Here is a 57396-nt window from a genome sequence, read left to right as displayed (position 1 = left end):
TCTTTAAATGCCTCGCAAAGCCTACAGAATCTTTTCTTGCCCTTTACACAGCCTAAAAGATCTTGAAACGGCCTTCAAAGGTCTTCCTGAAGCCTCAGGTATTTTCACTGATTTTAGCAATGTGCTTAGATAGATTTTTCCCTTTCCAGCAAAATTAACCAGCCATGCATGTACAGAAAATCCTTCTGTAGCTGCACACTTCACAAGCTTACCGAAATAATCCACTGCACATGCTCAATCACAGTTTTCAAAGGTCTATAACTCAGCCAAATCAAAACTAATTTCCTCTTGAACAAGCAAAGGCACATCTACTTTAAAGGAAGGCTACTTCCGTGTCAGAGTTCACTTGTCAGCCGTCTGCTGATAAAGTTGCAGAAATGCTCAAGAAAGGCCGTAAGGATCTATTTAGCTGAAAGAACACTTTTTAATTGTTGTTGTCTTTGACTCTTCTGATATTCTGAACTGGCTGAACCAGTTTCGTTCAGATCCTTCCAAAATATTCACATTTGGACAAAGTCCAAAGCCAGAAGATTTCATCCTGAAGTATTTTTATTTCAGAGACCACAGGAAGCACAGAAGTTTAGAATGGAAAATGTTATATAGCTTTAACTCTAGGAAAAGCTGCCTGTTCTGTTACGCCACATTCGCATGCACATACTTCTTTGCCTCAAAAGTCTTAACATGTTTAGTCAGCAAAGCAAAACTGAAAAAAAAAAAAATCAACCCAACCATTTCAATTAAAGCAAGGAAGTCAAGAAAAAAAAAAGACATTTTTTTAAAATGTTTTTTTTTCCAGTGCATTTCAGAAGAAAATATTAGCATATTTTAAGAGCAGCATTGCTAGAATGAATCACAGATTATAAATGTTTCTGTATCAACCACAGCACTTTAAACAAAAGAGAGATCAATCATGTGAGAGTGCAAATAGGGGTGACATTTGCAGAAGGAATCATCAAAACTTTTCCTTTGATCTGTAATGCGGACACCTAGATTCAATAGGCTAAATTCTGATCCAGTTGGCTAGGCTGCAAACCAGAGGTTAGCTCGCTGTATTCGTTTGAGAGCAGGCATAAAAACAGGTACAGCCCAGATCAGAGTCTAGTTCAGGGTGTCAGTGTTCATTTTCTTGTAAGTAAAGAGCACAAAAATTGCTCATCCTTTTCTGGAATTAAAGGACCTACTCAGAGGTAAATGAATCCTCCAGCAGTGGGAACGGAAAGTAGTCCTCACCTTTAGGAATAAGTGAGTCAGTTCCTTACTCATGCAAGCAATCTTGCACTTGGAAAGACAGGAATGAGGATTTTCAGATCAGGACTAAAACTCAGAAAATAGGTTTGAAAGACTTTAAAAGGCCCCAATTCCAATCATGCTGTCTGGAACCTCTTTGATATACAGAAGCTGATGTGTTACTGATCCATTGCAGATTATAGTTTTTCAAAACCATGCGGTTATGTCAGAAAGTATATCACTCCTCTCTCAAGAAACTCATTAGCAAGATGTGTTATGACACAGGAACCACACATTAGCATGAAATTTAAAATACATCTGCAGGGATATAGGTTTATTAGTACATTGAGAGCTTGGGCTGAATACCCAGCCTGAGCTGCGCTTGTGTTTGTATTGAAAGAATTGCGTTTGTAGCAAAAGATCCTGATCCTGCAAACATTTATGCAAATGTTTAACTTCATTCAGTGCATATTCCCATCGGAGTCAGTCGGACTACTCAGATGTTTAAAATTATATGCTCATGGCTGAGTACTTGCAGGATTAAAGGTTAAGTGCAGCTAGCAGGTCTGAAAATCTATGTGGGTGTTTTGCAATTCCTCACTGCACAGTGGTAACAATGAGAAACAGCCTACCTCCTCAGCTAAAGACTTGGGAGTCAACATGTCCTTTCCCATCTGTTTAGATGCCAAGAACTATGTTTGTTTAATTTTTCAGCACAGTTTCTGATGCTACCCAGAGTAGGCAGACGTGCTGGCAATAGCATTCTAGAGTGGCTCACTTCCAGAAAATCTTTCAACCCTCCAAGAGTGTTATTTGAGCTGTTAAAACCCCAAGTAGCAAATACTGTATCATGCGCATTTTACCTTGAAAAGTGTGTGTCATCCTGCCTGACCACGGAGCGTGCCGTGCAAGGTCTGAATGCGTTCGGGCCTGTTAGAGCTAAAGTTACCTCATCCCAGACTTCGATATTGATAAGGCAGCATCTTTGGTTTTAAAGCACGAAGCAAGGACTCTTTCCCCTGGTAGCAGGGTTTTTTTTTTTATGCTGTTTCCCCACCAGAGATCAATCGACGCATTATGTCACGCAATGCAGATACAGCAAATGCCGTATTTTCTTTCACAGGCTTCCAGGATCAGCTTAAGCCCATGTGCTCCCAAGGCAAACGATCCAAATCTGGAAGTCCTTCCTCCCTATTAAAGTTGAAGGTTCAACATTCCTTGCAGTTTTTTGGTTTTATGAACAGAGGAAACGGATCCTTTTCCTAGGGTGGTGAAGACAAAGAAAGAACAACTCAGCCTTTGGTCGGCCTCCTGCTAAAGATGGCAGCAGCCAGCACAAACTACTGTCCCACTGCCAGCGATTCTTCCTGAGCTGAGTCACTTAGCGGGTTGCACTGAACTTCAGCAGCACAAAACAAACCTCTTGTGGCATTCTGGAGGCTGATGATCAGATTTCAAAATGTGATATGGCTCAGAAGCATCTCTCACAGGGGGGTGATGATAGATGGAAGAGAGAATCAGCTGTGGAGAGAGCCTTGCTGAAACAATGACCTCACCTTTGATTGAGGTAATTTGATCCCTGTTCGCTGCATTTATCTGAATTCTTAAGGTCATGCCGGATTCCTCACTGCTGCCAGGAGTGGTAAAGACTGATGATCTATGGTCTGAGACAGGGCAGGAAATTCCATCCTCTCCTCTCCAGCACGACTGCATCGTGGTGGTGTGCAGCCATAGCAATGTAAGGCATTTGAGTCTAGGGGTAAATACTGAGTGCTAATGCATAGTACAGCAGCCTATTTTTGAGCGACAAAGATGAATATGAACACATCACACAATGGCTCTGTAATCTCAGTTGGTGCTTTATCTGTTCAAACTCATAATCCAGATCAGTAAGGCTACAGTCAAGTAATGTGAGGCTATCTATCTGTGATACAACAAAGCACAGAAACTGATGCTAAATTAGCCTACAGTAAGATTCCTGGAGACGAAGAATGAGATTTCCCCCAGTCAAAGTGTTCTGCCAGAAGCGGTTTTTGCTTATCTCTCTAAATAAAGTCTTTCCTAGCTATTGGAACCATCATCAGCTAAGCACAGGAAATGTGAGGGAATGAGGGGAAAAAAGAAAGATAAAATGGAAAGAGGAATGATAGAATTGTGTTAGGAAGGGAGCTGAGTGTACAAGGAAGCCATATAGAGCTTTTTCTTCCAAAGTCACCGGGCCATATTCAGACTATCTGTGTGCAGCACCTGAAGTGAGAAGAACGGTAAGTGATTCAGATGGCCAGGTCCCCAGGATGTCAGACCCTGGCTTCTTGTACAGACGGCTGGGAGAAAGTGATGCTTAACAAGTACTTAACCTAGGTATTGTAAATGCTTCTCTTCTGTGACTGTACGTGATCCAGCAGGGCAGCCAGAGAAGACCTTTCCTTGCTATACAATACTTCAGTTTCAGCTGGAAAGTGGAAAACATCTCCTTACTTCTTCCCCACTTCCCTTGCAGTAGGTGTTAAAGAAAGTGCTTTCAGCCTAAGCCACTGAAAGCAGGTCTCCCATTTCCCGGAGAAGCATCCTAAATCACTGACAGTGAGTTACTTCCAGAGGTGCCGTAGCAGACAAGCTGAATACAGCTCAGATGGTTTTGATTCACTTTATATATATATATATATATATATATATATATATTCTTCACATTCTTCTGTGTTCACAGTGCTGGCTCCCACTCAGATGCACACAGTGCAGCCCATGCCTCAAAACCAGCGTGCTGCCTGTAGCAAGCTACCCCTGCTACCCATCCTGGTGCACAGTCCAGCCTGATGTCAGCAGTGGTGCTTACCTCCAGAGTCTCCTCCAAGCCTGGTGAAGGACTCCACTGCACACACTCCTGCCCTACCACCATGCCTGCTTTTTGCATTACAACCATGGCTAAACAAAGAACCCCCAGTGATGCATTTTTATCAACACTATAGGTTGTACTCCCAGATATTGCTCAAGAATATTTTACATTGTGGAATTAAAAGTAGTATTTTCACACAGCACACATTATCACTAAACAGATTACTTTATCATGTTCTTTTGCAAATTTGCCAATTTGTAAACTGTTGTTTGGATCCCACAGTCATTATAACAAATTACACAGGTCTTCTGTATCACACTCATGAGCATATTTCATGTAAGGAAGAAAAGAGATGCTCACAGCTATTTCGGTTCACATACCCTCTAGAAGTTGTATATTGATTTCTCCCAAATATAATTTTTCAGTACGTTGGAACAGACAGTAAATAGGCTCACTCACCACAGGGGAAGGAAATTGACCCCCTTGTAGCCTTTATGACCCTTTTGGCTTCAAACCTTTATCATCATCTGTTGAAATCACGAAATACATTGTTTCTGAAAAGAGGGCCAAAACCAACAAATCAGGAGAAATTACTTTTACAGCATTCCACTTCCAGCAGAGGTAGCCAGATCCACCCTCTGTGTAACACTCCTGAACCATAATGAACTTGGCCCCAGTGCCTATCACACGAAATAATTTAAAAGAGAAACTGCGATCGCACCAGAGAGACCATGTATTTTCCATGCCCTTTGTTCTTTCAAGAGTTTCAGGTAGAGTAGCAAGTGTTTTCCTCCAAGAAGGCAAACAGCAAACAGAAGACCTTTCTGTCATGTTTCTGTAAGCTGAAGGCGTGCAGGTTTGTGAACTGAGGTGAAGATCTTTTTTCCTTTCTCATTCTACTGCAGTATCCTCCACTGATGTCTCAGGCTTTCCGAACTATTGCTGAGCTGAGAGACACATGCACCACATGGAGAGGTGGCCATATAATGATTTTAGTTTCACTTGCAAACTTCCAGTGCATGCAGGTGTAAATGAGGCCTTCACTACCAAAATAATATTTTTGGCATCAGAAAATCCCCAGCAAGGTCATTCCTTCTTCAAGTCTGAGAGAAAGAGACTTTGATTGCCATCTCACGTGCACTGGTGTAAACTGGGAGTAACTCTGCAGAAGGCCACGTCTCTGCGACAGGGAGAAACTGGTGGAAGTGGAAAAACAGAACCAGCTTTCCCGGGGAGAGGGAGAAGAGGAGGGGAGAATGAGAAGAGAGGGCATGCCTTCTGCTTGGGTACACACAGGCATATCCTGATTGTGGTGGGACAGCCCAGCACAAGGGACGCGTCTTCCCACTGCACCAACAGAAGCACTACTTCTAACCAGCAGAGCCTCTGCCAAGCCCGGCATTTCCGCACCTAAAGCCTGATTTCTCTGAGTCATCTGCCCTTTCGGGCTCACGCCTGCTCCATGCCCTGGAGCAGTTCAGACCCAGAGCTCCTGCTGACGAGAGGACAGAGCGGTGCGAAGCTGCGCACGCCGCACCTGAAGGCAAGGATCCCGTCAGGAAGGGGCTCATGTCACAGCACGCTAGCCAGGCACACACCTACACACCGCGGGGAAACCCTGAACTCAAGAAATAACTCCCTTGGCTCCTGCCCTTCCCCAGGGCTCTGTGAAGCCACTGTTAGAGGATCTCAGCCAGCACAAAAGCAGCATCCTCCGTGCTTGGGTGTCATGGTTTTCCTGCTCTCCGATGAGATCTTGGCAGGGGCTGGATGCAATGGGAAGCCTCACCTGCTGCAGAACCACTGTCAGCTTTATCTCCCGCTTCCTTGTTTCTATTTCAGCTTATTAACTTCGCAAATTTCATCTTTCTTCCTGGCAAGCAGAGTCCTTTTTAAAGTCAACGAAGGGCAGTGCGTTTTCTTGCTGCAATTAATCACATGCTTTCTGGCATGTGACTAAATAACAATAATTAACCCAGCAGCTGGAGTTTTCCTGGGCTGGATCATGATGCTCTGTGCTGGCTCTCCATAGTGTTTGCTTGCTCTTAGTTTGTCTACACTCCTTTCTTGGCCAGCCTACCTTCAGGCATACCATGTGCTTGAGTAACAATAATAAACAGGAAAAAATGAGGCAGTTCTTACAATTATTATTTTAGTTAGATTTTCTGCTCCAAAAGCCAAGAAAACATCAGCAGGCCCAATACACCCATGAGAGCTGGTTTTTAACGATACTCACTAAAACATTGAGTTGTTGTATAGCTGTATCAAAGAATTTGATGGGACACCAAATACATTCAGGATCCCACTGGTACTTCAGCTGCTGGATTTGATCAGCCACAAGCTCGTATCATTGCTCATGAAGGGAGAGAGAGGAAAGATGGGGAGTTTCCATCTGAAAGACACGAACAGATTCAGATCTCACATACTTAGCAGGGTCAGTCAGTCTTTCAGTTCTTAAAAATTGCACAGCTCTGCTGCACAGAAAAAATAAAAAGCTCAAAATGGAGTGCCAGGAGAAGTCCTGATAGGGCTCTGTACTGTGTTGGTGACAGAGCCCTGGCACAGGCTGCCCAGAGAGGCTGTGGGGTCTCCTCCTTTGAGATCTTCAGGAGCTGCCTGGACATGGCCCTGGGCAGCCTGCCCTGGGTGCCCCTGCTGGAGCAGGGGTTGGACCAGGCGAGCTCCAGAGGTCCCTGCCAGCCTCAACTCTTCTGAGATCCTGTGATTTTGTGACTCCTGCAGCCCACTGCCATGGCCTAGGAAACAGGGTCCTGGTGGGAACTTGAGGTAATAGCTGATACACATCTGAGAGGAGTCGGTGTGCTTCTGACAGCCAAAGAAATGAAAAACCAAAGGGCTCACATCTACACACACACTAAATTCACCAAAACCAACCAAGCAACCAACCAATAACCACCCCCTCCCCCCCCCCCAAAAAAAAAAACAACCAAAACAAAAACAGATGCAATTGAAATTTACTGTGTTTTCACCTCATCATTCCCTTTGGCTCTCCAGGCATGAAAACAACCCCACATAGGAAAAACAGCATCAGGTAAAGGCAGGATGAGCACCTTCTGGAAGCAAAAAGATTTGTTTTGTCAACTGATTACACAGATGGGAATATCATCTGAGCAGTGGCAAAGTTGACGACGGTTTGGGCAACATCCCAAAGGCTAGTGAAAGTATTCTCTTCATTCAGTGCTTCTTGACATTTCCCCAGAGAGCAAGTTCACAAACTGTGCATTTTTGAGTTCAGACAACATCTCCTAGACTTGTCAAAAGTACAGATGCCACGATTGCCAACCCAGGGCTGTAAGACTTACAGAAGTATTGCTTTTTTGTTGCCTTTTTTTTTTTTTTTTTTTTTTTTTTTTAAGAGATGGCTCTTGTAACATCTTGACTTCTGAGCGAGATGAATTCTGTCACTGTGCCAATTCTTTGCACTAGGCAATGGAGGGCAAAGATAAGGTTTCAGATGTGTCCCACTTATACGTCAAAATACTGCAACACTGACAAGTATTTTAGTGCTGTATATTCCCTGAATACTAAACTTCTCTCTAGTACTATCTTGTGCTGTACAATATGGCTCCTTTCATACTTCAGTTTACCAGCATCCATTTGCATTTGCAGTTAGGCTGGTAGGGGAAGAAAGCCCCTCACAAAAATTATGATTACGTTTTTCCAATCTTTACTCCTCTATGTAGCACGTGTGAACTATCCACGCAAGTAGGGATTAGAAGTCATAGAGCTAAGATATACTTACACCTTTTTCACCCCAAAGTGTTCTTTATCAAAGCTTAACTCACTATTTATCTTTGCAGGGTTTAAAAACGAATGTTTTATTACCTGGTTTGGTACCTTCTTGCCATCCTCAGAGATGATGGAGTGGAGAGTGCACTTATAAAATTTGCGGATGACACCAAGGTGGGAGTGGATGTAAGTACCTCTGAAGATGGGATCAGAATTCAAAATGATCTCAAGACATTAGAGAAATATTCCCAAACTAGCAAGACAGAATTTAGTAACAACGTGTACAAAGCACTCCATGAAAAAAAAAAAAAAGATGAAAGATCAAACGTACAAATATAAAATGCAGAATCACAGACAAGGTGGAAGGACTGCAAAAAAAAAATGTGAGAGCTACAGCAGGACTCAAAGCAAATACAAGCAAAGCAGGTAAATCTCCTGAAAGGCAAATATCATATGGAGATGTATTATTACATGAGTACCATATGCAACAGGGATTTATTCGGCTCTGCAAGGCACCGGTCTTCACCCAGCTGGAGAACTGGATCTAGTTCTGGGTGACTTTAAAAAGGAGCAACAAGAATATAAGAGATTTAGGGAACGTAACCTATCAGAAACAGCTCGGGTTGGTCCCTCTAGAAGCTCCGAAGGGAGATTTGATAATAGTTCACCAGCAGGTGAAAGATTGTCCAAGAAAGGACAAGGACCAGTTATTCCCTTTGAACACTTCTCAAGAAAGAATTAACTAGACCCTGCATAATGGCAGATTTAAGTTAGATATTGGCCAAAAATCCAAGGCTGGCTTCTAATCCTTAGGGGGACTGGGAGCTCTCTGCTACTGGAGGATTTTAGGAGGAGATCTGGCAGTGCTACAGGTATATTTGATCCCACTTGGAGCAGGGACATAGGCTCAGTGGTTTCATCCAGCGTCTCAACTTTCTTAATCTTATCTTATCCATCCAACTCCTTTTTATTTTCAGCTGCACACAACTGAAGCTTAGCTGCAGGTGCTTTTCTGTCTCTTCAACACTTCGGCAGTTATGAATTCAGGATCACGCTCTTGTGGACAAGATGGGAGCGCTCTCATCATCTAACTCTGCTCCCTGTTTTCATACGTAGGTGAGTGTTGTGAGGGGGTTGCTTTTCCCCTTCTTTCCCCAGCACGCTGCACATACTCACAGCTATGTGGCATGGGTACAGCTGAGTGCCCATGAAGACCCTCTGGCTCCAATCCCTACCTGCTGAAGACAGAGCCCGAGCAGCTGGGATGCTGCAGCCCCCAGCCTGGCCCATGGGCTGCTGTGCAGGTACTGTGTGAGCCCTCAGCTGCTGTGAGACCTGAAACCCTGCCTGCCAGACCCAAGAAGTGAGGATTTCACAGGATTATTCTACTTCATCCCCTGTAAGCTGCTGGGCAAGGAGTTTTGTAAAACAGATATCTCTGCCAGAGCCTGAAAACCCAGCACCCCCTCAAACAAATTCTCCCTCTCCCACTGTACTACAGATCTGTAACAGATTACAGTTACCTGGAGGAAAGGACCAGGCTTGTTCCTCCCTGCAGCACAAGAACATGGGAGAGCCTGTGCAGCGAGGAAATGAAGATGCCACCATCCCCTCACCTGCTCCCTGTCTTAGTGGCAGGGAGTAGCTTGAGCGATGGTTTTCTGGGTCTCTGCTGTGTGCCGCAGACTGTGGTGCAGTATCACCGCGTGCGAGATAACTTTAAATTATGAGAAACAGTTTAGCTGCAGGAGGAAGGAGCACCATGCAGGCTGATTTGCCCTGTTTCACAGTGGCTCTTACAAATGATTTTGTTCGCGGCCCCCAGAACCCCAGCAATGCAATTAGCACAGAGCATAAAACTGGATGGCAACCTCAGGAGTGCGAGCGGTGCGAGTAAAGAGACTGAAGATCTTCCTTGCATCTCCTGCAGTGCGTTTGTTATGGTTGGAGAATATCCTCCCCAGGCCATGACAGACAGCCAAACCTGTGTGAAGAGGTAGTAAAGAGAAATGTAGAAGTTTTCCCACAGTAATTCTTTTTCCTGGGCAAATAAATAAAAAAATGCAATTGTCTGCATTTTCAGAAAGCTTTTTTAGTTCAAAAAAAGGCTTTAAGTCAGAAAAACAGAAGGAGACTGGTGGAACTCTAACTTGCTCATTACAAGCTGTTGGGCTTCAGAAACATCAGAGAGCAGTAGCAGGAGAAGTCACTGCACAGTACACACAGGCGAGCCTTAAGCCACCAGGGAAAAGCACAAGAAAACCTCTGGAGAGGGAGATTCACACCTGCACTCCTGTGCAGACCATTCAGCCACCCCCAGACCTGCCCAGTCTCCGGCCTCTCAGCACGCTGCAGAGAGCAAAAAATCAAAATTTCTTTCCACAGCATCTTGGCATCAGCCTCCCTACGGGAACATGAATTTGTCTCTTCTGTTGCACTTTCTCAGCCATCCAATCCTCCACCTGCCCCACCTTCTTGCTCCCTCCTCTCAAGCAGCCCGTTGCTCTGCAGAGCACCCCCCTGGGTTCATTGGCTTACCCAGACAGCAAGGTGTTGTGGATAACAACAACAAAGTCTGGCTCTCCATGCTTTTTACTTCCATTCACAGTTGATTTTTCCCATCCTATAAATTCAACATGCCGTTATTAACATTTTTAACCTCCTTTAATATCTTCCTTTTTATCCTTCTTTTCACAGCTCATCATTTTTCTAGTTTCTTTCTTCCCATTCCCCAAATTCCCTCCCAGCTTCCCCTAAGAAAAATGAACTCTCAGTAAAATCCTTTTTTTTTTTTTTTTAAACCAGTCTCTTCCCCATTCCTTCTCTTCCAGCTCCATTCTCTAATTCTATCCTTTCTTCTGCTTTTCTTACTGCACCCGGGGATGCGTTTCCTCAGCTCTTTGCTGATCTATTTGCTTATACATTAACTGCTTTTGGCTGACGTTCTCACAGAAGCCGTCACGTTTCCTATCGGTTCCCAGATTTGACTCATGCCCCTGGAGCTGGGACGAGTCCAGCTGCAGCTGATGTGCCACCTAGGCTTAAGCCAGCTCAGTTTGAACAGCAGCAGGACTACAGCCATGCAGGGTGTAATACGGACTGCGAGGGCTGCTCAATACCCTGCAGAGCCCACGTAGAAATAATCTTCCCCCAGGAAGACTGGGACCCTTCACAGCCCCTTGGTGAGCAATGTTTAGGGGTGTGAGAAGGAAGAGGGTAATGAAGGGTAACTTGTTTTGGCGCACAGCTCTCATTACCAAAAGCCCTGATCATGTGCTATTCATGTCCATGAGAAGTTTGTTTTTGTGTTCAAAGGAATAAGAGAAGCCTTGTGGCGTTGGCTTCTGATAAGATACAGCACGCAAGAAGGGGGATGAAAAATGAGAGAAAATAAAAGGGAAAGCAGGTCGGTGTGGTTTAGGAATGAGGTTCTGGAGTTCCCACTGGTGCTGATTTAAGTCCCAGTTTCTCAGCAAGGCCAGATCCCCTAAGGTGCTTGAATGTAGAGCTAGCAAATGAAACAAAGAAGAGGTTGGTACTTAATACACCCGTGTGAAACCCTTTGATGGTAAGCCCTGAAGATAAGGGAGGGAAACTCAGACTCACCAGAGCACAACACGCCAGTTTAACTTGGCTGAGAGTCAGGCACTGTATGCTTTTCCTTCGCAGTGTAAAAAACTGAGTGCATTGGCAATGCTCAATAAATAAATAACGATAACAAAATTTGAAGCATAACCAAAAAGATACAAGGAAATGACTTGCGTATGGGATTCCCATAGATACAGGTCATTGCCTTCAGTACAGCGAAATACACTGCCCTCGTAAGCTTATAGCAAGGCAACTATCACTTTTAACCAAATATTCCAGAGCAATAAAAACAACAACCTGTGACCGTGATAGGTCAAATAGCGTATAAGTTATCAGGCAGATTATAGTGCAGGTCCATGAAGCAAACTGGTGGTGTTCTGGGGATAATGAGCGAAGCATTAAAGATATCTGAATTCTTCCCTTAACATACAGTCCAACCTTTGCATCATGATGACCTGGCAGACTTGCCTACAGTGTACCACTTGTTATTTGTGAGAGAGGACTGGGGGAAAATAAAGAGGCTGGATGAGTGCAAAAGGCACAAAAGCCTTGATGGAACAACATCAGTCTCAGAAATTGTCCTTTCTTCTCCTGCTGTTCAGAAATGCTGCAGTGAAGCAAGGGATTTCTAGTCACAGGGTACTGACAAGGGAGGTTTTTCTGTGGATTGGTACTTTTCTTTTGAACATGAGCGTAAGGCACAAAAGAAAAAGCTGCAGTAATAAAGCGCTGTTCAATGGGTGATAGATAAATGACTCGGGGCTATGGATGAGCAGGTGAACGCCAGCTGTTTCACTCTGGTATTAAGTGCATCTCACATCGCAAATCAGTACCTTGGACTGGGAGCTACTCGCCGTCGATACACATCTCGGCTGTTTGAACTCAGACACTGCAGGCAGGCGCTCAGGGCCACTGCACTCTCTGATGCCAGCAGAAGCATTGCTGTGTTGGAGCAAGCACCTGGCCATCCCCATGGCTTGGCCTCTGACCTCCAGCTGTGACCGGGGTGGCACAAAGCACAAAACATCCCTGTGGACTCAGCCAGGCACCCGAGCCCCTCAACACACGCTTCAAAGGGCGATCCCAATGACTTGCAATTGTCATGGACTCATGCTTACTCCTACCAGAGATAAGGGAGATTTCCCACAGAATTCATCTGGGAGTAGGATAAAACCACAAGATCATATCATCCCTGCTGCTGTGATAATGAAATATTGTGTAGCTGTTATTAATACTGCATCCAGACGGGAATCACATGGGCAAACGTCTCTGAATCAAATACATTTAAATCAGGTTTAAGGCATATCATCAAGTGCCAGAAGAAAACCTGTAATGAAGGAATAGAGAAATGAAGAGGATTAGAAATGATAAGACACTTGTGCATAGGCCAGGTCTGTGCACGAGGAGCACAGTTTTAGTCTTCGGAAAATACACTTAGGAAATACCGAGCCGTGTATTAGTGTCTAATAAATATTTACTCAGAACAGTTGACTGCACTTCACAAACAAAGTGAGATTTTCATGAATGAGTTAGAGAAATTTATTCTGTATGTAACAGAGCAAAAAGTACAAAAGCCATCTGCTGGAAAAGCACTTGTTAGTGGGTCTTGTCTTCCATCTCTCCACAGAGAGGAATGTTTACCCCCCACTGCTTATAGTGCAGGTTTCCTTTAGATGTTTCCTGACATGCCCACCCTGCTCATGTAAAAGCCACCACCTGGATAACCAGAAGACATGGATTCTCAGAAAGAGAGTTTCCACCAGGTGACAATAGCTTCTGGACAAGGGACATAACCAGGTATCTTCTAGATGAAGACCACTAGCTCTTTCCAAAAAGCCTGTGCACCAGCAGAGAGGCTGTCTGACAGCACCCGCCCATCAGAGGTGAGTCCCACCTGTGCCAGGACATTATGGAGGGCTGGGATGGGAAACACGGAGCTGGAAGAAAGTTGGGTCTGGGGCTTGCAGCATGCGGCTTTTCAGCATGGTTTGCAATGTGGGGTCAGACCAAAGTGAACCAGAATGAATTAGAGGTTTTGTGAAACAAGTATCAGCCCCTGTAATGCATTTTCCTGAAATATTTTGTTTGACTTGAAATAAAGTAACTTGTTTCCATCTCAAATTATGCCATCCTTTAATAGGAATAATAATAAAGGAGATTTCCACAGGCTTCCCCAAGCAAAACATTCAACTTTAAAACCACAAACACAAGGTGTTTTGAAATCTTTGATTTGAAAATTTGACTGAAATTCAGGAATAGCTTGGCTCTCTTCCACAGGTTCCATGATGTTCCGAGCAAAAAATTTACTACTTCTGGAAGAACTGCACCTCACTGTATCTGCACCCACTCTTCCCCTCCACGCATCAGAGGCTCGTAGCACACACTGCTGGGGGCCATGACGATGGGTGCCAAAAACTTCCCCATTCTGGTTGTGATGAGCAGCTAGTGGTTTGGGGGACAGTATTCAAATGGACCTCTCAAACAAACATTTGATTTAAACGTACTTAAAAAATATGAGACCAGTCCCCTGCTGCGATGTTCTGAACATGCAGTTTCCAACAGCAAAACTAGCATTTTTGTACCACCACCCCCCAACGCTCCACAGTGCTTTCTTCTGTCTGAACTGGCTGACTTTGACCCATATAAATAGCAGTGCAGCAGTAACAAATGCTGTGTTATCACTGTCATTCTATCTCAAAACACAAACACAAGATTGTCAGTTTTACTTCACTATCAGTATACCTCTATATTTTAGTCAAATCTGCACAGTTCTTTCAGAAGTGATTTTGAGGCCTTTTTATGTTATGCATGCATGGGGATTCATCAAAGTGCTCTTTACTGAGCTGAGGGTCTGCCACCCAGGTATAAAAGTAGATCTAAAAGATTCAAATGGGAAGGTTTAAGTACTGTTTACAACCTGAAACCTTCAAGAAGCAGGGAAAAAAAGAAAAAAACAGTAAAATTTGCTTGTTAAACAATATCTGACTCCGCTTAAAATTCACCGCAGCTGTCAAGTTTGTGGGCAGAAGAGTGTGTGGTCAGGTAGGGTGCTGCTGGCAGCTGAATGCTCTGCTCAGCTGAGGAGGGGGCTCTGGCTCCTGCTCCTCTGCTCACACTGGCAGCTCGAGAGTGGAGCCCCCCGCCGATGCGTTGCACCATGTAACGGCAGCTTCAGAAAATGGGAATCCTGACTGACCCTAAATATACGTTCTGTTTGAAAAATCTCTTCCTCAGCAAAACTGGACGTCTCGGAGGACAGGTAATGGAATCACCATCCTCGGCAATTACCAAAAATTGGTGCTGTTTGACAGCAACCTTTTTGTGATCGCACACCCCGAGGAACAGCAGCGGCGAGCCCATTCCATGCCTTCTGCCAACGTGGAATCACTTCGCTGGTGTCGCTCCAGACTCCTTCACGTCTGCTCGCCCAAGCAAAACAGCAGTGAGTTCAGATTCAATTATAGGTATTTTATAGTCTGGGAACTCGCAGGTTATTAGCAGGCAAGTTTTTATTTGTACAGATCCCAGCTACAGTCATACATGGAAATTCCACCCGTAAGCACTCTCAGATCATTCCTCTAACATGAATTTTTGAGCTTGCTAACAGTAAAATTACTCACAGAAAGAGGTCAAACGTACAGGTGACTGTGTCCCTTAGCATGTGGGTGCTCAGATTGTGGTAATCACTGTGGCCATAGGTCCTTAGCCAGGATGGTTTTACTGCTTTTGCATTAAATATCTGTCTCTTGCCTGAATGTGTACAACCTTTGTATGACTGCAAATCACTGATTACATGCATGCAATAATATGCACGCCCTCCTCTTTCCAGTGGTTGAATTTAAGAGTCTTAATATGCAGTCTACTTGTTTGATTTGGTAAATTAGAGAAGAACAAGACTGTGTCTGAAGTGCAATAGGACAAGTAATCACATCCCAGCCTATTCTAACAATGCTGTGCAGTGCCTAAATATATATGGAGTGCTTTGACAGAATAACGCACGCGTATACACACACATGCACAGAGACAGACAGGACGATATGTCATTTATATGTATGTGTACATACCCATATGTACATATAGAGAGAATATTTCAAAACTGAAAAGGAGATTTAGTCACACAGCTTCCCGATGCTAACTGATACTGTATATCTGCATACACTGCTGGTACTGCAAAAAAAGCCATCTGCACTTGCACTGTATAGCAATTTTTAGTCACATTTCCCATGGAAATAATGATTTATGAAATCATCTCTTTCTGCATGCTTGCTCTCCTTGTAATCCCAAACCTTTTTAGCAGCTTCAGCTACACCTGGAGCTAACTTATTTCTTACAGAATCCATGAAAATAGGCATCCAGACAGAGGAGAAAGCCGCTATCTGTATCATGCTGACGTAAAGGATGTAATATGAACTTATCCTCATCTTAACCCACAGAATCTGCAAGAGACAGCAAATTTAAAAGTCTAGCAATCCTAGGAAAGTTTAAATGGGAACTTTCATTCAGCCACCAGACCCAAGCGGATGGGACTGGCTGTCTTCATCAGTTCCAGTGCTCATGGCACTACTTTGTTTCTGTTGATCTGAAGGAGGTTGTTTCTCCATCCATTTCTGGCTTGGACCTTCAGCAAATTCATTTATCCTGTACAACCATGCTTCTACCCAACATTTTTTCTGTTTGTGAGGAGCTGAATGACTCACTTCCAGATTGTGGGTGAGTGACATATATATTTATGTCAGAAGGAATTAGACCAGTGCTTAACTGATGGAGGAAAAATTGGTCCGAGTATATGGATGACTTCTGGATTTGGCAGCTGGAGAGGAATTAAGCAATACAAGAAATTTCAAGTTTGATTTTCTTGTTCCACATCCTGAACCTTATTTAGTCCCTTCCCAAAGGCACAGAGGTTAATAAAAATGATACACACCTTAGCAAAGCTTGTCCGCCAAGAAGGGACAGGTAGGTTTAGAGTCCCCACGAAACAGTCGAGAATCTCAGCTGAACTGGAGACTTACAAATCCTGGAGTCTGTCCCAGATGATGATGGGAGGAAGATGGTTTCTTATTTCCAGCTCTTCTGGGGCTCCTGACCAAAACCCACACCAGACCAGAACAGTACCGTATGAATTGGCTCCTGCACGGCAATTTCCATGCCCTGTCCTCCTGGAGAGGCAGAGGCAGGAGCTATCTGGGCATGGGTGCTCATGAGCAGGTCATGGTACCAAAGAGCTGCCCAGGAATTTATACAGCAAGTGGCTTTAATGGTGGATCTCTAAACTTGCTGAGGGTTAGGCACCTGTGCCTCTGAAGAGCCCTCCCAGTGGAGCAAATCGTGCACTTCCACACTGCATAAACATTACCATATTGTGGACTGTGCATGCAATGGTAGGATAGAGCTCATTGGGATTCAAGTCACCTCATTCCCATTAATCATGTTAATAATTGAAAACATATGTTCAGCTTGAAAGCACAGCAAGAGAGTTAGGCAACCCTACACGGAAGCACATCGTTACCTAATTCAGATGATACTCGTTAGCGTACCCTTGCCAACCTCAGATAGAAAATCCTCCCACCCTCATCAGCTGCAGTGTCTGCTGTTAACTTCTAATCCAGCCTGACAAAATCCTTCCCTGGGTGCTCATTTCACCTCAGGAACTCCTCTTCAGTTGGGTCTGAACCTTCTCCCACTGCAGGGATGTGTCTGCAGAATCATGCCTCTGGTCGTGGTTGGCAGGAGCCAACACCAGTCCTCCTCACCTGCTGGTGAAGCCCTGTCTGGCTTAGACCAAAAGGTGAAATGAGATATAGAAAGGCTGGTTAAAGAGTGAGCTTCAGCTTTAGGAATGTGCTACTCTTGACTTGAGTGCCTGGTTCAGGCCTGGGTCCCCTCGGCTGCTGCCTCTCCCAAGGAAGACTTTCAGATTTCCCAAGACAAAACAGCCCAAGCAAGATTAAATCATCACAGCCAGCAATATTGCCCTCTCATCGCTCTAGCTAAAGTGAAGTCAATGTTTCTGTTATCAACTCCTTTTCGCCAGAGCTTGCATGATGTAATCATTAAAATGAATTCCAGGTGAAAGCCTACAAAACAAATCCATAACAGAGCAGCAAAGCTCCATTCAAACCTCACTGCGTGTAGGCATGTTGTGTTCCTAACTCAGCACCTCAGCTTTTCCCAGCTATTGAAGCAAAAAGGGGGGCATTTTGCCTCGAATAAGGCAAAGCTGGGCTCTTTGTGAACCCAGACGTGCTATCGAGTTGCTGTGGCACCTGCAGAAGCCACAACAGCCCCTCATGTGCCTGAGCCCCAGCAGGAGAACACAGAGGAGGGAGGAAGTTCAGCTGCAGGTGGAGGAGAGGACGGCTGGTTTTTCTCTTCAGGTGCCCCCCTCTTCCCCAGCGTGCTTATAAATCACTGCTGCTACTTTTAGTAACAGGAAATAAATAAGTCTGTTTGGAAGAGTTTTGCAATCCCATAACGGAAAGACAGGAAAAAAGAAAGTAAGCAAGCCTTGTCAAGGTATTAATAATATGGTTTAGAGAGACTTCAAAATCCTGGCAAACAATCTAGTTTAGATTGTATGCTGTCCTTTCCTCAGCCCTCCTCTCCTCCTGCACCCTTTCTCCATTGTTCCATAGGCACAGAGGGACTAAATTTCTCCCCGCTGGATAGCAAACCTCGGTTGCTGCCTATCCTTGTGCTGGCACACCTCAAAGGGGCACAGTGTCCCGTGGGGAAGCTCTGGATGAGGAGCTGGAGGGTGGTGAGGGGGGTACGCATGATGGCCACAGCAGGAAGCAGGAGCCTGGGGGAGATGGAGCTTGCAGGGGCTGCTCACAAGCAGAGATGGGCTCAGCAGCACAGAGGGCATCTCCTTCCCTCTCCAGTCATGCCTCTTCTCCTTCTTCCCACCTCCTGCCAAATGGTTCCCCCTGGCAGGCACCAGCAAAGACAGTTCCCTGCTTCTGAGCTGCACAGCAACAGGAATGTGCAGAATAAGTCAAGGCCCAAGTGCTATTTCATCTTCCTTCAGGGAGTAGGATCTTGCAGGCTCTAATGCACTGTTGGTCCATTTCTGCCTCATTTAGGCAGAAGGAGGGGGCTGCCTCTGGGGTGCAGTTTGGAACTGGAGGAGATAATCAACATCAAAACGTCTAAATCCAGGGCCCACTGCGGGGTGCACCACAGCTTTTGAAAGCTGGAGTACCACAGGTAGGGGTGAGACCCAGCAGATAAGGTCCTGGCACCCTGGTGCCTCCAGGCCTCATCCTGCACCCCTACGAAATTGGTTTGTGCCTGGGGCTTCCCCAGGGGAGGCTGGGGGGAGAAGAGCTCTGCACATCCAAGCCCGCAGACCACGGTAACCCAGCCCTCTGCTGATTAGACCACTCTGGTATTTTTCATCAGGAAATGTTGGAGGATCCTTTGGAAAATATAGGCCAAGGCCTCAAGCAGTGTAAATCAGCGTAACTCCCCTGAAATGAATCACCAGGGATCTGTCACGTGAAGTGCTCGGGATTACTATTGTATAAACAAACTGCAGAGGCTTGGGCAAGGCCCAAGGAGACGGGATTGCAGACAGCCCCAGCACCCTCCATCCCCAGCGTCCCTGCCTCCTCCCACAGCTAGCAGGTATTTCCCTGCATGGTTTGCTCAAAGTGCCCGCGCTGCTCAGCTCCCACCAAGGGCTTTGCTCCATTGCCCTGTGCCAAGACTTGCTTTTGCTTGGGAAGTAGAGCTCGTTTCATGCATTAGCAGCAAGTCAGAAGATATTTCAGTTGTCAACACGAATCAACAGACCACGTGCTCTGTACCCACCTCACCCTCTTCCTGTGATAATATTCACCCACAAACACCCCAGCTGCTACTCCCTGTAGCAGGCCTTTCTCCCCACCACTAAGATCTAGGGCCAAACATGAGGTGTTACGGGACCATCTTGGGGCTGCTCCCACCAAAGGCCCCTGGCAGACGGCTGGCAGAGGATCTGCACGCTGGGGGAGCAGATCAGGCTTCACCCCGCAGAGAAGGGGGAAACTGAACCAGCCCCTCTGACCTGAGGGGAAAATCCCTCCTAGCCCCAAATCTGGCTGAGGGTTTAGCTGAGCATGTGAGCAAGGCATATGAGGCAGGCACTTCTGTTATCAGCTTGGAGGAAAGCCACACTAGTGATCTCATGCAGGGGGAGGCTATTTTGCCAGAAGGAACAGAATTAGACCCGGATTGTTGTTTCCTCTCTGCTTCCCAAAACCCCTCTCCCTGATTAAAAACACGTTTGTAGTATCTTTTCCTTTAAGACTCTAAACTTTTTGGCTACATCTTCTCTTTTCCATGTCTGGTGAAGGCCAGAGCTACGAGTGCCAAAATGTTGAATGAAAGTTGTTGGGTTTTTTTGTTTTGTTTTGTTTTGTTTTCTGAGGAACTCTCTTGCTGTTATGGCTTATCCCAAAGCTACAAATAGTTGAACAGAGTTAAAGAGCTGGGAGAGAGGTGGTGACCGAGCCAGAGACACAGACCTGGGAAATTTTTTTGTTCCAGACCTGGCCCTGCTGCAGCGCCATCCGCCTCCTGGAGAATCCCCCTTCGGCCCTGGCCCCGCCAAGCACATGAGCTTCCTTAGGAAAGTCACAGGACTACGCCAGCGGAAAGCCAAGCACGTGCATCGCTGCACTGCCCAGCCGGGGGCCCAGGAGTCTTAAGTATAAATCAATGGGCCCACTCACGTGCTTAAAATAGGGGCATATGTTTAAACACCTTGTTGGATCAAGGACTTAACCCCTCTTTCTCACAGCTGAGCAAGCTTCTAAAAGGCTTCCAGCGTGCTTACCATTTTGTTTTATTATTTTATTTTTTTGCTGGCAGTATTTGAAGCATCAAGACTAACTTAAACCAGTGTATATAAAGCACAACACTAATCCAAATGCCACACGCCTAAGGGGATAAGTGGGATGAATGGATAATAACTGCATTTACTAACTCCATGGCTTTCTCCATTTTATTTCTTTTGTCAGGGGGACCTTAAAATCTTTTCTTTTAATCTAATCTCTTGGACATCCTTGCATGGGAACATCAGGAAAAAAACAAGATTCAAGTCCCAGTGCAATCATGTGTCCAAGCATTTTGTACCAGGTTTTGATCTGCTCATCCCAAAAATGAGCCTGATCCTATTTTCCCTGAAGGTCACAGTAAAATTCCTTACTGACATCAATGGGAGCGGGAACAGGCAGTCAGACTTGTAGTTAATAATGCAATTATTCCAACTCTCAGGATCCTTTCTTGCCTGAATGGCTTTCATACCTACCTGTCTTCTCTAATGACTCTGCCAAACCCCTGCTCCTGATGCTGGAGCTGGTGGCACTTCGCAGAGTATGGAAAGGAGCTGATGCCGGATCACAGCTTCCAGAGGTTGATGTGCCTAAAGTTAAAGATAGATTAGAGGTTGCAATCCATAAAACTCCCTCTCTATTGTCTTTCTCAGTCTTGTCCCCATGTGTTTCCACCCATCAAGTCATGGCTTAAAGCGTTACAAAGGACTTCTGCCACAGTAGACACCTGGAGCTGAAATGAGGAGATTAATTCTGTGCTTGTTCATTACCTGGAAACGTAAACGGCAACACCGGGATGTAAAACAGGCAAGTGAACACCTCCATTGGAGCTGCGGAGCCTTTTGGATGAAATTATTTCTCTTTGCAGATACCCTTGTGGCTTGCCGCTATTCCTTTTGTCCCTTTTCCATTTGCTTGATTTCTTCTCTTTATGCTGCATCTGTAACATTTTGTTCAGGGTTGCTGCGAGTGAACAACAATTTAGGATGATGAATTATGGATTGAAAGAGCAGGCTGGGCTATTCTGGAAATAGTGCTCAGTGCCTTCTGAAGGGACAAAGGAATTCCAAAATGACAGATTTTCAATTATTTGTATTGAAGAAGAGAGGGAAAGAAGGGAAGGGAAGTAAAAGAGGATTGGGAAGGCAGGCAGGAAGAAAGTGAATGAATGAACAAAAGAAAGATAATTTCTTCTGTTCACGGCACTGAGAAAGCTCTCCATTCTCTAAATAATTTTCCCTAGAAGACTTTCCAGGGAAAACATTGAAACCCATGTGAATTTTTAGTGGTGCTTACAAACGCAGTCCCCTGAACCTAATGGGAGTGACTCACGGGATCGAAAGCCGCCCGGTGCTTGTGGGGGTTGCAGATGGTTGTCCTCCTCCTCCTCCTCCGCCGCTGAAATCCCGATGCATAGGACTGTGAAATAACCCAGGAGGGCTCTGCTGGAAATTTGCAGTCCTGTGTTAAAAACCACAAACAAACATTTTCTCAAGTACTGCAAGCAATATCTGCATAAATACTCCCTCCCTTGGCTGGCAGATTATGGGGAAAACAATTGCAATTTTGTTGACTTAACTTCAGCATTTGAAAACTATTAATAATGAGGCATGGGGGAGGCTTCTGTTGGGGAACAGAAACTGCCATCTAATTCAACTGCAATTTAGTGAGCTATAGGCATTTTTGAGGGCTGCTGTGCAGAAATGTTAATCCTTGTCTGAAATGAAAGGACATCATCGGATAGGGGGGTGTTTTTTAAGTAGGTAATTTGTTGCTCATTTTAGCAAGCGCAGCAGTGTGGCTGATGAGGTACAGCACACAACCAGCACGCAAAAACCCTGCCCAAAGCCCGGTATTGCTCTCAGACTGTGGACAGGCAGTGGACAAGTGAATTTTGCCATCCTGATCCCCATCTGCAACTGATAGCTGCAGTGTTCAGACCAAGGTGTGCTTTGGGAGCCTGGGGCAAAAAACTGCTGTCTATGTACATGAGGGTGGTGCTGCAACAGCTGGCTTTTGGAGACGTGTCCACTTTCTTTTAGACTGCTTAATATCAATTTGTTTTGTTTAATAAATTAACAGTAATGTAGTCATTTCATGCTCCACTCTGCCTGTTTCTGTGACCCTGGTAATATAAGTGTCAGGAAGACACAGCCATGCATCTAACCAATTCCCCACTGTCTGCTCCTCCAGCTTTCCTCTAATCTCGGCTGAATAGTTTCATTACATGACATGTTAACGCACCAGCAGAGCTGGAAAGGCTGAGTGCTCCGCTAGGTGTACACAATGTAAAATCATTAGGGTTGCTTAAGAAGCTTCCCAAATGCTTTCTGTCAGCAGTGAGATCGCAGTTACAGAATTAACTGGAACAGACCACATCTCCCCCTCGCCGACCCACAGCTTGCCAATGAGGGGATACCGTTTCAGTGGAAAAAAGGTATCACCTGTCAGAAGAACAATAAGAACATGAATAGCATATGGAAACCATTTACTGGCTACCACAGTATGCTCTCAACGAGCACTCTGAAAATTCGAGTACTGCTCGGACCAAGCTGGGGTCAAGCAACCCGGTGCTGATGCTTGTGTCGCCCTTCCCCTGGAGACCCATGTGGATGAATAAATCTGTGAGGGGAGCAAGACTTTGAGACACTTGTGCTGGTGGGGCAAAGGCATCAGCCTCTGATGATGGACACATGGGATGGGGTAGGATGGTGTGGGGCACGCCGCCCCCCTGCCCTCCCCTCTGCCTGGGTATCATGGGTCTGTGTTGCTGGTGGATGCTACGATGCTGTAGGCAAGAGGAGAGCTCCCTTGGCCTGCCACTGTGGTCCATGCAGAGCAGGGAGGTCCTACAGAGTGCTTCATGGAGGTCCTGAGGGAGGCCCCTGCTTTGATTTATTCGCTCTGGTCATTATCCCTGCCTCTCCCTGCATGCCAACCACAGCCATCCCACTGGTTCTCCCTCCCCGAAGGGATGGCTAATGGAGCTGCTCTGGCCATGGGCATGCTAATCCTAGCCAGATGTTTCCCAGAGCAATTAAAATCCATGGACAGCTTGCTACTTCATACTGGGCCACACAGTCACCAGGCTGTTACTGTCACCTCAGCCCCGTCTCCACAGAGCAACCATAATCCTTCCCCAGGCCACCACACACATAAGCCAGTATAATGGATAGCTTCCTTTCCTGGCATTTTAACCTTTCCTTCTCCACTCCAGGCCTGGACCTTATGCACCACCCTTCTTCCTTTCCTATATCCCATCCCAAAGCTCCCCTTGGTTCCCTTTGCTACAGCATCCACCATCAAAGTCTTCCTCCAAGTGGCTCACAAGGTGGCGTTCACACAGAACAGCCACCGCTGTGGGTCTTTTCCCCTCTTATTACTCTGCATTGCTCTTATTTTGACCTTTGTGTATTATCTGGAGAGCTCCTGAGGCATCCCCACCTTGCACACTGTACTGACAGGTCGTATATAGACCAGACACAGGCCTCCAGGGCTATTCACCCAGCCCATGGCCTGCTCCCGGTGCCTTTTCCCTTCCCTTCCTTTCCAGAAAGAAGATGGGAACCAGGCCCACCAGGTCGTCCTGGTGATAGCCACCTCCTGGGGCACCCCAGCAATGGCAAGAGCATCGTGAACAGCACACTCAGCCCCATGGCTGAAGAGACCCAGCGAGCCATGAGGCCTGTCAAGCCTCATCGTATGCTAGGCCTGAGTGATATTTCCTTCCACTGAGGTCCTACAGACAGCTGGGGCTGGGGACTGGGCACCTTCCCCAGGCAGCACACAGTGCAAAACACTCATGCTTGTGTGATAAACTGGGGAGTGGTGAGGGGATTTATGGCCAGAGGCTGGGCAGGGGCTCGGTCAGGTAGAGGAGAAACAGTTCTGGCACCCAGCCCACCCTGACACCAGAGTAACAGCACCACCCACCCAGCTGGAAAGTTTGGGCTCGCTGCTTTGTATTTGTCTAGGCAAGAGCTTGCTAAGTGTTTTTACACTCTCTGCTTATTGTAAGGAGCCGTGTATGTCTCTGCTTCCCTTAGAGGTAGGGGAGGGGGGTTGAAAATATTCAGCTCTGGTTTGTTCCATGAGGGACAGGGGGGGCAGAAGGACGGTGCTTGAGGAAGGCTGCTCCTGAAATGCAGAGGAAAACCAATTGCCAATCCATAAAGCTGCTAACAGAGCAGCTGTGAAGGAGGACAGGCCTTAAACAACACAGGGCACCTCAGCTCAGGAAAACAGAAGCAGCAAAGCTGCAGGCACAGCAGCTGGCTGGGCTGCGGCTGGGTCCTGCCTAGGGGTGCGTGACAGGTGTTGAGTTCATTTTTCATCTGTTTCCATCCTTGTTCTCTGTGTCGTCGAAGTGGCCTGGAAGTGGAAAGCAGAGACAGAGGAAAGCCTGACCCTCTTGGTCAGCTCAGTCCCAGCCACCGCCAGGCACAGACACCCTGTGCATCCATGGGCATCCAAATCCTCTGCCTGGACACGCGGTCTGAGGGCATCTCATGGGGGTAAACACCTCCATGGAGCCATCACATAGCCATGTGGCGTCCCAGTCCTCTCCAGCAGCCCACACAGGTTAAGTGCAGTGCACGTGTAAAGTGACACAGGGCTGGGGCATTAGGCATTTAGCTGCCACTGGCAGCTAAACTTTCTTATTTCCTCACTAAAGCACCCTACAGGTTTTTGCTGATACACAAGTAATCATTTTAAAAGGCATTGAACTTCCTCAGCCCAGCTCAGGTACCACCTTCTAATCAACATGAGAAATTTCATCCTCTGTGTACAAAAAATTTTCGGCAACAGACTTGCCCGCCACATGCCCACAGAGATAATTAAATGTCAATGCCAGAAAATACGGAGCTAGAGGTTGGCAAAATTTCTCTAAGCCTTTTCATCCCCAGCTTTTGAGTTCATGGAGAAGGAAAATGGGAGTTTGGCAATGACTGGAGATACAAGGGAATCTGCGAGAACCATTTTTTCTGCGAGCGGAGAGGGAAGATTTCATTTATCTTTTTATCTGTCAAGGTACTGCACTAACTTATGCACAGCCACGAATCCTGCTCAGTGTATGATATTATACTACATGACTGCTGATGCTTCTTTTTTTTTTTTGTAAAATATGTTTTGGCTTATTGAGTTGCTCTACCAAATCACTCACTTCTCCGTTTTTCTGCCTCTTTTTTAATAAAGATCGCCTGACATATATTGTATAAAGGCTCTCCCCATCTCACACACCACAAACCAGCAGTGTAAATACAAATTTGAGGAAAGAGAGAAGAGAAACATAACTGGATATAAATGCCATCAGGCCTGTGTCACTAGCAATCAGTGGAAAGTGTAGGGTAAGTTAAAAAAAAAAAAACACACACAGTGGCTGGGAAATGGACTGTTTCGTGTGTGTACTTTGGGGCAGAGGCAGTTAATCGACAGAGGGAGAAAGTCACAGCAGAACCAAGCCTTTGGCTGCACACCAGCCACGTGCCTTCTCTCCCTGGCCAAAATCTTAGTCCAGAAGCGGCTTTGCACAGCCTCCTTGGAGAAGACAGCGAGTTGATATTTTTGGTCACTGCACAGGCTGCTGTCCACACATGCGTGGGGTTGTGTTGGCATAATCCTGCCCCTTATCTTTTGTTTTCCTTGTTTACTCTCCCTCCTCATCCTGATGTTCTTGATCTCTTGCTGGACTTCAGCACTTCCCTTGCCAATGATATTATTGGCTTCTCAATTGTTTTCCTCGTGTTTCCTGTTCCACATGCTTTTGACAGCCTCAGCCTGGTCTCCCACCACTTCCACCTTCAATTACTGCCACTGCTCTCAGCTTGTGGAGCACTTCCCACTGCTCTGTTTCCAGCACTGGGCAGCTGGGAATAACTTGCTTCTCCTCCCTCCTTTTCCTCTCTCTTTCCTGCACAGCCTCAGCTCTCCATCAGGGATGGAGATGTCTGCAGATGTCTGCTTATTCCACCAGGCTGTGAATAGCCTTTTCTGCTTTACATGTGGGAACTGAGGACATGGACGTTGCACGTTTTTGGTGTTCAGATATCACTAGGGACAGGGGTGAGCAAGGGAAATCAGTAATGATCTATTGTAAATCAGCTTGCAGGACTCCACCCTCCTCCTCCTCTATCTTGGCCTCTCCATCACTCTCAACACAGGCAACCACACACTTCTTGTCTTCCCTGCATGTGATTTTCCCACCCCTTCAACTGGGAGGTCTTCTTTGGCCTTTCTTCAGTTTTGGGGGCTTCAAGGCTCTGTCCTTGGTTCCTCCTCTTTCACCATCCCATTTGGTCTCTGGGTGGTTTCATTTGCAAGCAGAATTCAAATTCCTCATCATTACCAGATCTACCAGCTATTGCAGTTCAGTCTCATGGCCAGTCTTTCAGACATTTCTTTCTAGATGTCTGTTCAACCCCAACATGGCTAAAAAAAAAAATAATGTATCTTTATCCCTCTCTTCTGTCCTCCACTCTATCCAAACATCCTAACAAGTCCTTGTTTAGTTGCTGCAGATCATATCCGTGGTTCAGGTCATCCATGGGTGTACCCAAGAGAAGTCACCTCTGATATAACCAGCTTGGAGATTCACTTTGCATCATTTATTTTACAGGATGTGATGCAATCACCCAGTGAGAATCTTATCTGGTTCCTCATCTTCTCACATCTCCATTGGTGCAACATGCATTTCTGCAGCTTTGACTTCACTAGAGCAATCCTGTCCTCATTCTTTTGTAAGGCTACTACTCCAGGGATGCACTCCCCTACACCATAACCCCAAAGCTTCACTATTGCTTTGATGATTGTTATTCCTTTATCTCCTTCTGCTCTCCAGATGGGTTTCTCTCTCTCTCTCTCACACACACACATAGTAGAGTATTCAGGGCAAGGACTATCTTTTTGTTTTGTCCTTGCACAGCACCTAATATAGCAGGGCTCCAGTCCACAGAGAGTCTCAGAAAGCTGTCACTAATCAAAGTGACAAAATAAATACTCCAAAACTGCCACTAGGAGTAAGTAGCCTGCTCTAGCTTGTCTCTTCTGCACTCACACATCTGGTCAAAACTGGTGGATAATGCTGTTACCAGTGGGAGATTTCAAAATTACAGGACGTGGTACCAGTGGGAATACCAAGGTACCAAACACGTGTACCCAGGCACCATCTCTAGTATCTCTGTGCTTATCTGCATAATAAATTTACCCTGATAAGAAACCTGCCAGGTACCTCTCCAACTGTCACATCCAACAGGCTGCAGGCGGCTGGGCTCGTATTGTCACAAACATCTCTCTAAGGCAGTTGTCAGTAAGAAAACCTACCCCTATTTTGGCTGTAGAGCACACTTTTCCATGATAAATCTCTTCTCCCATCAGCACTCTTGCTGAATACTTCTAGAAGTGATGGAAAACCAGAGACGTGGTTTTACAAAATAGAGCAAAGTCATGTTCATTTCACTGAGCTTAAAATAGAGCTCTTTTCTAGCTCTTTTCTATTTTCTTTTTTTTTTTCCTGCAAATATTTTTTATTGAATTTTACCATAATATTTTTCTTTAACCCACCCCTTCTTCACACTAAATTATACATTTTTAAGGTTTTTGCTGAGTTGCGACATGATGCAGGGAAAAACAAATAAACAAACAAATAACCTTTAATCTGAGCAACTTCCAGAAATCAGAAAATGCTTCATCTGTCTTTCTCACAGACAAGCAGCTCTGTGTCAGGTCCTGTTGCCTCTTCCTCATTCTGCTGGTGGCTTGAATGGAAGGCAGCAGCCCTCTGTGCTCCTCAAGCCCCCTTAAACACGAGTGCCATAGGTGTATCCGGAATTATGAGCAAGAGAGTCACTCGAATCAGATGCGAGCAATGCTGCCAATGACATTGTCCAGGGCTCAACATGCAGTGATTTAGGATAGATGAACTATACCAGGCTCTGTTCTTTTGGGGGAAGAGATGGGGGAAAAGGGAGAAGGAAGAAGAAAGGTATCTTCTGACATCAGTAAATATTTGAAGTAAATGTAAGAATAATTTTGCAATCTCCCAGCATATTAAACCAATGTTGGATGTGGTTTGTTTGACTTTCATCTGCCAAACCCAACAAATTCTATCGGGGTGGAATTTGGCCATACTGAAGGTATTCCAGTAAAGAAGCCATGGTGTAACTGTGGGTAGAGAACAAAGCAGTGCAGTGATCCCGGGAGCATATGAGCAGAAACGTAAGTAACTGTAGGACACGAAGAGCAAATGGGGAAAAAAGAAACCAAGAAGAAAGCCACATAAATATTTAAAAACAGGAAATGCCATCAATATACTGGAGGAATGGAAACTGCAGAAAAATAATGGGTCAATAAATAGAGCTCTTGGAAGAAAAAAGTGACAGCGGCACTAAATGTTTTCTTTGCCTTTGAATTTGTTAAGAAAACGTATTAACAATAAGCCTGCAGAGGATGTGTGGGTACTAATGAGCACAAACGGGAGGTTACAGAGATTAATGAAAATGCAAAAGAGCCTCTTGTGTAGGATACAGATAAAAAATGCCAGACAAGTATGAGTTAACCTACAGTTAATATTGGAGATTAGGGACCAAAGAGTTGGACCACAAACTGTACATTCTGAGAGAATTATTTATTAATCATGAGTCAGGAGAGTTTTTTGAAAGGCAAATCATATCAGACAGATGTGGGTTTCTCCACAAAATAACTGGCTTTAGGAAAGGCGAGGTAAAAATTCAGCCAGATTCTTCTGTCAAATAAACTCAAAACCACGTGGATGGCATGGCCAGGGGCTACCTTGAAAAGCCTGGCCTGTCAAGTCTCGGTTCACATTAATGTCAGAGTTCAGTACTAGCAGCCCTGATTTTCTCAGGGGTAGCAAAGAATGACTGGAAAAGCACCAGAAGCTTACTATAGATGAATTGAAAAAATAAAAGCTTGATAAATTGTTTGGTAAGACACAGAATTTAATTTCAGAGTTAAGTGCCAGATAATTTTTAAGAAACCTGAAAAGACTGTAGGTAGGTGGATGCTGGAGTGAAATATGATTTTCTTTGCAAGAATTGGTAAGCTGCGGTCCTGTCTCCAGCTGTTAGGAAACAACTACTTTTGGAGCCATTTTAATACCGGTTTTGACATAAGAATAATGTGTAAAATGCATTTGGAAATGATACTAAAATAGAGTGGCAAAGAGCGCTGTACACCTTGATTAGTACAGTACCCTGAGCAACAATAAAAGGCTCCAAGTTAAAAATGAATAGCCCTAATACCAATCTCGATTTTACCATCATAAATTACAAGCATTTCTAATGAAAGCAAAAAAAAAAGAAATGTTGATATTAAAAATGCATGTATCTTTATATGAGGCCTGGTTTAGTATGATTATATAATTAGAGAAAATAGTATCCCCTCAAGGGTATAAAAAGGAAAACTACAACCTTAATTATGGCATTTTTAATTCCTTTTTGCAAATTAAATAATTATCTTCTAGTAAGTTTTGTTTTAAGGGAAGGTAATGACAGAAGCTAATGAGTTGCAGATGAGCACAAATATACAAAGTGGGGCTTGGAAAAAAAAAGCAAGAAAGGACAAGACAAACCGAAACCATCTCCACGATATTGTATGTTTAAGCAAGAATTTCTAATTGAGGTCATTTCGCTCACGAGAATTAGAACACAAGCCGAGGGGCAGGCAGAATATGCATCTAAATAATTTAAGGAGGATTATTTTACAGAGAGAGCAATCAGTAGGTGACACAGATATTCAGCAGAAATTGAGAGGTCAGACAATGCCGACGTGAGCAAAATCCTGCCCTCCACATGGAGCTCTAACGGATGCGTGCTTGAGGTTAGCCGAGAGCCCAGAGCATTGCGGGGAGCAAAGAATTTGTCAACCACCACATTTTTCTTACGGGCCGGCTGTGCAGGGCCATTTGTTTTGTATCGATTCCTGAGAGTGCCTTGCCCTCCTTTGGCACACTCTTCCACGTTTATAGCCCGTGTAAACTGGATATAGTCATAAGCTTTGTAAATGTTATTATATGAATTATATTGTTTATAAAAGAGGAAGAGAGATTCCAAATTCACATTTTTCAACATGTTTGGTGAAAGAGAAATGCCAGATCTGACATCGAACTCTTCCCAGCAGGAGGAAAATATGGCCTTTTTCAAAGAGCAAAAAACTGTAATTACATAGACTTCCCCTTCCACCACAAGTGCAAGCGCTCTGCCCAGAAGAGCTCGCTAACCTGTATTTCTTCCTAGCTGTCTGAGGTCACCTCTGAGCAATCACTGTGGAATCTTGCAGGGCTTACCTGAAAAAATAAAAATCAAATCAGTTTGGATTAAGTCACCTCATGGTTGGAGAAAGAAGGTCTCAGTTCCCGGTTTACACATTCATGAAGAGATATGAAAAGCTAATACCTGTCGACAGTCAGGAAAAAAAAAAAGGATTTATGAAAATTCATAATGAAACTCAGGACTTGTTGACTTTTCAGCTTTCATCTGGAGTCCCCCAGCCACTTCAAACGTGCCGCACATCACGCTATCCCCATCCCGCAGCACGGAAACCCGGGCTGAGGAGGATTTCCCAGGGACCACCTGCCGTCCCAGCAGGAGAGCTCGAAACCAGGGCTGAGTGCCCTTCCCTCAGGTCCCGGCTTTGGTCCCCAGACAACGCTGCCTCCTGTTATCATCACCCGGGGATGCATGCAACCCACACAGGTGCAAACACTGAAAAGAAGGGGCTCCTCGCTCAAAGAACGGCCCATTGAGCCCGACCAACGCCGCATTGAGACTTCACCCTTCTTGGCCTCCACCCAGCGCCTGCTTCCACGGAGCCAGGAGCCCGGATCAATATTGCCCATAACTTCTCAGCTTGGCAAACGCGCCCACAACAAACGAGCACTTTGTGTGCTTCTGCAGAAAGAAACAATCCCGCACCGCTGACGATCATTTCTTGTGCCTTTCGTTCTTGTACTTAATTGAATTCTGGCTTTGTCCCGCAGTGCTGTTAGAGAAATAACTGAGACAGAAGTGTTGTCTAGCAGTCCAAGCAGGGAAACAAACCAATTAATAAATGTAATCCCAATTCTAATATTACTTTCTTGGTCAGATCTTAATCCAGCTCCTACTGAAGTCAAAGTGCCTTCTAGATGGTAAGGAATTAGCCTGAACAATAAATCTCCCTGCCTACCATCAGTTTGCAACCAGCCACGTTTCATACTTTTATCTGAAATAAATTATAAAAGTCATCACCATCTTTAGCAGCCTAAAAATAAGGGAGAACAAAGCAGGGAGGAAGGGCCCGGCTCAGGGAGTGGTTTGTGCCTGTACTGCGGTTTGGGCCATGGCCTGCTCCTAAGAAGTCTGACACAGAGCACAAGAAGAGCAGTCAAGGTCCCAAAACTAAAAAAGGTAAAACTTGCTGTTCTGGTTTACCTCCTGTATAAAACACCTTGATCTGCTCTCTTGGATAAAAGGTTTAGAGGGACAACGCTTTCCCCCATTGTAGCTCTCTTCTGAAGCCTTTAACACTGCTGGAACCGGGCATGTGAGGAGCAGAACTGGGTGCTGACACCAGAAATGAACATTTCCCTGTGGCCAAGGATCACTGCAGCTGTTTTTGCTGCAGAACAGCAAGCGGAGGCTTGCTTTTATCTGACTTTGCACCCTGGTTGTCCAGTCCTTCAGGGTTGTAGATACCCGAGGCCGTGTCCCCTTTCTGTGAGGGCGGCCTACTCGCCTCCTCCTGAGGCACATCACTTCACTTCTGGCTGCACTGAAATATTTGCAGGCTCCTGTTTTTAGAAATATTTCAGTTCAGTGGCATGTCTTCTTCTTTACCCTCACTCCCCAGCCTCCAGCAATATTTGCAGGTCTTCTTCTAGGTCATTTCTGTAGCAACGGGTTGAAGAGAACAGGTCAAGAAAGCCCGCAGTTGCCTACAGAAGATGTCTCTACACTTAACAGCATGTTTCGAGCCCAGTCCACTAAACTATTTTTAGTCTCGTTTACCACAACTTGTTCATTTGAATAATTCTTGATAAAAACCCTTTTCAGTACCATAACAAACACCTTAGAGAAATATAAACACATTCTCCCCAACACCCCTATTGCTAAACAAACATGATGCCATGCTGGTATTGAACAATTTGTTTCCCTTGAGGCTAAACTGATCGCTGTTGGCTGCAGTTTGTTGGTTTTTTTTTTCTCCTTGTTGTTGATGACATTGCATTATTTTGCTGCGGATCGGGCTGACACGCATAGTGTTATCGATATCTGTAACTTCTGTATCTCCAGACAAGCAAGTCTTTCCGGTGCTCCCAGGGTTTACCAGTTTAATAGCTCACAGCTCTCCTCACGCAGCTCTTCTAAAACTCTCGCTGCAACCGGACCTACTGGTTAAAAACAGCCAGCTTATTAGCGCATTTAGCACATTGCCAAGTTGCTGTTGGAAGGGAACAGATTTCATCTTCGCCCTTGGTGAATTCTTCACGCAGACTTTTCAAAAAAACATTTGGAGCAACAAGATATATTGAATCTATCTGCCATTTCTACATTAAAAACATGTTTTTACAGACTAGAATCATTGTTAGGATTTTTTTTTTTATTAATAGGCATATTAAAAACTTTGTTTTACTGCCATTAGCTCTCTCGCCTTAGGTTTTTCCCTGTGTCCTGTCACTCCACCAAGACATTTTCTGGTTTTCCACCCTTCTAATTTATATTCATTACTATCTCTTTTTTCCCTATTTGTGTGTGTGTGCGTGCATTTGTATTCAGCTACATTTGCCTACTTCAAGCCAGCTTGCTTCTTTTTACCAGTGTAACTTTTTTCTCACACTTGGGCAGCTGTGTGGCTTTGGGGCATGTAATCAACTCTTGCATAAAATTCCCAGTTACCCTTCACATTTTAGGAAGGCGAGAACGGCTGGACAGGGCGCGATCAAAGGGCCGCCGAGCCAGCCTCCAGCAGTGGCCAGCTCGCCCGGGCTGCACCTCCCCTCCTCATCCTTGTATGCAGTCATTTCCATTCACCTTTTCCGCACCATTTTTAGTCTTGTTACATCATGTTCACTCCTCAGTCAATTCCTTTCCAAGCTGACAAAGTCTGGTCTATTTAACATTTCTCTGAACGAAATGATTTTGGCTGTATCTGTGATCTCCCTTCCTGTCCTTTGCTGGACCGCACTACTTCTCCTATTTCCTTTTGGAGATGGATGGAAACAAAACTACACATACCATTATGATGTCTTGCATTTTAAATTCTTTCTCCAGGATGATTATATTTATTTTTTTATTCAGCTTCATGAAACTGGATTTTTAAACTGTAAAGTATTTGTATGTTGTTGGTTTGGACTTTAGCTTCTTTGGATACAGAAGACACTCGAGACACCATCACCTGTGCTCCAGCAACCAGCAATTTTCAGTTGTGTGCCCTTCATGTTAAGTTAATGTCTAGTTCAGAGCCATGTGAGGCTGGATGCAGTCCCCACACAGGGAACTGCCAGCTGTGGGCTTTGGCAATTCTAAGGAAATTTTGTGTCAGCCTCATCAAAGCTCAAGCCAGAAAAGGTTCAGATGGAAGCTGCAAGTATAATCTGAGATCAGACGACTGGCTGTATAGCAAAAGGCTAACAAAGCTTAATGTTGCTAGCTTATTCAAGAGAAAATAAAAGGTGATGTGATCATGACTCACAAACACCATTATGAAAGGGGTTTCTGGTGGCAGATGGATCTCTAATCTAGTGGTGTAAAGGCGTAATAAGATCCTGTGGCTGAAAGCTGAAGCAGGACAAATTCAGATTAGAAACAAGACAAAAATGTTGGCAACAAGGGTGATTATACAAACAGCTTAAAGGGATGTACCAGATTCTCTAACACACAATGTTTTCAAATCATAATTAGCTGTCTTTTTAAAAGATGTGCTGCTGCTCAAGCAGAAATGATGGTCTCCATGCAGAAATAATCAGAAGATAGTTTTTAGCCTGTATTAAGCTGGAGGTCAACCTAGATGATCTTAATTACCCCCTTGGCCTTAAGATCCATGAATCTCGAAAACTGAGAGATAACGGCACATATTTAACTAACTTGTGTTTTGAATGAGAAAAATTGGGACAATTGTTCATGGCGAATAATTGATTCTGTAAATGTAGACCATTTTTCTGCTCGTAAAATATCTGGGAACAGACCATTAACTCCTCCGACCTATTATTCACGTTTGATGGACAGCTGTCTTGCCCAGTACTGAATCTAGAGCATGTGAGTTGTGCTGCCTAGCTGGCTGGAGGACAGGCGATGTGTCAGCTCACCTCGGTGACTGATTAGCATGAAGGCAATCCAGACAGGCATATTTAAATGTTTCACGTTCAGTTTAAGTGAACATGTGTAGGAACACGATTTGGAAACGCACGTTCCTTTAATCAAGCTCCACCATGTAATGGCTACAGAGAAGTCGGCAGAAAAACTGTGTAAGCCTCCCTAAAGCGGATGCATTTATTTTAAATGCTAAGGTCTAATCAAGCCATAGCCACAACATTATTTTGCTCATCAGTCATCCAGGTCCAGGTCGAAGAATGCATTTTGTTTTGAAAATGAACAAATTCCCTAGCCATTTGCATATACAGTGGGTAGTATAGTGGTGTCCTTCTAGGGGCTAACGCAATTGAAACTTCAAATATTCAAGATACTAGGTATTAAAAAAAAGACTTCTCTCACTTACTGTGTGTCAATATGCATGTGAGGAAGGGCAGCATACTGGGAGATGAAACAAGAGCAGGGGCAACTCACAGGGGCTGTAGTTAGATATTACAAAAACAAGGCTACAGTACCAAGATAGGATAAATACAAAGAGGAACATGTGTTAACGAGGAAAAAAAATCCCTTTAAAAGCAATTTTCTTTAGCTAATGAAACCCATTTATGTGATTTTAGGACCAAGGGAACACATGCCTGGTGGCAATAAGGCTCACCTGGAAGTGGTCCACTGTGGAAAGAGGAAGACTCCTCCAGAACCCCAGCACCAGCAAGGCATCCCTGGGACACTGGAAATCATGGCAAAGCAAAAGGACGGGTGCTCCTCAGAACCGTGTAACACAAAACCCTCTTCTTCAACAAGGCTTTAGCTACTGGGCACTGGCAACCCATGCCTCATGCTTGTTGCCCATTGGGCACACACAGCTGTGCATGCCTCTGTGCCAAATCACATTCTGGGCAGCATGGGCAGGACACAGCAGGGGCAGGAGTGTTCCCTCCTGGCCAAAATCCCCGGGTTTTGCTGCCAACCCGACCTCATCCCACCAGGTACTGCATCACCATCAGCACAAAGGTGTCCTCCCTCCATCTCACCCCACCACCAAGCATGACCACGATGAGCACAGGCACAACCGAGCTGCTTGGCTCAGAGCTTGAGTTTCCTTTGGCCAGGAGGTGCCCAGACCCCCAGCACACTTTTCCAGCCCCCTTTGAAGCCTGTGCTCCTGCAGCACCTGGTTTTGCAGCCGGCTCTGGACTCCCAGTGCCCTGGGTGTTGCAGCAGGAAGGGTAACGCTGCACTCTGGCTGCACGTGGCGATGCCCCGCGTAGGAGATGAAGGGCTGCAGATGATTAGAGAAGCACAGGCAGGGGTGACGAACAGCCATTTGGCCTGCGGTGAGCCTGTGAAATGAGCACGGTTTGTATTACAGAGACACCAGGGAGCAGCAGGAGGGCTGCAGTAGGTGGGAGGGAGTATCTGCCTGTGTCAGGGGCCACTTCATTTTTCACCTGCTAGATGGCTTTTCTATTACATCTCCAGCCTGGCATGGAAATTACGCCTGTTCTCTGCCTCCGGTTCAATGCCAAATTGGAGGAAATATATGGCTGCCCTACTTCCCCTACACTTCTCTGCCAGGAGACGTGAACATCAGTTACAAAACTGCTCGGCGCTGCCAGCACCTGGTGGGAGCGGTACCCCCTGGTGCTCAGCATAAAGCTGATGTTTGGGGCCAGGCTCATCTCTGCGCCGTCGGCATCGAGAGCATCTGTGCTCCTGGAGACACCCCGCGGTACGCAAATGAGAAATAATGCCGTGAGTGCCCTCTCCCCTGCCTGTGATGACAAACTTCTAAGTCATGAAAGCTTTGAGATGACTGAGAAACCCACATCGAGGGCAGTATCGAGGCAGGGGGCTGCTCTTCCAGCAACCCCAGGACCACAGTGCATGGACCATGCATAAAACGGGAGGCACAAAATTCATGTGCCTGAAGGAGCCAGTTCCCGTTCTTGTAGAAGGAGGCTGCTTTTGCACCTGCCAAAAGCCACTGATGCCAGCAAAGTCCCTCGTGTGACCTCCAGTGGCAGAGTGACCTCAGAGGAAGGTTTGGTCTCCGATGCTTCCCCACCAAGGAGAGCACGAACTGGTGGGTGTGCAGCCTGTGTGCTGCCCGTGCATCTGTGCACCACTGGGTAGTAAAAACCTGTGCCCTCAGACCATACCAGCCTGACCAGCCAACACAAAAATAACAAAACTGTGTGTTTTCAGCCAGCAAAGCTGCTCTTCGGTTTCCTTCTGGGCTCGGTGTTTGAATTAGGTGGAAGCAGAGCTAACCCCAGGTCTGGATGCTTTGCTGCTAAATGCTGTTTCGCTGCCAGGAGTAATGGTCGTGGTTCAAAGTGCTCTTTGAAGCCTCCTGTTCTGCCCTCGCTGGTGGAGGAACGGTGCTGGGTCTCTGCAGTGGGTCTCAGTCCCCGTCATGGCCAGTGCTGTAATTAGAGGCGTAATTAGAGCCCCAAGGAAACAGCCTCGCTCCGCTCCTCCCCAGATGCGGGCTCATCTCCCCGGGGTGCAGATGGGGAGGACTCGTGTGATGGGGAGGGAGGGCTGGGTGTCTTCATCCTGAGAATTAGGCAGGAGTGCTTATGGCAGGCAGAAATTTGGAGTCATTACCAGTCTGGGTCCATTACAGCAACTCCTACCCGTTCTCCCTCTGCATTCATCAGATTGATGCAGGCTGCCTCAGGCAAGTACCTGCTTCATCTCCTGAGCCCGGTCGCTCCAACACCGGTGTGACTCTGCTGCCTTGTGCTCTTCATGTGCAGTGCTGCGGGACCAGCCCAGCCCTACGTGTGGCCAGGGAGGTGACACGGGTGGAGGGCAGCACCAGGCAGGCTTTCACGTCCTTTGTCATCCGCTTTTTACTAAAACCTTCCCTAATTACTCACCACGTGGCCAAAGCCTCGGTCTGGCTCTGGGGAGAAGCCTGGCCATGGAAAATTCAGGCAACAGGGTCCCAGGTCTGCTCCTGTTTTCCCAAGGGTGCATTGGGAATGGCTCTGCTTACAAATCCAGGTTTGTTCCTGCGTGACCAAGAGCTGGGTCCAGCCTTGCCTTCCTCCTTTGCTCCGCGGGGCAGAAAGCAGCACTGTTTATTTGCCCTTTTGCAGAAAACATGCTCCAGAAAAAGGCAGCCTCTCCCTTCCCCTGTGCTGACTCACCTTCAAAGCCAAACCCTGGGCTTTCTTCCTACCACAAGGCTGCGGAGAGCTGACAGCATGAAAACTCGAGGAAGTTTGCTGCTCATTTTGGGGATTTTGAAGTCTCGTTTCAGCCCAGTGGGCTGACAGAGATGCTCAGGCATCGCTTGCTTGGGATCCATTCATCTACACAGGCAATCAAGCTATTCCCACCAGCTGCCGCGTGAAGGCCAAGGGGACTGGAGATACATATGCGGGACCTGCTCTTTGATTAGTCTGGTTTGTACATCAAGGTTTTATTAGCTTTTACTGCCCTACTGACTGCTGCCTGCAATTGCTTCACGCTAGCCTCCTCGCTAATAGCTCCTCTGCACTCTCTGCTTCCCTTCCTGCTGAGTTTATGTGAGCCTCTTTATTGTCAGCCCCGGCGAGATGATCAAATCTGGCATCTGTTGCTGGACATTTCAGGTTTATTAAATCCGTTAGAAAATCTTTAACTCCCTGAAATGTGCACGGGGCCGGGTAATCGTGGGGAAGCAGCAGGGCCCTGTGCGCTCGAGGCTTGTGCTGGGTGAGTTCTGCACAGCCACCTGTGTGCATGGCCACGGCCACAGAGACACCCTTCGGATAGGTGTGCTCAGCACCCAGGTTTTTGTGCCTTCCCTACTGCCTGTGCCTCCTTTTAAAGGGCATTTTTCAATGCACAGCTCCTGTACTATTCATTATCCCACAGCATTTTGAAAGGCTGAGGTTAATCTGAGGACTAGGTCGCCTGAGTTTTTTCTTCTCCCCTTTTTCCAGTGACAGGCAGCTCCTGGTCTGCTGTTCGTGAGCTCGAGGGACCCCAGGACGTTCCTCACCTTGTCCTGTTAGCCTCATACTAAGCTTTTCTCTTACCTGCCTGCACTCAGGCTGCTGTTGTCTGCTGAGCTGTGGGGGGCTCTCAGCTCTCCGCCATAGGATCAGTCTCCTCACCACCAAACTTCAGCAGCTCATTAAAACAAGACAACATAAACACCTCCAACATGTGCCTGTTGCAGATCTTGGTCCTTTTTTTTTCATCCGCCACATTCAAAAGAGTGTCCATAGAGAGGGTTTCTAAAGTGACAAAGACATTTTTCCTCCCCTTTCCCCCCTAAGCAACAAAAACCTGAAAGAACTGGAAATTTTTGCTCCCCAGAAAATTCTCAGCATTTCCAGAAATCTGCTAAAAAGATATTAAAAAAAAGCCAAAAAGCTGGGTGAAACTTCTCATGCTAGGAAATCTGCATGCTCCCAAAAGTTGTGAGGATGTGGAAATGAGAGATAGTCAGGGAAAGTGCTTTAAATTTCACACCGAGTGGTCACTCTTGGCAGTTCGAAGAATAACCCTGGGAAATAAGCTATTATGCTTGATGACAGCAGCAATAATTAAATGCCAGGGCTGGTCATTACAAGAGTTAACCACTGATTAATTAGTCTGTTTATATTAAAAAGTAGGGTTGGCTTCACTAACTAATAAATTGCCTGTGTACAGCTGCTACCAAAAAGATCACTTGTTAGATAATTACTTAAGTCATTTTTAAATTGTTTTAATTAAGTTTCAGTAATTGGACTCCCCCCAATTTATTTTCCTTTTTTTTTCTGGAGTGGAGAAGAAGCAAACCGACACCACCAATGTGCACGTAATAGGAGGCAGTGGAAGTATGATGGGAAATCTATAGGAAAACAAACACCCATCGTGATCCCTTTGTCCTCCCAAAGGCTTGCAGGAATCTAGAGAAAATTAGATTTTAATGTTATTTTATTTACTTTGCCTCGCAGAGACTGAGCTTCTGCCTCACTCCACTTGGTGCATTCATAATCAGGACAGGGATGCTCAGGTCAGTAAACCTGTGTGTGCTCCTCCAGACTCTTACACGCGGTGTGTGCCCCTGCTGTGGGGGGCAGCTCACGGCTTGACCCCAAAGCCTTGCTCACGGCTTTGCTGTGCCAGATCCTCTCTGCAAACCTGCCTCTTGCCTTTCTCTGCCTGGTCTTCGTGACTGCTCGTCCCACCCCAAGCCTGGTGGAGGTGAGGGCAGGGGCAGCCGTGCCCAAGGCGAGAGGGGAAATGGGACCGGTGCTGATGGGGACAGCAACAGGGAGGGCTGCCTTCCCCAAAAGAGCCCCCCGGCATTGCCACGCATCAGGTAAAGCAAGCGCTGGCATGACAAGCAAGTTCTTTTCTTCCTGGAAATTCAGGCACAGGGGGTTGCTAGAAAGGGCCTTTTTAATATGTTGCTGCTCTCTGTGTTACCGTCATTACTGCAGAGCCTGCTGTTAAAGAAAACCCTTGGGCATCATCATGCCGGGCCCCTGCATTGTCTCCCCTCTCCGTGAGGTCACTTTGTTAATGACTTCGTTGACCCACACCTCTGCGTGGCTCAATTTGCCATTTTCTACCACGCTACTGCAGTGACACGGAGCTCAGCTGTGGGGCAGAGCCCCCCGGGCGCAACACCACGTCTTGCTGAAATGCAGCTGTTTGGCAGCTCGCCGGCCAAAGTGCAACCTTCAAGTGCTCACATCAAGGCTGCAGCTCGAGGCTGCAGAGCCAGGAAGGCAGTAGAGTAATGCAATCAGAGCAGCAGGAGCTATCCCATTCTGTTAGCGCAGAAGGAGTTACCTGCCTGCACCACGCCTAAAAGGCAAGCACACGCGTGCACCTCCCCTGCCCAGTGCAAACAAACCCACCCTGTTCATAAACGTGCACTGAAAGCCTCCTCCGATACCAGAACGCTCAATTTATAGCTGCAACCTACCGATGTGGCTCTGCAAATATTGGTCCACACAGCCATTTTCCTTTCATCTTAACAAAATGGGATTGCTTTTTAATTGAGGAACGGTCTCACTGGGGAGCGGCCAAACCGCAGCTGCAACCACCAGGGATGTCGGAACGCTCCCTGCAGTCAGCAGTGGTGCAAGGAGTGCGAACTCCGAGAAGCCTCACACACTGGTGGCATTGCCTTCCTCGTCCTTGGAGCAGGACAGAAGGAATAGGATGGGGAGAAGGTTGGCTAGACGGTGCCTACACAGCTAGTGGCTGCATCCCGCTGCGAGTTGGGTGAGGCTGCAGGAGGGGGTGAGCACCTTGCTGTCGCACACAGCGTGTCTCCTCCTTCTGCACATTGCCTTGCGAACGCTCGTTCTCGATGTTGCTGTTTCCCAAGCCTCCTCCTGACACCCTGCAGACACAGGACCTCCGGCTGAAGCAGTCTAGACGGATCTGCGAAGACTTTGGGAAGCGCTGGGGTGCTACCACAGAACGTTACGCAGAGAAGTTAATCTGGAAATTGCAGCCCATTTCCTCCGCGGCGCAGCTTGAATCACGGCTTGTAAATAAGGCATGAGACACGCTCTGAATAATGAGGAGAAATGATGAAAAGTACGAAATAGCTGATCGTGAGATCACCATTTATTTTGGACGGGGAATGTAGGAGAGGTTCCCAGGGAAAAATTAGTATGCAAGTACGTAGGTTCAAGATGCAAGATTGTGTCATAATCCATATGGAAATGGAAATCAAATGGATATTGCCCAGACACCCCCAAGTCTAACCATGCTTATATTCCAGGAGTTTAACTTGGCCGTTTTGAAAGCCTCTTACACTCAGAGGATCGAGGCCTCACTTTGTTAATCACTGGTATGGAAATGCTCCCAGTGCGGAAGAGGAACTCAGTGACCAATAAAATAGCATTTCGTGTTTTTGTTATTTTATTGAAGTTTGAATTGCCTGTGTATTGAAGTGTGGGGTTTCATCCATTTCTTTACTTAATAGAAAAACAGCTTTGCTGAGCAAGAAAGAAAAAAACAAAATCCTAGGAAAAAAAAAAAAAACTAGTCACATAAAAACTGTTCTTTGCTTTTGGTGTATTCAGCACTTTTCCTGAGTAAAGTTCACAGAACACTCGCATGAATAAAGCATTTTTTTTTTGTTTAATTAGATTGAGCCCAGAGAGAGGGAAAACCAAATAAATCTTTAAGTGGGGGCAGGGAGGGATGGGAGAAAATATTTGAAGTAAAAATGAGAAATAGGTAAGACTCTCCCTGAAATTTCCTAAGGCAGGGTGTTCTGTAACGTTGGGTTGTTTTCCCGGCCATGCAGATTAAAGGCGGAAGGTGCCCGATCTTGTTTCTGATACAGCTCACAGGATTTCATCCAGCTGGTCCTGCTTTACCCCACACCTTGCAGTGGTGAGCTCAGCGTGGACGAGCTTTGCTCCAGCTGTCCAGAGCTGGTGGGATGGGACGGATCGTGGAGCGGGCAGCAGGATTTCTGTGCCTTCCCAGCAGCTTGGAGCCATTTCACATGCCCTTGGGGTGGCGTTGGCCAAGCTGGCTCAGCTATACCTTTTGGTCCTCTAGGCTAGGAGTACTGCCTGGGAGTGAGCTGGGAGCTCTTGCAACCTGGCGTCCTCATCCTAATGATCAGGAGCTGCCCGTGTGCAGGTCGTGTTGGTAATCCTGGGAGGGAAATCAGGAACTCAGCTGGAAGGCAAACTGCTCACACTGGGATCTGACACAGCCAGCACCGCTGCTGCCCGTGCAGGACGTGAGCAAGTCAGGATGCGGGCTTGCTAATCCAGTGCCTCTCAAAAGCCCTCTGAAAACAGGCTGGGAGACACGTTATTTACAAATGAGCTATTATTTTTAACACCAGGGAGAAAAGAAGTGCAGAAGGCTGTGGCAGCACTCTTCACGCTTGTTCATTTACCCAGGCTTCCCCCGGGGAGCCCCGCAGCCAACACAGGCTAGTAGGAAAGGTTTGCAGAAGGAGAGCCAGTTTACACAGCTCGCTTATGGAAAGAAGGCCTTTCGGGGCACTCTGCGGCACGAAACGTGTTGTTCTGCAGCACGGGGCGAGCTGTCTCAGGCAAATGCTACCTATTCAACAAGGAGATGAAGAGGAGCAGATGGAAAGATGAATTTCCTTTTCGAGGATCCAAGAGAGTGGGCTGATGCTGTGGCAAGCGGAGACGAGGGCTGAGTTGGAGAGTGAGGATCTGGCTGCAGATCTAAAATTTGTCAGGTGGGGGGGGGGGGAGAGAAGTGCTGGCCCAAATGTTTGCAGAGAAGCTGCAGGATGGAGAGAATTGCAGGTACTCTTAGTGTCACTCTGACCTTCGGCACAGTAACACCTGCCTGCCCTCTGCGTGTTTCTGTAGCCCTATATCACCAGGGATGGGAGCACCCCGGCCCGTCCCATGGCAGGAGGATTACTTATTGACCACGGCAGTCCGGCTGTCAGAAGGACATCTCCCCGCCAGCACCTGGGCCCATGTCTGACCAGGTCTGTCCCTCAGGCGAGGGCAATCTCAGCTTTTTTGTTGCCTGTGCTGCCTCTTCTCTCCTCCCATGCACCAGATCTCCCACTGCTGTCCTTGTCCTTCCCTCTCCCTGCCTGATCCTTGCCCCTGCACTGTCCCAACGTGACCACATCCTCAAAATCTTTCCCCACCAGCTCCTGCATTCCCAATCTGTCTCCACAGGGCAATTCCTATCACTCCTCCCCAGCTGAGAGTCATTTCACCCCACCTTGCTGCTAATAGATAGTGTGTCCATGCTGCCCACCACTGCGCACTGACAGGGGTTGGTCTGCTCCCCCCCAGCCCCCGAGACAGCTGCATTTCGGAGGCAGCCGTACGTCTTTTTATAGAGGGGACTTAATGCCACTCGATGGACCACGGCGCTATTTTTATGCCACGTTAGCACAGGCTTTAGTATTCCGAGCATGCGAGCGTTTCACCCAAGACTAGTTGCTGAAATATAAATACCACTCAACCAAAGTTATTTAGAACTTCAGTCGGATCGACCAGATCCGAGCCAATTATTTTCCCCGACGAAATTAATTAGAAGGCACATAAAGTGAGTGAGATGTGAAAGGCAGGTCTGCAGAATTACTTATTCCAATAACAGCTGGTTTTGGGGGGAGAAGAAAAAAACAAAAGAAAAAAAAAGGCTCTGTCCTTGCCTTGGCTTTGCCTTGCCTTGGCCTTGTCAAGAAGAATCAGGGTTTTCACATGGGAAGCTGCTCTGCTGGCAAACACGGCTCACTTGGTGTTGGTTTGCATCAGCAAGCTCCCTGCACTCGTACGCTGGAGATGATAAGGGCTGGCTGTTCAAACGCTGTCGCAGAACCCAGGCTCCCTCCCTGCTCAGAACAACTGTTGCTCAGCCCTCCTCTGCAGAGCTAATTTATTGCCAATGAAAGGGAAATGTAAATAGTTTGCAGCAGGTAGGCACGCAGGCGTCTCTTCACCGAGCAGCACTTGGGAAAGAGCCAGCCGGTGCACGCACGCGGAGCTGGGGGAGCAGCCCGTCAGGCACGGGGGAAGAGTAGGACTGACTTCAAAAGCGATGATTATTTTATGGGAACAACTCCAGCAAGGTGGGGATAAATTGAGAAGCTCGTTCTCCCGAGCTGAATATTCATGCTCAAGTTTCCCTGGGACTTTTCTCCAGGTCTTGTCCTGTTTGAGTAGTTCATTCTGGGGCAACATACGTCCCAGTACGTTAGGACAAAGCCTGTTTTCTTTTCAAGCACAGACCATGAGAAACAGGACAAACCACTCTGTAATTGTACATCACCTCCTGGCAGCTCCCGAGGTGTCTGCCAGGGGTCAGACCTGCAGCCCTTGGAGCCGTGCATTCACCCCCAGGCCTTCGCTCGCCTCCCACAAGGAATAAAGGCACGGAGGTTTGGCCTTGGACAGTGTGCTGCCTGCATCCAGCAGGCAGGTCGCTTGCACCCTCTTCTTGTCCAAAACCAACCTCCTCCTGGTTTCGGAGCCTGGGCTTCCAGCCCTGTGGGAGGTGAGGCAGGGAAGCAGGGGGAAGGCACCACCTTGTCCCTGCAAACAGCTTTCCCTTGGATGCGGTTTTATCCCAGCTTGACTCTTCCTCCTCTGTCTCTTTTGATTTAACTCCTGGCAGGCAGGTTAATATGAACAAATCAGTGACCTACAGAGCTGCTGACTGCTGTAAAACATACCGCACATAACCCCACATCAGTCACAGAAATGGAAAGCATTATTTCCTATTTTGTGGGGCTATTTTAAGCGCTGTTGTCTTGTTTCCTGAAACACACAAAAACTTTGTAGTCAGGCATGATCTGGGGAGAAGGAATGGACCACACAGTGTCCCCGAATCTCTTCCCAGTCCCACAGCCTGTCTCACAAAGGAGATCAGAGGGATCCTGGGAGGTGCTTGGCTTGCCTACATCCTCTTGTCTGCTCTGAAAAGCTTTCAGTGAAGACAATGCTGCAGTATCCTTCCTTGCCCCCTCCAGGGCTCACAGCTCTCCTACAGGCTTTTGTTACACCTACCTAAGGATATGCTGCTATAAATTATACCAATTATTCCTCATCCTACCTGCAGGAGGCAAGGAGGAAAGTAAAAAGCAGCTCTCTTTATATTGAAAGGTTTGTGATTCCCCTCCGCTATCTTCCTTCTAGACAAAAAAAGAAGTTCTACATGGCGTCCAGACCACCCAAATGTGGATCAAGTGGGATGTCAGCAGCGCCGGGTAGAGTGGCATAAGTAGCTCTCACACTGCCTGCCTGCTAACACCTCCTCCCTGAAGATTCACCCGTTCCACAACACCAGCATGTTACTGGCTCACTTGATTTGTGGTGCGCCGAGACCCCAGCTCCCTTTCTCTGGTACTGCTGTCTCAGCAGTTTTTTGTGCGATCTGGATGTACACATTTGATTTCTATGCGTAATACTTCCATTTTGTCCCAAAATAATTCCATCTCGCTGGGCCCAGATCAATTCTCCAGCTCACCAAGAACGCTCCTTCTCTGATTATGCCCTCCAAACTCATTATAGCTCCATCCCAGCTTGGTGTCTACTGCGCATGAAGTCTTTTCCATCATCCAGCCTGATAATGAAGACAGTGAACAGAAATAGTCCCAAGGAAAAAATTCTCCTGTAGAACCCAAAGCGAAATGCCTTCCCAATTTGACGGGAGACCATCGCACACCAGCCACTGCCTTTTTTCAATCACTTCAATGCTGCTTCATGGAGATTTCTTTTCTAATGAAGATTCAACCAAAAAAGCGTTGAATACTTCAAACATCTCTTTGTCATGCTTTATTTGTTCTCTGCGTCCATTAAGCAGTGGAGCTGCATCTCCCTTTGCCTTGCTTCTGCTCCTTATGCATTCAGAAAAACTGGTTATATTGCCTTGTTGCCTTGTTTTTACTCTTTGTGAGGCTCCTTTTTTGGATTTCCAGTAATGTAGTGCTCCTGATGCAGCTATATGGGTTTCACTGTAAACTCTATTGCTCCTCTGCACTGAGACAAGTGGCTGATTTGCTTGTAATATAGCCACCAGCTCCCTGCACTTCTTCCCTTAGAATTTCTTCCCAAGAGGCTCTGCCTAACTGCCTTCTGAAATTGCTGAAATCTGCTTTTTCGAAGCCCAGGTCTTCATTCTGCCACCCTTAGACCCTGAAATAGCCAGTGATTTGTTCCCCGTCTGCAGTTTCAGCAGAAGATGAAGCAGACACTGAGAATGTCCAATTCTCATTTCATAAATTGGCCCCCTCCAGGACTGAGATGGATGGGCAGGATAATCTGAAAACTGCTGCTCTCTTTGCTGCTCTTGATCTGTAGATAAAGTACTTTGACTTTAAGAGTTGTAAATCTAGAGGCCTCCGTGATCACAACAAAGAAAGGGGGAAAAAAATAGAGCCCATCAATAAAGAAAGGGATGGAAGGAAAGATATAAGACCTTAATTGACATATGAGACAGTCCTGTTTTAATTTGCTCTTTGAGAGATGGACAGGACTAGCAACAAATTAGGGTGACTGGCTAATTTGGGCAGTTGCCAGAATGGACTGGACATAATTTGATAAACCCAAATCAGATATCAAGGGGCAGGATGTTGTTATTAATCTTGAGTGATCAGAAATCATCCAGAGACATTAACATCAAATGTAAAAAAAAAAAAATATTCTAACACAACATTAAAATCAGAAATGAAAACCATGAAGCAAGTGAGAAAATCAACTGACAGAGCCCCTTCAGCTGACTTTTCACATGAGTGCCCCGAGAGGAGGAGGAGGCACGTAGCTTTTGGTGCCTGATCACATATCACAGCCCCTGGGATGGTGAAATAAGCTACTTGCTTGGGACTTCAAGGAAAAAGTAATTTTTTTATTTTCTTTTTCTTAGGAAATAGGGGTTAACTACTGCAAAAGGAGATTTAGAAATATTTCAGAAACTAATTATAGTGTTTTATCAACGTATAGATGAAAAATTGCATATGTGACTTTCTGAGGAACGCTGGCAATGAGCCACATCACAAAAATACTTCTCTGCTTCAAGAAGAGACCAAGTCCATTTACGATACGTATATTAATTCGCCCTAGATACCACAACCACTGCTCGAATGAGGATCATAAGCCTGACCCTGAAAGCTGTTGAGTACCTACCCATAACTTTCACAGCCTTCAGGAAGAAGCACAGGCACTTAGCTGTGTCACCTGGGGAGTCTGACAATCATGTAGGCACCTGGATACCTTTACAGACCTCGATCTCTTTGTCCCTATCTCTAGGGCCGGGCTTTGTTTGGTCCAGGTTCTGAAATGGCTGATCAGCAGAGGGTTGTACCACTTCAAGGAGGATTTCAGTAAGCGGAAATGTGGCCTCCTCCAGATTGGGGTGTCTTTCCCACCAAAGCTTTCCAAGATCTCATAAATATCGGTAGGGTTGCCTCATGCTTGGACAAAACAGCCACTGAGCCACAGATTCTGGATCTGAGACCTCATGAAGCACGTCCATAGGAAATTGCTGCTTCACTGGTAGCAGAGCACCTTTAGCAAAGGCATCAGCTGAGCTACAAAAAGGTTTATCTGTAGGGTTTTTTTTTCCAAGCAGCTCAACTAATTTGGAGTAAGGACTAACCTGGCTTTCTGAAGTAATTGCTTTCCTGTTCTCTCTCCATATCTCTTTTTCAGAGGCCAGGTTTGCCAGCTGCTTTGCCCGTTTCTCATTTTCAAGCCAAATTGCTTCTTCAGGTCTATCCTCTCCCCCAGGCCAAGAGAGCAGTACATGGGGCCAGCCAGCAGACGAGGCCGTATGGCTGATGTTTGCCAACAGCCCTGCACGGCACAGGGCTGGGGGATTACTGTCTGCTTTAAAAGGAAAATAAAGCCCACCCTGACTGACTGACTGCCCAGATCCCTGCAGCCCTTCAACCCCAGGTGCGGGTTTTTAACCAGAGCAGCACTCAAGGGGAAGTGAGCTGTAGTCAGGAGCTGTGAAAGCTTGGGCCAAACCCAAGCCATTTGAGCTCCTTGAGCCTGGCATACGGCTCCGCAGGCCGGCACAGGCACAGTCTGCAACTGGGAGCAAGGACGAGCAGCACGAGGCTGTTTTTAGCACGCCCTTGGCTCTGCTCACAGCTGAAGTGTGCTCAGTAACCCGTCCTGCTAAACAGGCTGCCAGCCGCTGTTTGATTTGTGATAGAGGCAAGGCAACGCGCGCAGTGAGTGTACACAGCGAGATGCAGTTTATATTTGGAGGACATTTGCCATGGGTTGGTCTGAGGGTACGGACCCAACAGAAGAGTTGCCAAGTGATAAGATCAGAAGTGCTTTTACAATCATTTATGTGCTGTGGTGAACGTGAGGTATTTACTCCACTTTCTTCCACAGGTAAGGCACCTTTCTTTTGCCGTAGGGTAAGGTTGTGAACATGAATTATGACCATAACGTAGGTGACAGGCTTTAAGTTGACTCTCTAGGCTGTTCATGGCAGGCTGCTCATTTGCCCTTATCCTCTGGAGTCCTTGAGTTTGATGCTAGGCTCCTCTTGCAGAGTAATTTGCATTTTGGTGTATGTTTCCAGGAGAGAATAATAGCATTTCACATGTGTAAATGACTATAAAGTGCACCAGGGAAGGGAAAATTAGACCTTTATCTTTTGAAAAGATATCCAAAAAAAAAAAAAAAAAAAGAGGCAACTTTGGACTGGAGCCAAAGGATATTTCCTCATTTTCAATCTAAAATACTAAGAGAATTGCATTAAAAATTATAGTTACAGAAGCAAAAAGGTTTAGCTAAATTTATGTTGCTAAATATTCAAAATCACCTTCTGCACAAAATCTTATCCCTACAAAAAAATTAAAATAATGCATTCATTTGAGAACGCAAAAGATTTCAATTTCCATTTATTGTCAAGGTTGAGAGGTTTTGAATAGGACTCCTGGGGAAAAGGGCAACTTTACTATTAAAAATGTAGCATTTTATTGCTTGAAAGTGATTTCCAAATACTGACTAATTCAGCCACAGAATAAGACTGTAGCACAGGACAGCTGTAATTCCCCTTGCAATTCCCATTCCATAGCTGGGAAGCTGAGATGCAAGTGTTGAATAGTTTCTTCAGTGCAAGAGTCAATGAAAATGCAGGACTTGGACAGGATTCCCATACTCACAAGTATGAACATGCTACAAAGACTCCTTATAGGTTATCAGAAACTTTCTGAAATGCATTCCTGCACAGAAAAAAATAGTGACGTAATCTTCTGTAGCCTTTCTGTAGCACACCAATCTCCTACATGTCAACAGTTCTCCAAAATATAACCTACAAATCAGTTTTCAGAGATACAGGTACAACAAAAGCCACTTGGCAAGACAAATCCTTTGCAATAGAGCACTTGCTGCTTCTAAAGGGTGATTCTGTTCAGCAGTTAGAAAAAGAATTTTGCCCATCTCATGAGATGATTAAACATCATTTCCTATACCTAAGAACAATTTCTCATCATCTGCATTCCTGTGCAGTTAGAACTACCCAAATTCTGCCTTCTGGTAGTGAAAGGGTGACTAACTGTCTCAGGGGGAGGAAGAATGGTTTCTTCGTGACTCATATGGACCATTTGGATTCAAGTGGTTTTATTTATTTTTCCGCATTAAGAAAAAAAAGTCACCCACACAAAAGCTGTAGATGCCCAAAGAATCCATTTGAGTGGCTGAAATCCATTGCTTTCCCTCTGTTCATGGAGAAGTCTCTGCCTAGTGCCTGAGCAGAGAGAGGTTTCTGTGCAATAAGCTGCGACTCTTCCTAAGTCTGAGATCCTAAAAGTGGCAGCTGAAGGAAAACTGTGGCCCCAGATGCACTTCTATGAGGAGAAAAGGTTGTGTACAGCAGATCTGCAACCTGCTGCCTCAGTCTTCCATATGCTTGACAATTTGGAGGATACAGCGAAAGTCAGAGTTGGTCCAAGAATCATATTTTTGCTGAGCTTTGAAGATGAAGTCAACCTACAGTTAAGGATGTTGTGATTTCCTTCAAAACCAGACCTGCCACGTTATATCAAGACAAAAGTGGTGGGATATATACAGTTTACCATGTAACTCTGCGGCTGAGGTGAGCCATCAACTATTATTATGTCAAGCTGAGAAGGAAAAAGGCCCAAACACCTTGAACTGGTCTTTAATAGTGAAGGATATTTCTGCACGTGAGTGTCACTAGGGAACTGGCTCTGAGGTAATGGGTTTTCTTCAGGAATAGGGAGGAGTTTTAAAAGAAAGGTCCACATATAAAATTCATTTTTGATGGCTCTGAACCACAAACAGGTTCTCAATCTGAGCTAACAGGACATTAAGGCTTCGGTTGACTTCTGATGTGAATGAAATGTCTGGACCATTCAGATAAATGGTGTCTTTCTCTATGCTCTTCTAGAGGTAAGAGGTTGGCAGAAACATTTGTGGTCTGAATCAGCAAAGACTCACTAGCCCGAGACAAAAGTGTGGTAGGAAAGTGACTACTATAAAACAGGATTAGAGCATACTGAATTATGTTTCCACAAGAATTACTTTTTAGTCAGATACAATCTGAGTTTGAGTTACCACCACTTACATTGTGCAGAGAAATAGCCAAGTATGGCTCTTGTAGAATTGGAAGCGATTCCAATGGTTTCACCGGGATGAAAGCTACTTACCACGTACATGGATTTGATTAAGTGCACAAAACATTGATGAGCATTCTACAAGGAAAATGCTTAACAGCATTTCATTCTTCTGTTAGATCTATGATGAGGACTTGATCAAAGTTGTACATGCTTAAAAAAATGAATTGAAAGAATGTTCCTTAACAGGTAGACAGTATATTAATGAAAGAAAGTGTTTTCCTCAAAGTATGCCAGAGGAGAAATTAATTACTGGGAGAATGGGGGAAGAAAAAGATCTCCACCTTCTGCAGTCTCCGAGTACTGTGCTATTTTTGCCCCTTGAAATCTAATTTCCATGAAACATTTCTGCAGAGCGTATGTTTTCTGAACATGAATTCCTTAGAAGACTTGCTAATACGAATGCCATAATTCCAGACTAAAGAGATAGTGCCCTGCTCCAAAGGGCACTTTGACTGGAAAAGATCATATCTCAAAGAGAACCTGCAGCTCATGCCATGGTATTATAAGTACCCGCTGCCCAAGTGGGAGTCAGACTGACAGAGGGAGGTGTAAACTCCCTGAAGGTGGATGATGGGGAGGGTATATATTATCTCCAGCAGCATAGGCTGAGTTTATGCCCAGAATATAAATACAGTTCCACTTTGATTTTAATGTCCCCTGCTGGCTTACATTGATGCAAGATTCTGGTTTAGCATCATGAACAGCATTTGCTTGTAGCAGGTTTCATTCAGTGGCATTTACAATAATAACGAACTGGCTTGCAGAGCATTTCTGTATGTGTAAGCTTTGAGCAGTGCTACTTAAGGCTCCCTGCTTCTTCAGCTCCCTTTCAGTATCCTTTTTATCCCATCTGCATCACTCTCCCTACCTCCTCCCACCTAGCAGACAGCAGAAACACTTGAGCTTTTCCCAGCCAACCTCATTTTCAGAAGAATGAATGTTTCAGATTGGCATGCCGGGACTGGGTCAGCACCAGTGAATTGTCCACCTGAATACATCACCAACGCTGCCCCCAGCGATGGGCTGTGGGTGAAGTTCTGCCCCAGGAACGAGGGAGCTAGGCTCAGCACCTGCTTCTGAGACCTCCACAGTGGTATCACCCCAGTAGGACCTCTATGGCTGCTGCTGCAGGAGATGCTGCCTCCCATTCTTGCATGTCTGTGGAGTGGCCCAGCTCACAGCCACTTTGGCTTCACTCCAGGAAGATTTCTGCTAGATACCTGTGGCAAAGAACAAAACTCCCTGGGGTTTTATCATTGCCACCTAAAGATGGAGAGAGATGCATGGCAGAAGCCTGTTTCTATCAGTTGTTTTGGGGTAGGGTTAAACTCATGATCCTGTCCCACACCGTCAGCCTGTGGTGCCATCCCATGCATTCTGCTTCTGGGAACGGAGAAGAAGCCAGCATAGGGGGATTGGTGTATGTGCGTGCGAAACATCTGCTCATCACCCCGTCATCCCTCACTGTTTAAATGTGGCACTCCTGCATATACATGAGGTTTGAGGCTGTCAGCATTAGCCAGTCTTCTTCCCACAGGTGGGAGCCCTTCTCTGGCACGCGCAGTACGGGAAGGGCTATAGAGGAGGCACCAGTTACTGCAGCAGGTAGGTGAGGCAGCCCTCGCTTGTGCCCTGATCTCTTAAGAACTGCAGGCCAAAGGAAGGAGGAAGATATGTCCTCTCTAATGCTACTACAGCAGTGAGAAGAAAACAGAGTTTGGTGTTTCTTGTTCTCTGTTGTTGACGTTACTCCTGGCATGAACAACTTGATGAAGGCTGGGGCCCCGCAGGGTGTTTTAGTTCTTAGGGGAAGCTGTGACCAACCACCAGGTCTTTGATAGATCCCTGTTTATCTGTCAAGGCCAGGGAAAAGTCCTGATCCCTGGACACTCAAGATTCAAACAGGAGATCACCCTCTGCACACCACAGCCGTGGCTGACAAAGTTCCCTGACTCTGGCATTTCTTTCAGTGCCAGGCTCCCAGCAACTTTCCAAGTGCTGCTGAAGACTTTCTCTGCTGCCTCCAGTTCTGGCTTCTCTGGGCTTCCTGCTTTCCTCTCCTAGGCACACACATTCCCTCACACTGTGCCCTGAGCATGCCCTCCACTTTGAGCAGGGACCACTGTTATTTCAGCCCCTTGACAGTGAAGAGGCCTTACCCTCTCCTTAAAGCTCCTGGAAGAAACAGGAAGAAACAGAGCCAGGGAGGGAACACCTGTGATAAACCTGTCCAGCTTCAACTGGCCGATGTGCTGTGTCCTCAGACGAAGCCTCCTGCCAGGCAATGTCCTACCTGGTTCCACATCCAGCGCTGCAGGGATGAGTCACCAGGCGCCAAGGCCCTTCACAGGCACGTTTCCACCCTGTCAGCAAGCCACAGCTCAGGTTCTCGTTAGCATTCCCAGGCTTGCAAATAACCACCAGCATGTGACACCACATCCTCTCTTCGGGAACAAGTGACTCGGTGTGTGGGTTCAAAGTGGCACACTCAGAGGCTCCCCAGCGGCTCCACGCACAGCAGGACTGAGCCCAGGAGCTCTGACTCGCTGGCAGGATGGTGCAGAGGGCCATGTACTCAGATGGTTGCCTTGTTCCCCTACGGGAGGTCCCTGTTCCCCCTGCAGAGACAACTCAGGTGGCCCTGAGGTGGATCCTAGGTGGATCCTGGGCACACCAAAGCATGAGGGAGAAATGGGTGGAGAATGTGAACTGACTGGGAGCCAACTTGGGGAGGGCTGCAGGGAAGGTGGAAGAGGGAAACAGGCATCCTGAGGACATTGTCCCTCTCACAGGTCAGAGCCCTCAGGGAGACCAGAGCCAAGGCGACAGCGAGGCCTGCACAAAATGCTCACAACAACATTTATGAAGTCTTCAAATGTTAAGCTCTCACATTTCAGTTTCTTGCAAACAAGCTCATTCAGAGACACAAGTTGTAAAGTGCTGGGGGAAGGCTGTTGGAAAATAGCATTTCTGAATTTCAATGGACTTTCGAAGCAGACTTGCTGTCAAGCCAGACTCAGACCTTTCCTCCACTGGAAGATGTGTTAGAATGAAATCCGGCTGTCATACAGGCAAGCTGGGGTGAAAAGGCCTCAAAAACAGGAACGCGGCCCTTAGCTTCAAGACTGCCCACCAAAGTACTTTTATTTTTCTTTTCATTATTGTTTATCTCAGCTATTAACATTCTGCTCATACCTCTATTAGCATACAAACTGGCCCTGTCCCTTCTTTTAAATCTCTCTGCAGAAACAAAAGAAATACTCTTGCTCTCAGTAAATACAGCGGTGCAGGTGCTCCTTGCAGATAAGGTAAAAAAGCGACTTCAAACATTAGTAACAACTTATGAAAGCCACAGCTGAATTTTTAGTAGCTGAGTACCACAAACAAGTCCTGGGATATGAGTACATATTTCATATTTGTCTTTATTCCAGCACAAAAATCCAGTTTCGGAGACAGGCTAAACAAAGGGATTTCTCCGTTGTAATAGAAGACAGCGCTGAGGTTATGTTCAGGTCTATCAGACACGAGCATCTGGTTTGTTTTGCGTTATGAGATCAAGCAATATCAACGGAGATGCCCATTCTGGGGCGGGCAGCTCAATCCCGGCAACAGTGAGAGGCCACAGGAGAAGCAGACTAATTTCTGAAAAGACATAAAAACCCTCGCTCCGAGTCACTTGACACCTAGGCCGAGGTAACGATCTGCGGCGGGGTACAGACGTGCCATGGCCGCCAGCCAAACCCCACACATCCAGCCCAGAGGAGCAGCACCGACGACACTCTCCTCCTCCATCCCACCTCCTCCCTGCAAACAAGGCTCATTGCATCGTCCTCCAGCCCACTGCCAATGTGCTGTGAGCTCTGCCGAGGCGTATTTCCACGTTGGCGGTGATTGCTGCAAGGGGACAAAGCGACAGGGCTCTGCGCAGCCTCCTGTGTGCTGCCAGCCCCTCTCAGCCGAGCTCTTCCTCCAGCACTGGCCAAATTTTTTGGCATCCAAGCACCACAGGCCACATGTGGAGCTGGCGGCTGACACGATCTTTCCTCCCAGGTTGGGTCCCAGGCGGAGGCCAGGTTTTCAGAAATGATCCTGCTGTGGAAAACTGGCTCTCGCCACCCCTGGCTCGCAGGCTCCACGTCCCCATTTCCCAGGTCAGGGGCTGGGAAGCTTCTCAGGTGATTTGGGGGTTAGGAAAGCTTTGTGCAAAGCCATCTGCTTTGAAGTGCCTACCTTAGGGCAATGGGGAAAGTTGTCCTGTGAACGACTTACAGCACTGGATCCCTATATGGTCCCTAAAGGCAAATGATCAGGAATTTTTAAAACTAATTAGCTACGATTAAGTGTTTGACATTTGTGTCAGCCCTGTCCGCTGAATTACAGTTTCCCAGATCTTTTATGTGCTGCAGTTGAATTTCCTTTTCAATATCAAAGAGTGCTTTCTTTTTTCTTCATAATATATTTTTAAGAGTGACAAGAGATCGATAAAAACGTGTAATTGAGGGATCCATAAAGCCTACATAATTTAGCTCCATATAGCATGCTTTAATAAAACAAGACACACCAGTTGGTTGGTATGCAGGCAGGTATATGCATCTTTGTCTCTGATTTGGTTTATGTTAGGCTTTGTTCTTTTAAACACTGACAGCTATTTAACACTTTATTAGGAAAATCAAAATTTAATTAAAACACTGTAATGCAAGGTTCCTCTCCTCAGCTTAAATTAAAAATAATGACCTGTCCCCTTTTTTTTGGCTAGGAAAAGAAAGAAAAGAAGTGTTGATCATTCCCCATCCCTTGAATTTTTTATGGGTTTTGTCACAGTTAAACAAACAAGCAGTGTTTTTCTATAGACTCTCCCTTATAGACCCAGATGACTGTGACAGTCAGCAGCCAACCTCAATTACAAATAACTTTTGGTTACTTCATGTTACTCTGCCTGGAAAAGGGCAAGCTGTGAAGCCACCCCAGTTCTCCCTGTAGGGCTCCCCCTCTGCATAAAGGGCAGAGCCACCAGCTAGACAAGGAGCTCACGGCTGCACAGCCACTCGGCAGCGGCTCTGTGTTAGGAATCAACCAGCCACACGAATATGTCACTTGATAGCTGGCCGTGGTCACACCAGGCCAGTAGAAGAAGCCAGAGGAAAAGTTTCCTTCTGTAAAAGTGAGTGGCAAGCTGCTGAATCACTCTGGCAGGCAGGAGTCAGCATGTCTAGGGGAAGAGAAAGTCAATGTCTCCTGCAGGGAATATTAATAATAAAAACCAAAGCAAGGACATTCAGGACTCGAAAGGATCTTTACATTTAGTAAAAAACATTCCAAGAGTGGCTCCACGCACAAATTAATATTTCAGGAACCGTAAAACAATATTCATTTTATATTTATGATACAACATCATTCATCCACCAGGGTTTCAAAGTATTTTACAGTCACACACCAAGAAAGCATCTCATTTGCAGTGAAATGCAGCTTCCCTGTCATGGAAGTAAAGCAGTTGACAGAACTGCCTAGGACACAAGGGAAAAAATGTTGCCATCAAGGGAATTTGAGAGAGCTCACTAGTGCTGCTCCTGTTTTTTAAGCCCAGGATGGGCCTAAGTAACTGCAGAAGCTGTGCACGGGGAGACGAGACAAATGGAAAAACTGGGTACAGCAACCACAGATGTACGTAGAAGTTTTAGACAACTCGTTGCTGAAACCTGGCCGGTCCTGTTCAGATAAATAAAGATGTAATAATTTATGAGAAATGGATTTTATTGTCCTTTCCTCCCAGTCGGCTCTCTGTTAAAACATTGGCAAAAATGTTCTTTGGCAAAAAGACTTAGCAGAAATTAGCCAGACCCAGGAAAAATCCACAGCTGCAGCATGCAAACCACTGGGGATCCCTGTCCCTCGTGGGGCCCATCCCCACTCAAAAATTGGAGGGGAAGCCTCCCTTTCTTCTTCTCTCAATCCCTGTCAGCCCTTCCCAAGCAGAGGAAAAAGGATGCAAAGTTAGCGCTTGTTTACTGGGGACACTGAGTATTCACCAGCCAATATATATTTCCACCGATGCTATAGGTTGAATTTTTGCAAATACTGCAGTCAACTTCATCAGTAACAACCAGAAATACCCTTCAAAAAGAAAATAGAGAATGCAACACCTCTGCCAACAAACTAAATAATCCTATATGCATAAATATTCTTAAAATACAGGATTTGTATCAGATGCAACAGAAGCTGTGATAGGGGATATGCTTTGTTACAGCCTGATGTAGATTTAAACTCAAATACTGCACTCTCATAGACAGACACCACCCCAAATCCAATTTTCCTCTCAAAATGGAAGTGCAATAAATAAAATAGACTGCCAAAACTGTCTACATAAGTCCCGTCAATGCCATGTTTTGGGGTTGCTGTTGCTGTTGCTTTGTTTTGCTTGTTTGTTTCATATTTCGGTATGTATATGCACGCACATACACACGTGGTTGAAATATGAATTTATGTTCGCTCAGAGACAGAGCTTGCTTTTGGTCTCTCTGTGAAGACTGAATATTTTTAAAATAATCATTAGAAAGAAAGAGAGAAGGGGAAGGAAAAAAAAACTATTAATTTTCATTTGGAGAAAGCTTTAGCTCTATAACAGGGCTTGTCTTTGATGCAAAAGTTGCTAGGAAAAGGAAGCACAGAATGTTAGATGCAGTTTGCCTGGTGCAAAAATGAGCGTAATTTGGCCAAAACATGTATTTTATTGGGCATCAAGGACTATTGATTGAGAGCATCGCAAAGGGCACAAAACCTTCCATAGCTCTGTAGCAACAC

The 57396-nt window shown here is 46.0% G+C and overlaps 3 long non-coding RNA genes across 7 annotated transcripts; 1 reads left to right on the top strand and 2 right to left on the bottom strand.

Annotated features, from left to right (window-relative positions):
• Window positions 1-230: 230 nt before the first annotated feature.
• Window positions 231-17886, bottom strand: LOC110352849 (uncharacterized). 5 transcript variants are annotated; one of them, XR_011808289.1, is made up of 6 exons: window positions 16323-17881; window positions 10349-10433; window positions 7907-9794; window positions 7051-7134; window positions 6297-6452; window positions 231-6158 (listed from the first exon to the last, which is right to left on the bottom strand). It is a non-coding gene; the product is annotated as an uncharacterized lncRNA (long non-coding RNA). The 5 variants fall into 5 exon arrangements; XR_005264894.2 differs by lacking the exon at window positions 231-6158 and having other exon boundaries at window positions 6192-6452; window positions 7907-8006; window positions 8290-9794; XR_005264893.2 differs by lacking the exon at window positions 231-6158 and having other exon boundaries at window positions 6192-6452; window positions 7907-8006; window positions 9682-9794; window positions 16323-17880.
• A 2308-nt stretch (window positions 17887-20194) lies between these two features.
• On the bottom strand, window positions 20195-30523 carry LOC119716297 (uncharacterized). The gene is made up of 4 exons (XR_005264105.2): window positions 30455-30523; window positions 21550-21678; window positions 20988-21180; window positions 20195-20807 (listed from the first exon to the last, which is right to left on the bottom strand). It is a non-coding gene; the product is annotated as an uncharacterized lncRNA (long non-coding RNA).
• Window positions 30524-37392: 6869 nt separating this feature from the next.
• On the top strand, window positions 37393-41942 carry LOC106017307 (uncharacterized). Its single transcript, XR_005265077.2, has 3 exons — window positions 37393-37939; window positions 39464-39522; window positions 40098-41942. It is a non-coding gene; the product is annotated as an uncharacterized lncRNA (long non-coding RNA).
• The last annotated feature ends 15454 nt before the right edge of the window (window positions 41943-57396 follow it).

This window comes from Anas platyrhynchos, chromosome 3, assembly GCF_047663525.1.
Source record: "Anas platyrhynchos isolate ZD024472 breed Pekin duck chromosome 3, IASCAAS_PekinDuck_T2T, whole genome shotgun sequence".
Lineage (NCBI taxonomy): Eukaryota > Metazoa > Chordata > Aves > Anseriformes > Anatidae > Anas > Anas platyrhynchos.
This window is presented reverse-complemented; position numbering and strand designations above follow the sequence as displayed.